General features: G+C 40.2%; 2 protein-coding genes across 3 annotated transcripts; one reads left to right on the plus strand and one right to left on the minus strand.

The window, feature by feature from the left end:
- The first annotated feature begins 2,874 nt into the window (after positions 1–2,874).
- DCDC2 (doublecortin domain containing 2) lies at positions 2,875–56,032 on the plus strand. Of its 2 annotated transcripts, none has more exons than XM_042869875.1 (10): positions 2,875–3,327; positions 6,273–6,324; positions 21,644–21,720; positions 21,831–21,962; positions 25,069–25,212; positions 26,243–26,297; positions 28,669–28,858; positions 42,898–42,998; positions 51,523–51,870; positions 53,148–56,032. In XM_042869875.1, exons 1-10 carry the CDS (start codon positions 3,035–3,037, stop codon positions 53,253–53,255), a joined length of 1,500 nt encoding a protein of 499 aa, XP_042725809.1. In that variant the 5' UTR covers positions 2,875–3,034; the 3' UTR covers positions 53,256–56,032. The 2 variants fall into 2 exon arrangements, with proteins under 2 accessions (XP_042725809.1, XP_042725810.1); XM_042869876.1 differs by lacking the exon at positions 2,875–3,327 and adding an exon at positions 5,508–5,572.
- An 8,503-nt stretch (positions 56,033–64,535) lies between these two features.
- On the minus strand, positions 64,536–71,453 carry NRSN1 (neurensin 1). Its single transcript, XM_042869582.1, has 3 exons — positions 71,289–71,453; positions 67,371–67,568; positions 64,536–66,094 (listed from the first exon to the last, which is right to left on the minus strand). The coding sequence occupies exons 2-3, from the start codon at positions 67,557–67,559 to the stop codon at positions 65,696–65,698; spliced, it is 588 nt and encodes a 195-aa protein (XP_042725516.1). The 5' UTR covers positions 67,560–67,568; positions 71,289–71,453; the 3' UTR covers positions 64,536–65,695.
- Between the last annotated feature and the right edge of the window lie 636 nt (positions 71,454–72,089).

Genomic DNA, 72,089 nt, shown 5'->3' on the forward strand with positions numbered 1-72,089 from the left:
TAGAGTAATTTTAGGTGAAAGAGTCGGGAGTATTCAGCTGATCATCTCAGGTGCCTGGATCGGGGTTAACTGTTGTAACACACTGAGGAATCTTTGCCCAGAAAGCTTCTTGACTTTGCTTTCTTTACTATAAAAAAGACTAGATGCAGGCTGTTTCTTACATTTCTCCCAATTCATGCTATCCATCTGGAATTTGTTTTTCCACAGAGAAACCATTTCCTTGTGTACTCTAAGGGCTTCCAAACCCTTTTCAATGTTTAACCCCTCTCCACCTCCTCTACCTCAAGAACACTCTTAGAAAAGACTCGTATCATCAAAAGAAGCAGCTTCAGTTGTGAACTTCTAATTCCTTCTTTTAGCAAAAATAATTGATACTGGCATTCTAAGTGGTTTTTGTTCTGGTTTTGTTCCATAATACACACAGGTAAAGTTACTCTGACATGGGTTTTAAAATTTACAGCTGCATCAGATTTGTATTTCTTCCATGTAGTGTGTGCATGAGAATTGAACCACCTGGTGTTTGTGTGTCTTAAGCTGTCAGTGCAGACAACCCAGTTACTCTTGAATTACAAACAGCAGCTGCTATTGGTTAGTCTGATTTTTAGATAAGCTGCACAAAGTCGTAATGATTATATGTAATTCTTAGCATGCTGTACAACAGAACAAGCTGACATTCATTCCCTGTGTTTAGAAACGTAATCCTTACTCTTACAGTACACTGTCAACCTTTTCTCTGGGACTAGGAGACTTTTATGCTTCCAAGACCTCACGTTTTGCAGTCATTGAACCCTTCAGTCAGGATCATGCACCAAGTTGCAAATCTCTCCTGGTCCAGGCACAGCAGAGATCACAAGATGTTTTGCTGCAGGAAAAGGGACTTTACTTGATGCTTTGTCCCCCTGCCACAGTTTTAAGCTCATCACAGAGGGATGCTTAATTGCTACCCACAAAAGTAATTGTAGCTTGCCTGGCCATAAAGAGCAATAGTATTTTGAAGTAACAGAGGTATACTAATGAGTGCAAGAGTAAATTACTCTGGCACAAAATAGCAGGCAGTTGACGTATCACTACATAACTGCAGAACGGTGTGAAGATGATCAGCTCTTCTGTTTTTGACACAGAAGTAAAGCCTGTTTTTAATCCAACTTTTAATTTCAGGGAGCAACAGGTGAATGTTAAGCGGTACCAAAATAAGGATTCTATATGCCTGGTTCTCCCCTTTATTAACTAGAAGAAAGCCAGAAGGGACTGGAGAAATGTAACTGTTAACCAATAACATTAGTAGCATATTTGACTTCAGTCACCCTGAAATTGCTCTTTTTGTAATGGTTAACTGCCCTGTCGTAACTTCACAGCAGGAGGGTAATTTCCCCATCATGGGAGGCAAGATAAAAAGAATGAAAAATTCCTGCCAGCACCTGTGTTGAAATCTACTTGAAAAAAAAAATGATCATCACCGTACTCCAAACAGTTCCTGGCAGGAAGTCTAAAGCAGTTTTGGTCTTGCAAAAACTACTGGGGAAAAGGAGATGATGTTAAAGGAATTCAGATTGAATCTAAGGCATTTCCTTTTTATCTTCTGCCAAGTTTTACGGTTCCTTGTATCCAAGATGTGGCAAAGGTCTGGGGGAGCTGAACTCTTTGCATTTCATTATGCAGTTTCCTGGACAAAGCAAAGCAGGCAGCGTTAGAAAGTACAGCAGAAAGTCACACATGCCTGAGGTGTTTTCAAGAAAAGGAAAATAATCTGTGGTTATCCAGAGAGAACTGCAGGTTTGGATGCTCGGTGCATCCAGCAGAACTGCTCAGTGGCATTAGCTCTTGCAATAGAGCTCTTATTCTTAAGAGAACACATTACATCTGAATTGTTCAGCTGAAGAATGATCAGAGTATTGAAAAGCTTTTCAATACTTCCAGAATGCAAATAGCTAAATTAATTTACTCAGTTACTAAATTAGTGCAATATAATTTTGTGCTACTTTCCTATTTTGACCATTCAGAATGGTAGGATGGGAGAAAAGCACCCAAACAGTAAAAGTTATGTTCACATATCATCTCATAAAGACATTCAGAAGGCATCATGTGAGTAGGTACATAAAAATAAACAAAGAAACTAATAAGCTGACTGTGTATAGATACAAAAAGCCTGGCTCATCCAAAAGCTTGATTTTTGATATCGATAATCTTAATCTTTTCCTTCCTTCCTTCCTTCCTTCTTCTCTCCCTCCCCTCCCCATCAAAATCATGACCAAACTTCATTTCTGAATTGCAGCCAACTTAAGCAGCATAGTGAGACAAGCATTCACTTTTCAGATGGTACTTTATACTAAGAAGGGAAGTGAGAATGGAACAAATGGTGGTAGATACGGATTTTCAGTATTTTGTTTGCTTTGTACACAGACCGTCCTAGGCAGACGACTGGTTCTCTCTGCCCTGGGTCCTCACGTCCCTCTCCGTGCCTCTGGGCACCGATTTTACGCTTTTCCTTTGCCCAGCCACCGCCTGATGAATAATTCAGAAGGATTTGTGCTCGCTGCACGCCTGTCCTGCTCTTTAGTGGTGTTGACTCTGTCTGCTGTCTGTCTGTCTGTCTGCTCTCACCGAAGAGTCTGGCCGAGCAGAGAGGAGAATGGCAGACGCAGGATGAAGTTCCCGAAGGGAGCCGGCGTTTCGTGCTGGCAAAGCCACGGGACAAAAACACCACAGAAGGCCATGGGGATGCTCCCAGCCCTTTGGGATACACCTCCGTACAGCGTGTCACCATCTGCACGAACCTCCCCGAGCACCAGCGTGGCAAGATCTGGTTTCCTAGGAGGAGCCGCTCCTGGGGTGGCTGAGCAGAGCCTTGCTGGGAGCCCGCAGGACGCTGCGATCCCTCCCCGCCTTTGCCTGTGGGAGGTGGGCCTTGGTGCCGGGTCCTGCTGCGTGCTCCCCCCGGCAGGCAGTTCTCAGCGGTGCTCAGGCAGCGACCTTCCTCCGGGCAGACAAGTGCAAGCAGTGCCCCGGGCGGCTTTGGCTACGCAGAACACCGAGCATGACTAATCCCGGCACCAAGGGCTCATTCCTCTCGCAGCCGATGGTGAAGAGCGTGCTTGTATATCGCAACGGGGATCCTTTCTTCCCGGGACGTCGCATTGTCATCAACGAGAAGAAAGTGTCCAACTTTGAGGTCTTTTTGAAAGAGGTCACCGGTGGGGTGAAGGCACCTTTTGGAGCTGTGCGTAACATCTATACGCCTCGGGCTGGGCACCGTGTCCGGCAGCTGGAGGAGCTGCAGAGTGGAGAGCAGTATGTGGCTGGTGGCAGGGAAGCCTTCAAGAAACTGAAGTGAGTGGCTGAAAAGTAACTTAGCATTTATACCCAACCTGGATATCAGCATTGCAGACCCCTCTCCCCTTCTCCTGCCACCCCTTATTAGCCATTGTTCAAAAACAGACTGGAAGAAGGTACTGCAAAAGAGCTTCTGAGGTGAACGGTAGAACAGCTGCAGTTTTCATCAGTCACACAGTGGCATCTCCCTGACACAGCAGTAGAAACGGAGAAGCAGTCCTTTAACCCTCAGGACATGCTGCATCAGTGTGATGGATGTGCTTTGCTGAGGGACAAGTGTCTGTGTTTGTGATGGGTGATGTTAGGAAGGAAGCTCCAGAAAGGAGGAGTGTTGACAGAACTGTGGTGGCAGCCTTGTTGGGAATTTAAATACCAACATTTCCTTTCTTGCTTATTTTTAGAAGGTCTCATTCTATTCACATCTCCATCCATTCTATTCATATGGGGTGAGCACATAGCCTTTTTCTGGACAGAATAACCAAATCTCTGCTGCCATTTAAAAGATGACTGCTTTTTTTTTTTTTTTCCTCTGCTGGGGCACCAAGAATTAGGCTGACATTTTAGCTGGTTTTGACTGGAAACCTAAGCTTTTATGTGCACATTCTGAGTAGAACCACCAGGTTCTTAATTCTAGCAGTGAATTCCACTGTTTCAACTGCCTAATTATATGCTTTGTTCGGTCTCTGTGGGCATTAATCCTACAGCTGACTTGAAAAATATCTCAAAATTAACAGCCCCTTTCTTTGAGTGGTTGGGTATTCCTATGATAAACCACCTGCTTCGTGGACCCTTGCTTGTCTTGATTCAGGTACTGCTGAGGAATCTGCATTTTTCAGGAGAGCTCGGTATGTTTCAAAATGAAGCTCTGTGTTTAATGAACAGGGTTTCTTTCAGCACACAGTTTTTGTCACCATCTGCTTCAAGAGGTTTATTGATATTTCTTGTGCTTCAGTGGCAAAGCAAGAGAGGAAGATGTATGGCAGGCCAAATGGAAGTCAATTTTCCATGTCAAATATATTGCTGCACACTCAAGAAAGAGCTATCATGTCTTTTGGTATTAAATTTTGTGGTCCCGTGAGTGGCTTAACGTTGTTGATTGTCAGCACGTCTTGTTTCACCTTCCCATATGTGTTGTGCTTTCCACAAGCAAAAAAAAACTAACTGTTTTCTTTAGCATGTGCTGCATAGAGGATTGGGTGCCTCAGGTTGAGTTTCTGTGTAAATAGGCTTTTATTTTTGTTATTTCATTTTTCATGATTAGTGGTGAGAGTTTTCAGACTTCTGTGGTTGCAACACGTAACAGGATACCTAAATATTTGAGGTTGACTAAGAGAATACTTCCAGAAAAGGTGACCTAAAGCACTCAGTAAAAGTAGGCTTTGCTGTATATATATCCCTTGAGAGTATGCTGTGCTTCCTGTGGGAAGGATGGCCTGGATGACCATTCCATTTCCTTGTTCACTACTGTTGTGTTGATATAGTGCTGTAAAAGTAGGCAGTGGTTTTACAAGCATATTTAAGGCAGGCTTGGTAAGGTTTGGTTCTTAACTATGTTGTAGACAGAAGGGTAATTAGAGGGACTGCTTAGCCAGGCAGGTCAGAGGAGAGGGGAGTCAATTGGAAAGGATGTTCTGGAAGAAACTGAGAGAATTAGAGAACAGAGCATGTTTGTGTTTGTCTCGTGGGCAAAGATAAAGCAATTGCAGCTGTGGGAGACAAAACTTCTGTCGTAAGGGATCTGACTCTGGTCTTACAGCAGCAAGAACTGTGTAAATTTTTAACTGTTTATTTTTTCCTTTGCGGTGATGCTTGCTGGCTTAATTCATTGTCACAATAGACTAAGCAGGGCTGAACTTTGAAATAAAGACTTGTGGGGCAGCTGTGTGCAGGTGTGAAAGTAACCAAGGAAAGCAGGAGCTGGAAGTGTCAGCACTCAGCTTCAAGTGGCACATCTGTTACTCCACAGATGCCTAATAACGAGATCCGAATCTTTCTTCCCTATCTTCAGTGATTAGCTTAACTGCTTTCACCTTTAGCATGTGAACTTCTGCCATTCCAAGCCTGGAATTGTAACATCTTGAAATACATTATTCTGGAGTGTCTCATTCTACAGCAGCAACAGCACTGGGAGCTAGAAACAACGTGAGGTCCTGCAGCTCCTGTGAACTGCATTCATGAGAAAAGGCCAGCTCATGAGGCTTTTGCAGTGCTGGACTGGAGCTGGTGCAGTCTGGGTGCCTGGGTAACTGTTCAACCAGTTTAAGGGTTACACCTGCTTGGAGACTTACTTAATTCCTTTTCTTTGGAAAGGCACCATATGGCTAGGCTACCACTAGTGTTTTAATTGATGCTTTTGTGATAACGCAGCAGGGAATACGGCAGCAGAGTGCAGTGATGTTCGAATGTTTGTGGATTTGTTTTGTCCTTGGATTTTGTTTATTAATAATTGTGAAGATACTCTTGCTGTGTCATGATAAGTCAGGATAAAATGTTTCCAGGTGTGTCTGAGACCAGTTGAAACTCAAGTTGTGTAGAGCCTTTTAAATTAGCACTGATTAAACTTGAGTGTGGAGAGACTTTAAACGTGTCAGAATTTATTGTGAGAAACTAGGAGGCAAGATGGTAACCTAGAAAACTCTGCTAAACTAATACTGTGCTGATATTTATTGATGTTATTATTTATCCATCTTTCCAACAAGTTGGTTATTGATGGTCTGTAGTTAGATGACTAACTTGACTTGAAGTTAGATGAATAGTTCTGCCTTACATTTTGCATTCACCCAGGGGGCTAGCTTGTAGATTTATATTAATGCTCCTTCATTAAAATCTTGACTTAGTTACTGTTTCTATTACTTTGAGGCATGGTAAATAAAAGTGTGAAATATCTGTCTTCTGTAAGTTAGATGCTTCTGTAAATAATCGGTGCTGATTTTCTTCCACAGCTATTTGGACATAGGGGAAACGAAGAAAAAGCCTGCTGAAGTCAACAATGAGGTAGGTTGTCTGAAACATTTCAGAAGTAAACCTGCAGTTTACAGTTTAGTTATTAGTGACGTGTCTGAGTTTTTAATATGTATTTATTATGTTCAGAAACAGTATGCTTATCCAGCATTCTGAACATAGTATTTCAATGATAATGACTCTGATTGCTCTGAACGTGGTGAACTGAACTGATGTCTTCCATCCTGCTTTCTGAACTGCCGTATCCACTCCTAAACTATCAGGAAAGAAAATTGCATAGTATCATTACTGGTCTTCAATCAGAATAAGATGTTGGTACTGTGAACTTCCAGAATTTTGGACAAGAAGATTTTCTTCCAAACATTATATTTTCTCTAGAAAAGAGACTTTTTGGTTTGAAAAATCACATTGAGTTGAAATGCTTTTTCCAGTCACTGCCAGTGACAATTGCAAACTTCTAATGAGTTCTAGCCCAGTGTCTTCCAAATTCACCTTTTTCTTTTGAACAGTTACACTATTAAAACAACTGCAGGCTTCCAAAAACTGAACATGTGAGTTTTTGAGGCATGTGGCTCTGTATTTCATATTTTACTTTTTAATTCTGTATATGGATAGCAGTGATCCACAACTCTTGTATTTCAGCTTTTGCCTGACAAGAAGCATCAGCTCACAAATGTTTCCATTTCTTCTGTCTTGCCAAGTTTCTAGCAATTTAATGATCTGTATAGCAGATGTCTTGAGACACCTTGTGCTAGAAGCCCTTCAGAAAAGGTGTATCGCCACAGTGATATTTGCTGTGATATTTTGACACATCTTATTCAGAGGCAGTGAAATACAATACATGCATTTTATAAATTATTGTATCTTTCTAAGCCATCTTCGCTTGCAATTTTCTTTTTTTTCTTTTTTGTTCATAGTCAACAGGAAGATCAAATTCAACAGGAGGTCAGAGGTTTGATTTACAAGCACCACATAAATTTGCTCTTAGCTGGATTTTTTTGTTCCTCAGTTTGTTTATGCATGCAATTAACCAGAACACTGTAGAGAAAGCTCTGTTGCTTTTGTGCCATTACTTGTGTCTCCTCGTTAAGGTATTTAACGAAGAAAATAGATCAATTAAAACGAATAAGGAAAAAATAATTAAAACACTGATGAGTCAGGAAGGTATATATACACCTCAGTTGCTGAGCTGTATATAAAAACAAGTAATATGTCCACACCTTTGCACTCTCTAAGTTTTCTGGTATCCTTTGTCCATAAATTCCATTTTCACTACAGCATTTCCTTATTTCAGTCCTGAGTCTCTTTTGATCAACCTTTGTGAATCTTGCTGAAACTATTTACTTGTCACAAGGCAGACAGAATCAAATAATTAATCTCAAGAGATTAATCTCCAGAGAGGAAAGGTCTTTACGACGACAGTATTGAACTCATCTGAACCTTTAACACATAAAAATATTTCTGGACATAAAATGAAAAAACAAAACAACCCAACCAACCATTGGATTTATGACCAGTCCTTGCTAATTTTCTTCTGAACGCCCAAATGTGTGAACAGTACCACAGTTTGTGTAAAACAGTGTCTAGCTGAAAATCATTCTTACATGTCCAGGATGAAAAGAAAAGAACTTGAGAAAACTGCTTCTGATTGTCTCTGAGATTGTGGTGGATTGCATTCACTGCTGTGTGCAGCTGGCATTGGCATTGAGACTGACTTCAAGTGTCCCTTGGTGAGAAAGCAGTTGTCTCCGCAGAAGCCTCTTAACCAAGTTCTGATATTAGAATTAGTTAGCAAGACAACTGCCATATTAAGGCTTGTTTTAAAGCTGATGAATTTGCTGCCAATCCTTAAAAGATTCTGAATACAACAGAAATTCTAAGCACTTGGAGAAATGTTTGCAGAAGTTGTTCCTTCTATTTACAGTTGCACGTTTGATGAGAGAGGCTTCTTTTAATTCTGTATGCAGTGCTCACTGTACGTTATCTGAGCACTTCCATCCATTTTGAGGAAAACCAGTATAAACCATCTCCATGTTAGGTTTAACTTTCTGTTATTGATTTACTTGAGGAGTCCTAAAAATGAAATGAAACCTGGTAAGGTTTTACAGATTTTTATCTGGACTTATGAATAACACCATTATTTTGGGGCCTTAATCATTTAATCCTAGAAATGAACTTTCGGGGGCCAGTAACTGAAGTTTTAATGCCTAAATAGATTTATGCTAAAATGATTTGAGGAAGCAAGTTCTGTTTGCGCATCTTTTTTTCAAACATTCATTTTGAAATCAAAAATGTGTCTGTGTTTTAGCACGAAGACCAGCAGAAGTAGTGCTACGTTTTCCTTTTGATTCTGCTGCATTTGCATTGGCAACCAAATAAATCATGTTTTTCCATGAAGCTTTGTAAGAACCTTTGATACAAGCCCACGAAAAGGTTTTGCTTTCAAAAGGCAGTATTTTAGATATTCTACATATATTCTACATATATGCAAATTATGAGAAAAATTTTTAGCTCCAGCCTGCAAGAACCGTAAAGTGAAACTTTCAAAAGGTGAGTTGTTTCAATGACTTCAGTAGGAAGGACTGCTTTGAAAGTATGCATGCATGGAGAAATCTGTGCTCAGGTGTGAGTTGTAGAGTTCTGGTGGGCTAAGAGAATGGGGCAGCAGGAAAGCTTGCTGATAGCCTCACACATAACTCCAGGCTAAAATCAGGGTATGTTTTTAGGCTGATCTTTGTCAGGACAATTCCTGTTCTCTTTGCCCTAGTGCTGAAATATTAAATGATTATCCTTCATCATCTCCACCTCTTATTTTGCTTCTCTCTGTTTTTTATAACATGGAATTTGTCCGGCCTCTTGCATTAGTGCTCTGGACCATAGGCCGCTAATGTGATCTCAGTAATAATGCTTTTTCTGTGAGATTTGAGACTGCAATGACTATTGATAAAGCCTGCTCTTGGGGATTGCCTACCACCCTTCTCACCTGTTCATGTCCCACAGGAACCTGGTTTTCCTCTGAGCACAACCTCAAGGGTGAGCAATCACAGAAAGAAAAGCCTTTGTTCTGTGTTATTCCTGAATGCAGTGCATCCAGAATTGAGGCAGGAGCTTTGCTGGTATTGTTGCCCCCAGGAGGAAATGGTCTTGAATCTATTAGCACTGGTTTTATTATACAACCTAAACTTATAAAGGACAGATGTCAAGATGATGGGGCCAGACTTTTTTTCAGTAGCACTGCAGAGATAGGACAAGGGGCAATGGGAACAAACTGGAACACAAGAAGTTCCATCTGAATATGAGAAACAGCCCTGCAGAGAAGGGCCCGGGGATCCTGATGGATGAAAAACTTAACATGAGCCAGCAGGGTGCTCTTGCAGCTCAGAAAGCAAATGGTATCCTGGGCTCCATCAGCAGAGGGGTGGCCAGCAGGGACAGGGAGGTGATTGTCCCTCTCTACTCTGTCCTTGTGAGGCCCCATCTGGAGCTTTGTGTCCAGGTTTGGAGCCCCCAGTACAAGAAAGACTGTGAGCTGTTAGAGAGGGTCCAGAGGAGAGCCATGAAGATGATCAGGAGGCTGGAGCACCTCCTCTACGAAGACAGGCTGAGGGAGCTGGGCTTGTTCAGCCTGGAGAAAAGAAGGCTGTGGAGTGATCTCATTGCAGCCTTTCAGTACCTAAAGGGAGCCTGCAAACAGGAAGGGAGTCAACTCTTTGAAAGGGTAGATAGCAGCAGGACAAAGGGAAATGGTTTTAAGTTGAGGGAGGGAAGATTTAGGTTGGATGTCAGAGGGAAATTCTTTACAGAGAGAGTGGTGAGGTGCTGGAACAGCTGCCCAGAGAGGTTGTGGATGCCCCATCCCTAGAGGTGTTCAAGGCCAGACTGAATGGGCCCCTGGGCAACCTGGTCTGGTATGAAATGTGGAGTTTGGTGGCCCTGCATGTGGCAGGGGATTGGGGATTCATGATCCTTGAGGTCCCTTCCAACCTGGGCCATTCTGTGAAACAACTTATTTGAGAGTGACAGAGCACTGGTACAAGCTGCCCACAGAGGCTGTTGAGTCTCCTCTGGATATATTCAGAATCTGCCCGAACACTTTTTTGTGCAGGCTACTCTAGGAAATCTGCTTTAGCAGTGAGCTTGGACCAGATGATCTCCAGAGGTCCCTTCCCACTCTACTATTCTGTGATTCTGTGGCTTTCTCTATACCAGATTTTAGAAATACATTGACCCTGGCCTGGTGCTGAAGACAGTCAGATTTCTGTACATACATTGTGTTGTTTACCAAGGATTTGGAAGATGAAAAAAGATGGCAGAGAAACACTGTTTGGGAAATTCATGGTCAATGGTTAAGGATGCAATCACTATGCCTATAGGCAAGGGGATGAATTCTGGTGGTATGCAGCACACTTTGACATTTCCTACCTGATAAGTAGGATTTTGTAGGTTTTCCTCCAGTAAACAATTACGGATATTTATTTCCAAATCTGGTTAGTGAAGAGGAAGGCAAAAGGAATAAAGGCATGCTTATGTTGTGTATTCATAGGCAGCTGTAAATCTTTATTTGTATTATGTAAGCTGCCAAATGTTTGACATCTGTTCTTGCAAATATTTTAATGTTGCTCTTTGAAGGCAGCATTTCAATTACTTTAGATTTGTATATAAGTAGAAAGTGTGTCAAAATGGAATTAAACAAGAAAGAAATCTTGTTCAAGATACAATATAAATACTGTGACCTATATTCAGGAAGAAAAATAGATGAAAAATACAAAGCATTGATTTCTTACTGAACTGTCTTCTCTCTTCTCTCAGGGAGTGACAGAATATAGTAAGTCTCTATCAGGAATAGGCTTCTCTACAACAGTCTGTAACTGTGAGCCTGAGCTTCCAAGGAAGGGCTTGAACATCTGGGAATGGATTTCCAGAGATCCCTTCCAACCTCTAGGATTCTGGTGAGAGCAGTACTAGTTCTGCTTAGTATGGTTTATTTCATTTTTAGCTGAAGCTTCTCAAATACCTCGGTTCTGTTTGCCTGTGAGGCTCACCTCACCTTGCCTGATGCATCTGATGCTGGCAAAGACAATGGACTAGGAATTGCCTGTGTTCCTTGGTGTGTCCTTTACAAATGACAAGGAGCTTTGAGGAAGGTTTGGTCAAAAATGTCTTAATGTAGGTGTGTTGTGCCAATTAATAAAATACGTGTCACTGGATAATTCATTAGGCACTATTTAATGTGGCAAGTGCAACGTGCAAATATATGTGATTGTCTGTAAGAAGGGTCAGTGTTGAAATAGTTTGGCAAAACGCCTTTTTTTCTGCCTAAACAGAACAAAGTCTGCATCAGAAATACCTCATTATAGAAGCAGATTTTACCATTTTGGTGAATTATGAGTGAGTGGGTTATGTGTCTCTCAGTATTGTCAATATCCAAAAGACTGTGAGTAATGTAAGATAGCTTGTGTTTCAGCTTTTTTTTGTGGTGTATCAACTGCACGTAACACTTTATTTTCAAGGGCTTTTCTTTTAAAAATAGGCATTGTATTAAAAATAGTTAAAATATGACAGAAATAACAGCACTGTTACAATCTTGCAAAATAATTGTTTTGGTCTGTGAGAGTCAGTCATTGATAAGAGTTGAGCCTTTAAAAACATTACTAAAAAAGACCTTAGCCACTCTACTGATACACATCAGGTTTCACTGTTGTCTTCAATGAAATTATAATTTATAAAATCAATGATAGATTTCTTTAATCCATGTCTGGTCTCTTAAAATCTAATTTCTTATAATCTGGTTTCTTAAAATCTAATTCTCTACCAGTCTAAGACTTCCAAATGACTGAAGTATGGAAGTTAAACACTCAGATAATGGGAAACTGCTACTTTTAGTTATCAGTCTATCTCAGCTATAGACTTGAACTTGTAGTTCTGTTTTTCATAGAATAATTTGGGTTGGACGGGACCTTTAAGATCCAACCACCTGCTATAGGCAGGCACACCTCCTTCTAGACCAGGCTGCTCAAAGCCCCATCCAGCCTGGCCTTGAATGCTTCCAGAGAGGCAGCATTCACAACCTTTCTGGGCAACCTGTTCCAGTATCTCACCACCCTCACAGTATAGAATTTCTTGCTAAAATCTAATTTAAATCTACCCTCTTCCAGTTTAAAGCCGTTTCCCCTCATTCTGTTACTACATGCCCTTATAAAAAGCTCCTCTCCAGCTTTCCTGTAGGCCGCTTCAGGTACTGGAAGGCTGCTGTAAGGTTCCCTTTGAAAGGTCCCTCTGAAGATTCCCTCATCCTGAAGATGACCAGAAGTGCAGGATCTTGCACTTCTGTGTGAAGCTTTGTGTATAGAACACTGATAGCAGAGGATAACGAATGAAGAAGGGCTACATTAGCATGTCCTCTCAGTTTCCTGATTTCTGAGATAAGCTTTGAATAAATAACATTTGGGAAATTATCAGGAACATCTTCACAAATTATCCACTGCCGAGTGCTGCTAGAGCAGATGGGATTTTCAAACCACATGTCTGTTACCTCACTTCATCCACTATTAGGGATGCTGAGTGCTTCCTTGACCATTTGCACTATACTTCATTTAACATTAGCTGCAGTGCAGCAGTTTTGGAAAAGCCCCAGCTGTTCCATAGTTCTCATGCAGCTGTGACACCAGAACAGTGTTCCACTCGGCTCATTTTCACAGCACTGCTCATACATAAGGGAAGAACAAACCATAAATAAGGCAATGAACATCAGTTGTGAAGACAGATTGTATGAGTAAATTTTTACCTGACTCAAGTTTTTCATTGAGATAGCAGTACTCTTTCCCTTCTGTTTTGCTGTTATCTCAACGAGCAAGTGACAAAATGTCTTTTGCCCTGTAGCACTGTGGTAGTTAACATGCATGGAAGGCTGAAGCAAGCTTCCTAGGAAAAGTCTTTTTAAAGCTTGTAATTCACATTTGATGGCTTTTGCAACAAGCTAAATCCCCCAGAAATGTCACGTTCCATCTTGGTTTAGACTTTCTGAAGGGAGAGTGGGGTGCAGAGTAAATCTGAATTTCTGACATCTCCCTCTTTAAACCAGGGACAACAGTAAGGATGAAAGGAGACTTTTCCCAGGGACATGTGAAACCTGTGAGCTGCTCAGATGGCAGCCAGGCTCTTGACTGTTCTGAAGCCTCTGGCAGTGCCCTCCTGCTGTAATAATACAGCTCAAAACTTTTTATTTAGTTACTGATAGAGAAAATATCACTAACATTTCATTCTGACTCAAGCTTAAGCTTTGATACAAAATATTCCTCAGGTCTGTATCTGTCCTTCGCTTCTTTTGGCAACTGAGCTTCATGTTTTGAAAGAGAGATTTGTTTTGTAGTGAAGGTGATCTGCAAGTATAAATACATTTTAAATGATGTGCTTGAGGAATCTAGTAAACCTCTTGAGGAAGTCTGACCAACATAGTTACCATTTGCTTATTGTAAGCATAATTGGTTGCTAAAAAGTACTGAATATTATTTTCCAATTATTATATGTGCAGTGTGGGCATTCATATTTCTTTAGACGCTCTCTGATCTAGATGGTCTCTTCCTGTGCTCTCAGGAAGATTAATTTTATTTGTCATTGTGTATGGTTTGTGGGTAAGCTGCTGATGAATGAGAGGAGCTTTTGGATTTGCAGATTCTGGGGGTAGCTATTTCTTTTAAGTTCTCTCTTTGAGGCAGCTGTGTGTTCAAGGAATGGAACAGTATTATAAATATCTAACGTTACCAAATTATAAATAGATTAATATCAGGAATCGAGTGGATGGGGCCAGACTCTTCAGTGATGTGCAGCCACAGAGCAAGGGACAACGGGCAAAAGCTGCAACACAGGAAGTTCCATACAGACAAGGGGAAGAACTTCTTCACTGTGTGAGGTGACAGAGCACTAGAACAGGCTTACCAGAGAGATTGTGAAGTCTCCTTCTCTGGAGATATTCAAGACCCATTCGGATGGTTTCCTATGCAATGTACTGTGGGGAACCTGCTTTATCAGGAGCGTTGGACTTGATGATATCCAGAGGTCCTTTCCACTCCTATGACTCTGATTCTGTGAACAGTCAGTCTTTTCACTAATGAGTCTTTGAAGGCTCAATTAAGATCCCTCAAAACTTTAATCCGTGTATAACCTCAGTATATGCGTCTGCATGCAACCCCAGAATCCAGAACATCCATCTTTAGTGTAATTGAGAATGTGACTGGCAGAATGTGTCTTCTGCTGGTGGTCTCCAGTGGCTGCACATCAGCTATGGAATCTTGTGAGCCACACATATTCCTCAGCAGATCAAAGGCTGGGTCAGTCAGATGCATTGTTCGTCAAGGAAACCTGGATCAGGAGGAAAGACTCCCTAGATTGTCAAGTGCCAATTAAAATGAGATGGACAATACAATGCATGAGACTTGGTAGGTCAGAACTTACCATTGAAATAGGCCTCAAAATGCATCTGATATATTGCTACTGAAGCATTATAAGGAGCGGTCATTTCCCTGATTTCCCCCTGTTCCTCAACATTTTAAAATCAAATTTTTTGTAATAATTGCTTTAGCAGTTGTTCCTTCTGTATCCTTTAAGTTCATCCTTTTTACAGTAGGTTCTCCTCTTATCTGTGGACAATGATATGATTGGAGGAATCTGTACAAATTGAATTTTGAAAGCTTGGTTGAGGTTGGAAGGGATCTCTGGGTCCATCTGGTTCAACCCTTGCCCAAGCAGGGACAGATAGAGAAAGGTACCCAGCTCCATGTCCAGGTGGCTGCTGAAGGCCTCCAAGGAGAGGACTCCACAACATCTCTGGGCAACCTGCACCAGTGCTCCATCACCACACAATACAGAAGGGCTTTCTGGTGTTCAGAGGGAACCTCTTCTATTCTGATTTGTGCCCCCTGCCTCTTGTCTTGGCACTGGGCACCAATGGAAAGAGCCATCCTCTTTGTATGCTCCCATCAGGAATTTATAGACATCAGTGAGATCTCCCCTGAGCCTTTTCTTGGTCAGCCAAATAGTTCCATCTCTCTCAGCCTTTCCTCATAACTGAGCTGCTCTCACACCTTCATTACTTTGATGGACTCCCCTGAACTCTCTCCAGTATGCCCAGGTCTCTCTCTCTCATACTGGGGGTCCCAGAACTGGACATGGTACTCCAATGTTACCATGGTGTTACCATGTTAACAGGGTGTTACCAATGCTGTGGAGAATATTCCTTAATAACCATCTTAGAAATTGCTTCAGAATGTGAAAGTTACAGCCATCTGATACCAAAACAATCTGTACTCATGGGAGTGTGTTTTTTGTGTTTGTTTGTTTGCTTGTTTTGTTGTTGTGAAACAAACAAACGCAAACTGTGGTACCCAAAATTACTGTACACAGAATATTCGTGTCTGAGAAGAAATTGTGGATAAAGGTCTGCTTCATAACTCTATGCCACTATAAAATAGAAAAGAGGGAACCATTTTGTAAGTCCACATCTGAACAGCTTGATTGCTTCTACTGCTGTTAGAAGTCTGAGTGAGAAACTTCCAGTTTCTCTGAGGCTCGATGTAATATGGGAAAGGTAACATAAAAAAAAAGGTATGCAAAGGTTAAAAAAAAAAGAAAAAAGTGATATACATCCTGAGCAATATCTTTAATAGGTAAGCTTTCTATTACACTGTTTGGTATTTAGTGTCTTGGTAACGTAATTAGGAAAACAAGGTGTACAAAACAGATACTCTTCCCGAGTGTTTATAATCTAATACCAGGAGGATTTGAAGAAGAATTGTCTAGATATCCCGTTAAAACATAGCTGTGTCTTTTTTCTCTAATTGCCCTGTAAAAATTACTGTTTGCACAGTTCTGTATGTCTGAATTGTATCATTCTGATTATTTAAATTATGGACTGCTTACAGATTGGTTTTAGTATATTTTGGAGCAAGGCAGAGACTCGTAGGGTCATTGGATCATGTCACTGGAGATTTCATAGTCTGTATTGCATCTGATATGAAACTCAAAGGTTAGTCACTTCCTCAACTAAGATGACTGCCTTGTTCTGCAGGGTAACTGTCCTTTCTTTTTTCTTTTTGTGATGAAAATGGGAGGAAGGGAAGAGATAACAGTGCTGCAGCTTTTAATGCTGCTGCATATTAAATTTCCTTACTGTAAAGCATTAACAACTTTTAACTCTGTTTAAAAATGAAGAAAAATCTGCTCTTCTTATAGTTGATTTTTATTCTTCAGCTGTCACTGTTTACAGGTTCAGGCTCTTCTGGTCAGCCATGAAGATCAGAGTTTCCTTTCTGGTTTAAATGTGTAATGAATTTAGGGAAAATACTCAAGCTCTGAGACTTTGTGATCTACTTTGTATACACCTGGAAATCCAGCCAGTTAATAGGAGTTTGAATATTTGTAGTCATTTGTACTGGTGCCAACAGAAAGGTCATTAGTCTCTTGCTCAAGGCTGTTTTTACTATCCAGTGTACCATCTAGCAGTGTAACAAGGCCAGGGAAAAGGAAATGATCTAGATTTATTACGATGTAGGATAACTGAAACATTTTCGCACTGACAAAAACTCCTCTGTGAATCTGGCTCATCTTTACTCTAAATGTATTAAAATGCCTGTTCCAAAAAGTCACATTCCTATGAAGTAGGTATGATATTTCCTGTGTTGTAACAGCCTTAGAAAAAGTAACTTTTATCTTTCTAATTTGCTTTTGATCACTCAACCTTGAACATTCCTTTGTTTCACATCGTAGGATGGTGACTGTATGTATAAATGGGGTTTTAGTTCTTTTGACCCCTGTTCTACCCTAAGGGAATGCAAATATTTGTTCTCATTTGTTTCCTGTGCACATTGATTAACAAACAGGCAATTGTAACAAACTGGTAAAGCCACGGCTCACTGCATGAGCTGATAAAGTTGGTATGTGTCATTGTGTTGAAATATTAAAACTTCCAAAGGTTATTCATAAAGTGACGTGAGTAATAAGTGAAATGTTAGTAGTGCCCAAGATAATGTTAAAAACCATTGAGAAAATCAAACTGTTAAACAGGTATAAACCAAACTGGCACAGAGCACCTGGTTCAGAGAGGTAAGGTTGCTTGGCTGATGTCTTTCTGCCACGCAGCCTGGCTTCATATATTCTGTAAACCCATAAATCCTGCAGTTGCTCAAGTTGACCCAGTGGACAGGGCTCTCTTCTGGTAAGAAAAGGAAATAAATCATTTAGTGACACCATCTCTTTCCCAAGCCTTCATGGCCACCTGTGAAATTGCTACTGGACAGTTATCTGTATTTAGCTTGTCTCAACATTTTAACGTACACTGGAGGGAAAAGTCAAGATAAGGATGGCCACACACCTTCCTCAAGTCCCAAGTACCCAACAGAAGTGTTAAGAAGTTTTCTAAGTCTGTCCTACTTTCCAGCTTCTGTTTGAATAGAATATATGAAAAGCATAACACAGCATTTGTAGAAGAAAAATCATTACACATGGGGATAACCAAATAGTTCTACATGAGCCAGAAGAAATAGATAATATTTTGCTGCATCTCCATTTTAGTGATTATTTTTTTCTTTATAATGCTCATTTATGAAGAAATGAAAAACAGTCTTTTTAAGGTTTGTATTTCAAACCAAAGTGTGTGTGCTGCTCTGAGACCTTACCAAAATAGCTGTTTTCAAATACCATACTTTTCCTGGAGTGCTGTACATCTAATCTTGCCTTCTCAATATAGCATTTCTTTGAGTTAAAAGCATGGGACAGCAAGTATTCTTGAATTTTTACTGAGTGCCAAGACCATCTACATTATTTGAAAAAGGATAACTTCTTTTAGTTGTTCTTCAGTCTTTCACAGTGTCAGCTGAACGTAAGTATAACAGAAAATTTTCTATGAAAACTGTATTAAGTTGATGTGTAAATGTATGCACACACATAAACAATATACACATTTACATATATCTCTGTAAGCACGCTTATTCAAAATGATTTCCATAGAAAAACTGTTTTTAATATAAATATTTATGACAGTAAGCCTGAGTGGATAGTTTGGCTGCTGATTGTTTTGTTTTTGCTTTTGTTTTGCCAGCAGTCAACAGGGGAAGATGTAAGTACTTAAAGTAGATTATGTGATGTCTTAAGTGTGTTGTACATAGTTGTTAAATTCTGTGAATATTTAGCATGTTATAAATGTTGTATAAAATGTTATAAAGCAACTATACTTTATTCTGTTGGGCTTTTTTCTACCATTGCACCAATTAAATGCTTAGCTGCATAGTGGCTTTGTATATTCAAAGGAGGCACTCAGCTGCAGCTAACATTCACCAACACAAATTCAACCACAATGAATTATGCCTGAAGATGTATGCTTAGATCTAAGAGACACTCTGTAGAAAGTATTCTGAAAATCAAGTTTTCACAGAGATCTTAGCTCCTAGAGCCCAGCTGGTGTTGAGTTCAGCTGTTTTGCTTTTCTCAGGCTCTGCCAGGTGCTTCACTGAATTAATGAGCAGGTAGTAACTGTTCTCTGAATTGAGAAAGATCCAGAGTACTCTTATCGTAAGGGGCACTGCAAGAAAGAGGAAATTCTTGATAGGAGGGTAAAAATTCTGGTTGTTTTAAGAGCCAGAGGTCCCATGGTGCATTTCCAAGCACACGTGGCTCCTCTTGCACTGCAAATCCCCATTTGATTAGTTTTATCTTGCTTGCTTAAAGTTCCCTCTAAGTTTCAATTAGTATGATGATATTTTCTCCTTCCTGTTCTAAATGTTTTGTGTTACTGCTGTGTGTTGGACATGAGTATCTGATGGCAAATTATGAAACAGAAACATTTGGTAGTAGGATGTGGAAAAGGCTCTTCAATGGACCCTGTAAACGTACAAAACTTGAAGATAAAATCATAATGGGGCCAGAACATTGTCTAATGTAAATATGCTCACAATTGCTGATGCAAATGGGGAAGAGAAGGATTTAGGGGTCTTGTGATGTTCATCTGTTAATGTAATCACAAAGCTTCACGTCTTCGTTAATGTGTAACTGTAATGCCAGAGGGGTCAGGCTATTCCAGACAGTGCAATGTTGTGGTACCTCCTACATGAGAAATACCAGCAGTCTTATGTATTCTTCAATTAAATCCCCAATCTAGTCTTCCTCTGGAGCGAGTTTGCATAACTCTACATGCTTCAAAGGAACTGCACTGATTTATAGTAGCTAAGCACTTGGTATTTTATTGATGTCTGCCACTGCAAATTTAAATGTTGTGGCTTGCTTTAGAAATTAAAGCTCTTTTCATACCTGTAAGTAGTTTCACATTAGTCACAGAAGTTGTTCTAGACAATATGAGATGGTCACTTGAAGACTGTGGTGGCCAAAACAAAACAAAACAAAAAACGAGCATGACAGTCAGCTTATCTAGAAGAATGGTGGACAGGGTGTTTTTTGCTGGTTGCTGAAGCTGATCAAGTATAAGATGTGCCTTAAAGAACCTCGCAGTCCCAGAGAAATTAGTTATCCCTCTTCTTCCTGATGTGCAGTGGTAGCCTGAATATATGAGTAAGAGCATGTGAGGACCCCAAAGACAGTTGCAGTGTGCTTATCCTCACTGTTCACACTGAGTGTGACAAAGGACTGTTTGAAAAGCTTGTGTGGCTCAGCACCTGCTTAATTTATTCTTATTAAACTACTCTGATCTAAACTCCCAAAAACTGCAGTGTCATCTATGCATTTCACCAAGCATAGCATCATAGAATCACAGAACGGCCTGGGTTGAAAAGGATCACAATGCTCATCCAGTTCCAACCGCCTGCTACGTGCAGGGTCACCAACCAGCAGACCAGGCTGCCCAGAGCCACATCCAGCCTGGCCTTGAATGCCTGCAGGGATGGGGCATCCACAGCCTCCTTGTGCAACCTGTTCCAGTGCCTCACCACCCTCTGGGTGAAAAACTTCCTCCTAATGTCCAACCTAAACCTCCCTGTCTCAGTTTAAAACCATTCCCCTTGTCCTATCACTATCCACCCTCATTAATTAGCCATTCCTCCTCCTGTTTATACGCTCCCTTCAAGTACTGGAAGGCCACTATGAGGTCTCCCAGAGCCTTCTCCAAGCTAAACAACCCCAATTCCCTCAACCTTTCTCCATAGGAGAAAGAAGAGAAGCAGAAGAACCTGTCCAGTGTTTTAAGCATACCCATATTATCACAGTCCTCTTTTCATTTCTACCTGCTGATCTTTATGGTCTTACATTAGCAAATGTAATATTGTATTAACATATTATTTCCACCTTTTCATACAGGAGACAAATTTGATTTAGGCACGTTTAGCAAAACCATACAAGCTTGTTTGTCGTTCTGGTTTAGGCCATGTTTAGAAAAAATACTAAGTGTCTGTCTAGGCTGACCCTATCTTACAGCTCCTTGCAGCTTCCTTGGTTTGGAAAACAAAAAGCCTCAAAATGATGCCACAAATATTAATAACTCTTTGAGGGAGCAATTTAAAAGCCAGACTTGCAAGCTGATACCATGATATCAGCTATTGGCAGAAATACAATCCTTTGAATCATACATGAGCCCTTAGCATCTGTCACGTTGCTTGTCTTCTCAGGGGCCTAGTGATCAGGCTGCATGCAGTAACACCAGGATCTTCTGAGGAGTCTACCTCAATATTAATGGTTTCGTCAGCTTGTAGGAACAAGTAAATAATTGGACACACCTGGGACACAGAAGTGCTCCTGTGTGTTTAAGGAATGCTTTCTAACTGGTGCTAGTAAAGTGTGGATCATAGAAACCTGAGTGTTGCATTGCAGAGAGGATCGAAGTGTGGTTTTATGGCCTCTTCTGAGTTTGGAGCGTATCTTTCTGTGTGTCTTTGTGTCTTTCCATCTACCTGTCATTCTGTTTTCTTTTTAAATTTGTGTTTATTAACTCCAAAAGGAATCCTACCTAGTCAATATTGCATAACTTTCAATTCAATATAATGACATTAATGTTGAACAACCCGCTTGATGTCAGTGCGATATCTGTTCAATACAGAGCACAATAATAGAAATGTCCATGCTTTATTCTGCTGTTCAGTTGCCCGTTCCCCAGGTGATCAATCAGTGGCTCAGGCCATGGTTCAGCAGTTCCCATACAGCTATGTTGTGCTACGCTGTAGCTGTTGTTCAACAAGCCTATGAACCTGCAAGAGTAATTCTGGATGCTTTGTAAAAGGTGAAGCTGGGGTGGAATAAAAGGCATATTTAAAAGCAGGAATTTCTTTCTCTGGGTTCTCCACTCTTCTTGTTGGTGGTCAGGGAAAGCTCTACCCCATTGTGAAGACTGAGTGATTTCTATTTCTCTCTGTCCTTGCAGGTCAAGCCAGTTACTCACAGTAGAATCACTGCGTCAGCACGGTTTCGAAAACCGTTCCAGGAACCCTACACAATTTTGTAAGTTGAATTTTCAGTTACTGAGATACTATTTTTTAATTCCTTTCTTAACTTCAGATGATTTTTGCTTTAAATGGTCCTTCAAATTATATTACTTTGCTTTATTTCAGCCTGGTTGCTAATGGAGACCTTATTAGCCCTGTAGTGCGACTCCTTATACCCAGGAAAACTCTGAATCACTGGGACCACATTCTTGAAATGGTCACAGCAAAGGTTTCCCTCAGAAGTGGAGCTGTTCACAGGTATCAGGAGGCTGAATATTTGTGAGATACAGCTGCTGTTTACATATGTTTTTAAAACTCTGGAAGTAGATATGGATCATGCCTGTTTTTATAGGAATTTCCTCTATAAGAAAACTACCTTTAGAGGTCGCTTCTATGATTCTAGAAGCCTGGAAATGCATTTACTCTAGATCAGTTTCTTGTATAATTTTAACTGCTTTTTCAAAAGACAGAAATAAAAAACAAACAAACAACACCAAAACTCTAAACATTATTCAATTCTTACTTCTCAACTAAATGTTTAATTAGCAGGTATGCAATAATACAATAATAATCCGATGTATTTAATATAAAGAATGAAACAACGTGTTTAAATGACATAAATGACCTCTGTAAAGCCAGTCAAAATATCTGGAATGTCCTTTTTTACCTTTAATTTTGGAGAAAGAAATTCCTGCTTTTAAATATGCCTTTTATTCCACCCCAGCTTCACCTTTTAACTCACTGGGGCAAACAATTTCAAGGAAAACGCTTTAGGTGCTTTGGTCTTTGAAGACCTGTTCTCTGACAAAGGTATGCTTTATAATCAGTCAGTTCAGCCTCCAGGAAAGAGTCAGGGCATTCCAGTATTTTCCACTGCTCTACTTGTTACGGTATCCCCGGCATATGCTGTAGATTGATTGCAATCAACTCAAGGCCTTGAAATGTAAAATAAGCTCTCTAGAATGAGATCTGATTGTCACTGCAGGTTTTAGAGCAGAATGATATGTGGTCTCCATGATAAACTTTACTGTGTAAACAGGCTGCCAAAGATGTGCACTGGCAAATGACCGACATTCCAGTGTTACCCCATGCAGAGCACATTACAGAAATCAATCCTTCGGATAGGAAAGGGGTGGAAAATCATTCTTCCTTTCTTATGCAATTTCTGAGGCTAAGCTTGCAAAATATTTCTCAAATCAGTGAAAATGCAATAATCTGACTCAGTTCCTGTGATTACTTTTCCAGAGATGGTGCAGACCATAAAAGATGAAGATAATGCTGTCTGTTGAGTATTAGCTCTCATCTGTTTTTCCCCTCCGTCCTTCTTGTCTTTTGTTTGTTATTTGGCTTCTTACCACTGTTACTTCCATCAAAGTTAACCTAACCTCATTTTTCAGCTTTCTGGATCTGATTCTCAGCTATCGTAATCCTGAAGTGAACATAATGACAGCTGTTCACAGAATCATTTTTTTTCTACTTCCTAGGATGATTAAGGTTTTAAAAACCTGTTGTCTTTTATTCTTGTTACTTCCTATCCCTCCTTGGTGAATCTGACTGATATATATGAAAGCATATATAGTTATGGAATCATAAAATCATAGAATCACAAGGTTGGAAACGACCTACAAGATCATCTAGTCCAACAGTCTTCTCATTGCCATTGCTACCACAAGCTACTAAACCATATCTCGCAGCTTAGGCTAAGACTTATGTGTGTAGTTAAAATTGCTGTTGAGAAGTATTGTGTTTGTTATTCTTTTCAGTATTCTGTTGCAATCTTTTAAAAATAAGATAATAGATAAGATAAAGCACACAGTGCTTTGAATTATTTAATGTTTTCCCTTTTTTGTTCTTATTTGAATCCAGTTTTCATTGCTTTTTCCTTAAAATGCTAAAATGCTACTGGTAGAGTGATTGTTGTTCTTTAATAAGTTACATATTAATTGCTGGGGCTTACTGAAATTATGTTACTGTTAGCAGAGCTGCTGTAAGACTTGCATTATGTGTATGGCAGTTTTTCTTCCTCGTGTCATTAAATGACATCCAAAGCTGCCGAGACTTTTATAGTTTCCCATGTAGCTTTTGAAAACAATTATTGATCATCATCATAAGAACACAGATATAAGAAAGAAATATGAGAGAGAAGACAATGAGAAAACAGTCTTTCTCCTTGCCAGATTCTGCTTGGGGATGGGGTACAGCAACCTGATCAGCAAGTATCTGGTAGGCAGGCAGGTGTTCAAAAACAATGATTCCTCAAGTTACTGTCCACTTTGTCAGCCTATGTTTGCTTTGTTTTGGCTGCCACTTTTTGGCTGGGACTGAGGGAAAATGGAAGTTCATCATAAGCCTACAGTTCATGCCTTTGATTATCACCCAGTGTGAGTGAGCAGAAATGACTGCAAGGACATTTCCTGCATAATATTATCCAGGGAAGTATGAGAGAACCCAGGATGTTTTTGAATGGTTTGGACCAGTTGAGGGGGTAACAAGCTGCATAAGTAGTGTCACAAAAATTGTGTATGTGTGTGATACTGGTTATTCCAGTAGTTTCATATATATCTGCCTTCTTAAAAAGTGCATTTTTAATTCCCCTTTCTTCTTCAGTGATTGGTTTGGTTTCATCCAGTTGTTACTGTCATCATTTTCTGGATGAAAAATAAAACTAGAAACTGCCAGGTGCTTGTAACTTTTGGGGAGTTACATTAAACAAAAATATTTGTGCATTGCATATTAATATTAAATTAATTAATATTAAAACGTAAGCAAAGTGAAAGATCAGGTACAAAAACCCGCAGTCGTGGTTGCAAGTATCACTATGCTCTGAAAGTAATACCTTCTATTTATTTCCATGGAAATTACATCAGATACACAGAGCAGAATTTGATAGAGCAGATTCTTAGCTACAAAACCCTATTTTTCAGCATAGCCACCACTTTTAGCTATGCATTTTCATCAGCCATGAACAAGAGCCTGCATGCTGCACTCATAAAAATTTGCACCAGCTGAGATGAATCACTGTTTCACAGCTGCTGTGATGGTATCATTGCTAGGAAAATGTTTCCCACCCAGTCCGTCTTTATTTGGCCCAAAGAGATGGAAATCAGAAGGCACCAAATCTAGACCATACAGTAGATGCACAAGGACAACCCATAGAACAGATCCCACCCGAGATATCAAGAGGAAGGTGTTGACGACCAAAGAAATAGTAATACATTCTTCACACTTAGAAATGGTGAGAACATTTTATCTGTCGTTGTGCTTCATATTTCATCAGTTTCAAGTGAGACTGGTCTACCTGTCATCTATGTCATTTTGCAAAATGGTAAGGTTTACTATGTTAAGACTTTACATATTCTTTCAGACTTTACACTTTAGATGGAAAACACATTCAGAATGGGTCAGACTTGGAGAAAGGGCAATTTTATGTTGCAGCAGGTAGAGAAAAGTTTAAGAAGTTACCATATGGCGAGCTGCTGTTTAGCAAATCTACAATAAGGCCACAGGGGTAAGTTCCATATTTCTCATTCTTGTACGTGTGCCAGAAATTTATAATTTATAAAACATTGATAAAAGATGGATGGATTTGCTTGAATGGATGCAAAATTTTATTGAAAACGTCTAAGAAAGTAGAGATAGAAATCTGTAATAAAAGAGAAAATGGGAATGCAAGGGATTATTTTGGCTCATAAATAAACCATCGATCATATTCCACAAAATTCTTATCAGACAAAAGTTTATTTTGCCTTGGCTTAATTTTTTTTCCTAATTCACAAATGAGATTATGACTTATTAGCTAAATGATCATGCGTAGCTACATTTGTCAGGGTCTGCTTGCATGGTAATGCTTTATGGAAAATGTACTCCTTTAAGAGTGCTTAATGTTTGGGTCGTTTTTGTAAAGCAGCATTATCACATAATAGAGCCCTAAACAGGGTCTCTGTAAGATGGAACTTGGGCTTTTGGTATCTTTGAAATGTGAAGTTAATTGGGAGTCATTGCAATGAAAGAAATGGAAATAAATAGAAAAGTGTCCCACATGTGAGTTTAGGGCATTTGTCCCACATTATGCATGTAAACTGTGCTGTATTTATTTATTTCAGTGAGCAACATGGGTAACAAAATATTTTGAGAAACAGAATTTAAAACAAATGAATTTAAAGGCACTGGAAAATATTGCTTAAGATGTCTTGATCAATTGATGATACAGAATTTTATTGAAATTGCTGGAATGTTTCATTATATTTGTTCTAATTATCCTACACTAACTCACTGACCACTGCCCTAGGGATTAGAAGTGGGTTTAACTATGCATTATGGTGAAATGTAATGCATTTTTTTGGACTAAGTTAAGGATTATGTGTTTAAATGTACTCTAGTGAGCAGAAATAAGTGATTCTTAGCAAAACTCTGCAACTAGTAGATAAAATGATACCTGTTGCTATAGTTTTCTTGGTGTTGCTTGATTTAGTGATAGACTGATAGTACCTACAGAAGAAACAGTGCACAGAACTCTAAGGCATGTTTTATTCCTGCAGTTCTAAAGCATCCGTACTGCCTCCAATTGCAGCATCTCGAAAATCTAAAGGCAGTGTAAGTATCAAATGCCACCGTGGTGTTTGTTTCTAATTTTGCTTAATTCCGGCAGGTGAAATCTCCTTGTCCTCTGAGTTTAATTAAATCCATAGAGAAAAAGCCACAGCCACCCTGTGGTATGGCTTGATGAATCTGTAGCTGTTTGTAGTGTCAATTAGATAAAAAAATCCAAGAAAATATTGTCTCAGAAATAGATGTCTTATTTTTTAACAAGTCTTCCCTAGCAAAGAACAGCTGCTGCGTTGTGGTATTTCCTGTAATACTTTTCAACTGTCTTTATTTGTCTGTATTTGCTCGTAATAAACCTGTTTGTTTATTCAAATTATGCTCCTAAAGGAAAAACACAGGGCCATTCACACAGCATATTGCAGAAAAAGGTGCTTCTGCATGCTGAGTCTGAATAAAGCCTGAGCCCAGTTTCCTAAGTGTTTTGTCCCTAGCTAACCATTACAATACAGAGGTTGAGCATCCACTACTTTATATCATTTGGAGCTATTTACATGTGTAAAAATGAGTTCACTGTACACTTAGTGCCAAATTAGAATATAAATGTTTGTTTGCACCAATTATGTACAAATGAAGTTTACTGTACAAGACAGCAGAGCGTCAGGTTTGCAGTTGGACATTCTAATTGTGTTAGCTGATTGTATCCGTTCACTATTCACAAATCAAAAAACAAACAAACAAACAAAAAAAGCACCTCTGGAACTTCTTAACAAAGTAAGGAATAAAGTATACAAGTCTGACTTCCATTCTCTTGAAACTCAGCATAAAGAATACAGTTCAAAGTAATGTTTGATATTAAATAAATGAGCTTTGCAAGCAATTTCCACAAGCAATTATTTATTAACTCTTCTTTCTTCCAATACTTAAAAGCACATAGAGAAAACTATTTATAATCACTTTTATTCCATATAGAGATTGTAGTGAAAGAGAGTGAACCGGTATAGATTGTGAAACTGCTTAAGTTTGGCTTCTACATATTTTTACTATTATTTCTTGGGAGTGACAGTCTCCAGTTTGAATTAGAAGAAGCTGAAATACTTCTGCACCCTCCGTTTTTTTTTGTATTGAAAGGATAAATGATAGGTTCAGTGGTACTGATAAATAAGTGCTTGATTAGATGGTCAAGTCTAGGTGGCATTGAAGTAAAATATTTAAAATAGAACTTCTCTCTCGATTGTACAAAAATCAGAAGAATCACACAAAATGGAAGAGATTCAAAATTTTGCTCAGGACGTATTTTTCTGAGCAATTTTAATTTTACATAGACGTTGCTTTTAACTTCAGCACTGAAGTACCCAAGACTCCTGCAGAATGAAAGTCCTTTCTGGTAGGCAAGTTCTATAATGTCATAAATTGTTCATGCAGCTACAGTAAGTGAAACACTAAAGTAAAGCGTACTTGCCTTCCATGATTTATCAATGTCTGTGACAAAGTGAATGGTTCTAGACGCTGACACGGTTTTCTGTCCTCTGCTTGAGTGCTCTGTTGTTATACTGAGCATTTTGACAGAACTGGTTTAGTATGAAAATACACATGCCATTTAAATGACAGAATTAGGAGGGTGACATCCCCAGTTGAGAGGCAACTGTGGTTCAGTTGTTAATCTCTTAACCCACCTTAGTGGGATGTTAACAGCATCATAAAGGGCTGCTATATGCAGCTAAGGTTTTTATGATATTTCTTGTGAACATATTCTGAGTGGGGAAAAATGCTGTGAATAAAATCTCTAGCTGCTAGAATTAAGGGTATGTCCAGTACCGTACATAACTGTAAGCTGAAAACATCAGGTTCAGGTTTCTATTGCTTGTTCTGAATTCACAACCCAAGAAGCAGAGGAGTCGGGTGATTTCCTTGGTGGTGATTGAGAGGTGACATGCTGGCAGACCATTCTGTTCATTGGTAGTCAGTGCTCCTGCCACATAAAGACTGCCATCCTCTCCCAGACACTTAGCAGATCAATATCTATGTTGTATTTACACAGACAGTGAATTATTCACACGCTACATCTTCACATACGCATAGATGAGATACACACATGTGTGAATGAAATACAGCTATTTAATTATGTGCATGTATAGGTTTGCCTAACCATTCTTTCCATCAGATGAAACATTATTTCCTTGTGGTAATTGTGTTGTTTTCTTCTGTGACTGGTTGAGGAGCATTTAATTAGTCAGATCATGTAGAAAGTTGATAATACAATTACAGTTTTCCAGATTGTTTTAGATATTCTTTAACTGTACTGATTGTAAGTTAATACATTTCTTTAACACCTGATTCAATTCCATAGATATTAAAAATTTGGAATAATGTTGAAACTTCATCATATTCATCAGTGATGATGATGAACACTTCTTTTCAGGGAAATGATTGGCAGTCTAAATCTTCTGTTGGATCCAGTGACCCTGGGGAGAACAGTTCCTCACCTCAGCCTCCAAAAGAGAAGGTCAAAAAATGCCATAATCCAGAGGATTCTGTGTCCAGAGGACACAGTTCTATCAAATCTACTAAAGAAAATCAAACAGCTTCCACAAGATACCTGCAAGATAATGGTGAGTACTGAGATAAACTCAATCATAGCATAGTGACTTTTTATCTCCTGCTAAACCAGTGAAACACAGACCTAGTATGGTACTTGAACTGTCACTTTACTCTGGCTCATTTAATTTACTGAAGTATTTTTGCTTAGAATAATTAATACAGGCCAATTAATATCCTTAAGTAGAAATAAATTATACTTTCCATAACATCTGACACCGCTTCTAACTGCTGTTTGTGTTTGTAATTAAGTGTGTAATAATCACCTGTGGTTTAAAATTTCAGTATACATCATCCAACATCACCGTGGTTACGTCTGCATTTGAGTTGTAAGTTTACTTTTTCAGTCAGAAGAATTTTGTAAATTGGAGTTTGAAAAGCACAGTGCAATATGTTTTGTATTGTAAGAGTTTTTTTTCAGAGTAAGCTTGTTGAATTTTCATTTTGTTTCAGCCTTAAGTCAAATTTCATTTTGTCCTGTTGTTGGTAAGCGTATAATTTTAGCCAACAGTTTTTCAGTAGCTTTTTTCTTACTGAAGAACGGTGGCTGTATTAAAAGGGATGTGTCTAGAACTGCTCATCCTTTACAACACATAAAACAGCTCAATAGTTTCTTTCCACTGAAATTATCATATGTATCCTCAATTTTTCAGATTCACTGATACATGCTAGAAACATTTAAGGGAACGATTTCAGATCTGGTCTCTCAGAGAGGGCTGTCAGTGCTTCGCTTAATAGTTTTGGGGGCTCAGGGGAAAGCCACTGTATTTAATGTTTATCCACTCCAGATATCTTTGATTAGTCATACATTTTTCATTTAAAAATAAATAGATGCACTGACTTATGCTGGGAAATGCTGGTACGGGATTCTTCATACAGACCTCAAAATCCCTATGCTCTGATCAAGCCTCCTGTTCGGAGTACTGATCTGCTATGTGTAAAGACACAGCACATAATCACAGAAGGCTGAGTTCAGCAGGGTCCTTTGGAGGCTATCTAGTCCAACCTCCTGCCCAGAGCAAGTTGTGTGGTACCATGCCCAAGTGGCAAAGCCATCTAGACTGTAGTTAGGCAGATCTCACTCAAACCTCATACACTAAGAGCAGGCAAAGAAGGTAAATTTTCCTGATTAGTCTCATTAAGTTGATTTTCTGTAAATTTTTTTCCATCCTGAGGATTTTTTTAAAGGAAGTTTTTGCAGATGTTTTCTGGAAGAAAGGAGATCCCTCTTGTCAAGGCAAGAGAGATGACTGTTTTTTGTGGACCTTATACTAGGTTAGAAGGTTTCAGATAACTTCTTTTGTTTTCCCAAGGGTGGAAAGAATACTGGAAGCACTCATAGGTTTCTCTGTCCTTATAGCAGGCAGTGACTGAGGAACAAGTCATACTTTGGTAGATAGCAAATTTAGTGAGTTATTTCTCTCTCCATATTTAGTGCTACCACTTCTCTAGCTCCCGACAGAAAGGTTTGGAAATCCTCTGAGTTTATTAAAGAAGTGATTGCTTGCTGTTTCCACTTCAGATTTTCCATACTTTGTGAGTCTTCTGTGACTAAAAGCTATTAAAGGCAGCCAGTTCTCTAGTTTGAGCTAAAGAATGTGTTGAGAGAAGTTTTCATTTCTCTTCTCTTCATCCTTGTTGTATGAAGACTGCTAGTGGATGTGGGAATGTGAGGTTTGATGTGTGTGCTGTTCTTCAAGTCTGGACCTAGCTGGTCATGCAGGCAGTTACTGAGAAGATGATGCTTCTGGGTTGAATTCAGACAATATGGGATGAGAAATTCCAAACCTTGCAATGAGTTTCAGATGGAGTGCAATCCCTGCTGTCACGATTTCTGTTGATGAGGAGATGTATGCTAAGCCAGTAAGAACTATTTTCTTTTCCAAGCACAAAAATCAAAGCATTTCATCCTCCTGTAAATCTTTAGGTGAATCACCATGAGCACTGCAGACTTGTGAACTTTTACAGGCTTTATCTTTCTCTAACTAAATTTCCCAGTATTTGTTCACCCAATCAAGTGGAAAACATTCCAGGAAGCAGTTGCCTGAAGATTCTTATTAAGAGCCTCCTGTCTCAAAGTGATTTTCAGCTCTGTTTGTGTTTTAAGAAGAAGATCATCATTATTTAATTCTTCTAGTTCAGTTTAAATGTATTTATTTGCTACATCTTTCAAAGAACACTTCATGGTGTTTTACTCCCCTCTTCCCTTCTGTCTCTGTTTTTTTTCCCTGGTGTTCTGCGTTAAGATGTTTTGTTTCATTTTTTTCCTGTTCAGAAGAGTGAAATTAAAATTTCACATTTTCTGCATTTTGCTTTACAAGCCTTTAGGAATGGTAGCTGGTATCCTGCACTTACCATTTCACTTGAGAAGCCATATGTAACTATTCTGAATCTCTTAAATCTTACTGGATCGCTTACTTCTTAGCGGAACTCTTTTCCTGAATAAACGGTTTATGGCTGTGTAAAACTAAACATTTGAAGGAGGAACATGGTGTTTTGGAGAGGAATTCCAGTTGTCTCTTTTCTTTCCCTTCAGTCATTCTGACTGAAAATTTGTAAGGGAGCACTCTAGGCCACTTAAAATCTTCAACCTTTTCCCACTCTCCCATCTGTCAAAGAAGTACAGAAGTGCTTGCTGCAGTAGGTTTTTGTAATAGTTGCTAACCACGTTCTGAAGTAGGTAGGTCTCATCATAAGAAAAGGTAATTCAGGCCCTTTACCCAAATTGTTTTCTAAATTGTTTGAGATTTACTGGACTGGTAGAGGAATCCAACATTTTGCAAAGATCTAGTGCTGCTGGCAAAGCATTCACTGTTTCTTTTGAACCACTGAAGTGAGTGATGCATTTCACCACTTAAAGAGAAGCAGACACGACCCTCTGGAAGAGAATGATGTTTGAGATATATTGTTGGAGATGAGGCTGAGCTGAGCAGTCAAGCTACCAGTGTCAAATTGTTTGCGTTTTCATAATCACTCTGTTAATCCAGCCAAACCTGAAGGCATTACACTCAGTGCAATTTCTTTTTGTTGTGTTTTGAAGCATTGTAGATTGGGTAACTTACCTGGTGGCAAAATCTAAAAAGAAAGGGACCCATAATGTAATTGATATCATTCTTCTTGAGATAACAGCACACAAAATTTTTTTTTATGTGCTGATGTTGTGAAAAAGGCACAAAAATAAAGAAAATTATTTTTTAGGGATATAGTTTAGGTACAAGAAAAAAAAATCAATTTCATCATTAACGTTAGGCAATAAAATGCACCTATAAGATTGTTAGAGCTACCTAACACTAATGACTTTGAAATTAAGTGCTTTAATGTGCGTAGAGCACATTCCCATGGAATTCAAGAACATCATTCAGACAGATAGGAAATTTCTATGTTTATAGCTACAATTATCAACATCCTTCTGCTTAAGAATTTCTGGAGATAACAATTCTTTTCTAAAAAATAATATTACAAGTTGATCTACTCTTGAGTGATTTACTAACAATAGATTGTGAGTTCTCAAATAAGAACTTTCTTAGGCTGCATGCATGCAGAAAGATTTTTTTCTTCCTCTGTTGAACCCTAGGAATCCAAAAGAGGAGTTAATACATCATTCCATGCTTAGAATCATAGAATCATAGAATCGCCAAGGTTGGAAAAGACCTAAAAGATCACCCAGTCCAACCGTTCACCTATTCCCAATAGCTCCCACTAAACCACGTCCCTCAACACAACATCCAGTCTTTCCTTGAACACCCCCAGGCTTGGTGATTCCACCACCTCCCTGGGCAGTCCATTCCAGTGCCTGACCACCCTTTCTGAAAAGTAATACTTCCTCATGTCCAGCCTGAATCTCCCCTGCCGTAGCTTGAAACCATTCCCTCTGGTCCTATCACTGATGACACGAGAGAAGAGGCCGACCCCCAGCTCACTACAACCTCCCTTCAGGAAGTTATAGAGAGCAATGCTTGGTTGCTTTTGTGTTGCAATTTCTGTATCCTCCCGCTCAGCCAAACTCTCCATGTCAAAAATTTCCCTTGACAGATAGTGTCCTGGTGTTCTCTCAGCTTAATGTTGAACCATAAAAATACAGGGCTGCAGAGATCAGCACTACTCCATATTTCTATTCTCTATTATTTGGAATGGTTGAACTGCTATTTTTTTGTGATGATGTCAAACTTACTGTTGAAGACGTTATTTTGTGACTTGATAGCCTGGTTTATATCAAATTTCCCAATTTATGTTTTGCCAGTTGAATATTTTTTCATTCACAGAACCACATGTTGTGCTGAGTGTAGCGCAGAAACTTTATTAACAATGTCCACCAAATCATCTTTCTGTAGATGGGACATGGGAAGTTCTTAGTTGTTCGATTTAATACACATTTTGGAACAAAGGTAGGTGGTGAACTTGTCCCCTTCAAAAACTTTCCCTGGAAAATCTCATCAGAGCATCGTGAGCCCACTGACTACAACTCTGGCAGTGGTGGAAAATGAGTAGATGTATCAAAGTAGGCAAAATATGAAACACACTGCCCTTGTTCAAAATTGGTACTGCTTTACATGGCACATCGTATGAGAGTCACCTGGCTCCATGTTGACACGCAGTCCTTTCTTTTCCAGAAAGAATTATGAAGTAATGCAGTGTCATTACAAATTTCCTTCCTAACCAAGGAAACAAAACAGTTTGCCTCTTTTAAGCAGACCAGGATATTACTTTCTGGCCTTTCTGGTTGCTTCTTTTGACATATTGAGGTGATTGCTGGCAAGCCAGTGGAGCAGGACAGAAAAAAAATGTCAAAAATATGCAAACACAGAAAATATTTTCATATCCATTTGATCTAGTGTGTCTGTCACACAGCCTGTTGTGCTCTTAGGAGGTTCTTTGGGTTTAACCTACCTGAACATCTGCCAGAGCCATCTAAATGTACTTGCCACCTCCTTGTAAAAGAAAGAAACAAACAGAAAATCCCAGAACAAATGTGAGGATCATTATTTGAAGTGTTCTTTGGAATGTATGTATTCTTATACATATCAGATCAGACTCACAAGGTTGCACATTTAGTGGTATCACAGAATCGCAGAATGGCTGAGGTTGGAAGGAACCTCTGAGTCCATCTGGCTCAACCCCTTATCCAGCAAGGACATCCAGAGCAGGGTGTCCAGGACCATGTCCTTCCAGGTGGCTGCTGGTGATCTCCAAGGATGAGACTCCACAATCTTGATTTTCAAATCAAAAAGGAAGAAGAATTAATTAATCATGTAGTCCAACCATCACCACCATGCCCCCTAAAACCATGTCACTCAGTGTGACATCCACTGTTTCATTGAAACTCTCCAGACATGGTTACCACCACCTCCCTGGGCAGGCTGTTCCAATACCTCACCACTCCTTCTGAGAAGACTTTTTTTTTCCTAATACACAACTGAACCTCTCCTGGTACAAAGTCATTACCTCTTGTCCTAGCTATTTACCTGAGAAAACAGGCTGACTTCCCACATCACTAAAAGGTGTTCTGTGGCACCCACTGCAGCTTTTGTGATTGAACTGTTGCCACTCTTTCTCTTTTTATTAGGGTGACCTCTGCAGCATTCTCCATCTGCCTTGCTTTGTTCCTTTCCTCTTCCCCTCCTACTCATTGTCACCTTTCATTGTTCTTCTGTCTAGACTTTCCACTCATTTTCCAGTTATCTTCTGACACTTTTTCTTCCCTCTTGGGTCTATGTGGCTCTTCCTTCATTTTGTCTGACTTGTTCTGTTTTCTTTCCATGCTATTTCTTGGGCTTTCACCAACTAGTCCTTCCAGTCTCACACTGCTTCACCAGGATGCTGGAGATGAGTTCAATTCTCATTTCTGTCCCAGCTTTTCTGTTTGACTTTGGACAGTTGCTTGGGCCTAGATACATTTTATTGTCAGTGAAGAGCAATGAGGAGAGATGTGTAACAGGAGCTAGTTCAGCCTTCCTGAGTGGACACTACTTCTGAAATTCCATTTGTGGGGGCTGAGCATGTGTCACCGAGCAGCTGTAGAAATGCTTGTATTGCCAAGGCTTTGGTGGAATTGCTGAACGGGGGATGAAAAGAAAGACAAAAGCTCTTCTAGTTTACTTCTCTATCTGGTTATCACATGTCTTCCTTCTGTGATCAGGCTGGGAGCAAAGAGGGACGTGCTGTTCACTTTTGGCTATTTCATCCTCCTTTTTTACTCAACAATGTGTAACTTTGCAATAGGTAGTGACATGTGCTGTGATTTTGAAGAGTGGTCTGGCCAAGAGGCTGCTTCAGCTATATGCCAGATTTCTCTATAGAGTAACTTCCTAGCTTAAAAAGGGCTTTTTTAGATTTTACAGAAGTCATAGCTTTGTACCTTTCATTTGCAGTGTTTTATAGCTACAAGTCATTATGTGTGTGTGAAATATAACTTTCTTCTTCAGTGTTATTCTTTTGAACTTATCCATTAAATGTGCATTCCAAGGCCCTTAAAAAAAACTGTTGTTTGTACACTTAGTGGTTGATTTATGGATTATGAGTTTTTAAAGTGAAAGTAATTTTCTGCACTATTGCTAGGTGTTTTGTATGAAAATAATGGATGTGAGGCAAGAACTCACAAGGGCAAAGAATGTTATAGTTTTGCATTGTAAGCATTTGTTAGAAGCTAATGGGAATGCTGTGCTACAGCTATGAAACAAGTAGAATCAAAGTTGTAGAATATCTTGGGTGGGAAGGGACCTTAAAGATCATTTAGTTCCAAGGACCTGCAAAGATCATTGATGGGGATGACTCAAATTTAGAGTAATATCATTGCCTTTTATACAAAAACAATCATAGGGCATAAATCATCTCTCTAGGAAGCCTGTTCCAGTGTCTGAATAACCGTTAGGTATCTGGTCTGGACATCCTCTAGTGTGGCTTTGTGCCATTTCCACTTTTCCCTTTAGTAGATGCCAGGGGATAGAAGAACACCTTCCCCTAAATCTTTAACTCAATTTTAAGAGGAAATCTGCATAGAACATCAGGTATGGCATCTGCTCCTGGTATCATTCTCTAAACTTCTTTCAGTAAAGTTGTGAACTTTCCAAAGAGTATACATTTGGACTGCTGAATATCAGCTGTGCATTTTGTGCTAGAACTGTTACTGTCCATGTTGCCCAGCTGACAGCTTTGCTGATATAAGAGCTATCTTTAGTTAAACAAGGATGAAAAGATCTGATCATTGTTGCTTTGCTGTCAATGCAGATGATAACTGTGCTGAGGAAAGAGAGGTCGTTCTGTTTCTTATTTGCAGAGATTTTGCAGGATCTGGAGGCTAATTATTTGCACAACAGGAGATAAAATTGCAGTCTCTAATAAGAAGTGAGAACCCTTGTTGATGTTACCATGTATTACTGAATCACAGTTGCCAGAATATACTAACAACAGTGTGGAATGGAGGCGATGGCAAACCTTGTTGCCCCTTTCTCTGAGCACGTGGTGTTTTTTAGAGTTTGCTTTTAGTAAGGTGAATGCATTGCAAAACATGAAGTGGGTGAATAGTACTAGACAATAGGTAAGCCATGCTGCTTAACTCACTGAGGGGTGGAATATAGGTTTACTGATGCTCTACTTGGAGTGACTGGAACAGGGTAGACTTTTCAGGGCTTTGCATTTGCTTTGTACAGTATAAGCCACACTCAGGAGAATGTTGACTTTAAGATTGGAGTCAGAATTCAAAAGGCTGATGCTAAGCAGTAGTTGCTTTATCAGTTTCAAAATGTAAAGGACCATAATGATGTGTCCTTTAAATAAATGAATAAATTAAGTGCTTAGAAACAAAGAGAATAGACGAAGTTAACAATCGAAGTAGGGAAAAGGAAGAAAAAGCCTTATATTATGACACACAGTTCCTTTATTTTCTGTATTTGTATAAAGAGCAATGAGTTGTTAAAGCTGACTGTAGCAGAAATGCTAAGTCACGGCCTGAAGCAGTGATGGAGCACCTGGTGGGAAGGCAGGCCCACCCAGGGGAGCTCAGGTGCAAGCAATGCACATGACTGAGTGGAAGGGGTGGAGCCAGGATCTACTCCTTCCCAGACCCCATTTAAAGGTTGGCCGTGGAGGTAGGGGTGTCTCTTGCTGGAGATTCCTGCCTGCCTGAGGCCTTCTGAAGGTAAGTAGTTCTTTTCCTTTGTTTCTGAGGCTGTAGCCAAAGACTTTACTATCTTGCAATTATTGTGATGCTTTCCATCCCATTCTAGCATTACACTGACTAAGGCAGCTTTTCCTTTGCTTTAACATTACCATACTTCCTATCAGTAAATGGGACTGCTTCATAAGAAGTAAAACTCTAGGAGTGCCTTTTGTAGATTCTGTTATGATATTCAGATGCCGGCAACTGGTGATGGCATAAAATCTCCTTAGAAATGGGGTATTTCCTGGATGGGTAAAAATAGCTTCTTTGAAGCTTGCAGCTGCAGTAGTATCAGGTGAAGAAAAATAAGTTTTTCATTGTCTCACTAGTATCATGTGTGTATTGCTTCCAGTTTCTTTCTAGTTCTTTTTTTACTGATGGCAGAAGTCACAGGCACACACATACAAGCCTGTCACCACAGTGACAGTATTTTGTTAGAGACAGTGATACTTCAAAAGAATTTTTCTCCCTTCTTTTTTATTATTATTTTGAAGGCATACATCCTCTCTATTCCTAATACCAATCAATTCAATTTAAGGAGCCACAGATATATATTTAAGATTTGTTTTTAATTTAACAACATTTTTATGAGGCAGTCTCTGTGGTAAGTCACATTAATTATTTTTTTTTTAATAATCACATACACTTTCTTGCTTATACATAGAGCTTGCAGTTAGTAAGCACTTCTGATTTCCATAAAATATTCAGAGCAGGCTATTGTTACAGTGATTTTTTTTTTTTTTTTTTTTAATTTTATCCCTACTTCAATCAGTTCCAAATTTGTAATGCAATGAGTGTACAATGTTGTAATTTGTGCTGCAATAAATGTTTTATAGTTAATTCTGGTTAGGTAAGGAGCTTATGCGAGAGCCATTAATTTCTATGTTTAATTATTTAAAATATATAGATTTCTTATGAGTTCAACGTTATAACTCAGTTACTATTTACTTTCCTGTTTGTTAGAGGGTACCAAAAATTCAGCTGAAATACTGAGTGGCATGAGGCACAAAGGTTTGCTCAAGTTATACGTGCATCAATTCATTGCTTCTTTCTGTTCATACTGAACTGAGTACAGTGCATGTCTGTGTATGTAGACAATTGATAGCATATACCACAAAGTGGTGTTAGCCAAAATGTTTTGGAGATCTCAGTTTTGCCGTAGCTGATTGATCTGTTGTGTGCTTCCCGAGGGATTGGCCAGACATGTGAATATCTAATAAACTTTCCTGATCAGTCAGTGGTGGGCTCTCCTTCACATAACTGAATTCTCAAGTGTTGCAAAGCCAGCATAGCTGATATGGGTAGGAGGACAGGAAAGGAATCTGAATGCGAAGATCCTTGGCTGTTAGAGCTTGTACCTTATACTGTTTTTGCTTTATTTTCCTGCTTAAAGAAAAATATAGTAGGCATCAGCGTTTTAACACCCGTATCATCTGACTTTACTTAGGGCAGCTTGAGTTGGTTCACTGTTTTGTTTTGTTTTTTTTTGTTATATATTTTTTTAACATTAGCCACCTATCGAGATAGAGCCATTATCAGGCTCCTGGTGTTCCCTTTCCCAGTAAAAGTCACAAGGCTTTGGGGAATTCAGAGCTTGAAGCAGTCTAGATTCTCTCAAGATTCCATAGGCCTGTCTTTGCAATTATGAAGCTGAAGAAGAGGTAAAGTGCAACTGTTGAAGAAGCTCCATAGCAAAGCACTTGCAATTAAAGTTTTTGTTCACTTCCTCCAGCTTGAAGCCAAAAACAATACTCCAGGAACTTCCTTTAGCCTCTGCAAATCTCCTCTCTCCATTAGACTGCTCCTCTTTTTTCATCTTGCGATCCATTCTGTGCCCTTCTCTGGATCCTTTCTCCTTCTATCCTGAATTGCTGAACATGACCCTGCTTTAAAATAATCAGGTAATACGAGATGACTGTTGTATGTGTAAGATATTTCACTCTACATGAAACATAAAAACAGGTAATTAATGACTCAAGGTGACCTGTTCTTACACAGTGGCAAAACCTTAAAAATTCCAATATCTTCTGGTTGTCTGGACACAATTACAGAATGCTTGATGCTGGTAGAAGCCTCCACAAGTCATCTGGTCCAACTCCCTTGCTCAATTAGGGACATGTAGAGCAGTTTTCCCAGCAGTACAATGACATTTTGGGTCGTATAGTGCCATTTAATCCTTTGCTCCTGTCATCTTCTACTCAACTTGGAGCAGAGTGATAGAGTATACCACAACTTGACAGTAAGCTTTGGACCTACCTTCTATTCCTACCACTCTTTAGAGCTCTTTTGCCTCAATGTGTCCAGGACACTGACAGTGGCCATCTCACACATTTCTAGTTAGTTGGGGACACAGTAAGTCAGAACTTGCTCTTGCATGAGGAGTGTGTCTAATCTATAACATTTTAGGAACTATTTTGGGTAGACACGAATGCTTCATCTAATGGAAGTGCTGGGAGTTCTCTTTTTAGTGATGTACAGTACTCTGTTAATAGAGATTTCAATGCCAGTTCATAACACTATAGAATGAAGACTTACAAAAGTGTTATTTTAGAAACCACTATAAATTGCATGAAATGTCTTGTTTTTCTTTCACTTAGAGTAGTGTGGAGAAACTGACTAATGATTTGGAGGCAGGGATATGAAGCATTGCATCAGTAAGACTTTTTTTTTTTTTTGCTTGACTTTTTTCTAAACCACAAAGCACTTCAGAAATATTGCCTATAAAATAATACAAAAATTAACCAACATATTTGCTTGTGAGGACCTGAATAACTCACGGCACGGGTAATAGTGATTAATGAGGTCTGCAAACTGCTGCTGACAAGATCTTGCACAGAAACACATGAGCAGGGAATATGTTGGCCTTTCATTAGCTGCCTGCCTCCACATTTTTTTTTATTTGCATGCAGAAAGTGTAAATATTTGTCTGATACAGAGTAGCAATGTTAACAATGTTCACTTTTTGAAGATAATTTCTCGATGCTGCCTTTAATCGCATTAAATGTTTGTATGTTATTCTACAAATTTCTATTTATTTTCTCTTCTAATACAAAAATACAAGAAAAATGTGTTCTAATGTATGCCTAAATTCCTTGTCATTTTCTTTAGGATTTTGGACTTGTTCCACTCTTACAACTTTCCTATTTTTCAGCTGATGTCATTTTTCTTCACTGGTTCTGACGCAATTCAGACCTAAGTACTTTTTTTCCTTCCCTTGTTATTGATGGTACATATGTTTTGGACATTTTTCTTCTATACTCTAATGTTTGCACAGAGATAAATAATTCACTTCTTTCAGTAATGATTTTCTTAGATCCTCAGTCTTTTCCTTTTCTGAAACTAAGTACTGATATCTTCTGTTGACTGCATTTGAAATACAGTGGTCTTTTAACTACTTGTTTTTCCTAGAGACCACAGCTGTTTTGAAAATGATCTGATTTCACTTCACCTGAAAACAGTCCTTGAAGATCCTGTGACTTCTCTGGTGCTGCTCCTTTCCATTGCAGCCTTCAGTTCAGTTTTAGCATCTTCCACTAGCAGCCCTGTTAAAAAGCAGGAATTATTTTAGAGTGCTTTCCATGCAAGACATTGGTGTGTTGAAGAGGTGACAGAAGATTGTGTAGGACTCTTCAGCTGATATCTTTTAATTATGGCCATCTTTTCCTTGCAGGACACACCTGCCAGCCCTGTTTTTACCTTTGATTTCTCTTCTGGGTGCTTTCAAGGAGCTTAACTCTCCTTTTATACTGTATACCTAGTGTTAAGGTTTGCCCCTTGGCTGCCAGGCACGCATCTGGCTCACACAGAGCCTGTTGTCACTTGTGCCCCTTGATCCCTCTCTGCTAGGCTGCTCTTCAGCTGCTCGTCTCCATCTGTGCCTTTGTCCACCACGGCTTCATGCAGGTACAGAACCTGCAATTTGTTCTTGTTCAATTTCAGCCTGTTACTGATAGCTCAGTACTCCATCTGCCTATATCCTCTGCAAAGCCTGTTGTCTTTCAAGACAGTTAACAGCACCTCCTGGTTTAAATTGTCAGCAAGTTTACTAAGGATGCATTCCTCTCCTGCATCCAGATAGTTGAAAAAGTTGTTGACCAGAACTGGCCACAAGCTTAAGCCCTGGAGTACTCCATTAGTAGCTGGCTGCCAACAACTCTTCAAACTCTACCAATCAGTCAGTTCTTCACTCAGTGTACCATGCACCTCTTCATCTCTCAATCAGAAAATGTGTCCAGAAGGATTCTGTCAAGGACAGCATCAAAAGCCTTCCTGAAATCCAGACAAATCCACCACCTCCCCTGCATGCACTAAGCAGGCTATCTTAACATGAAAGATTTCAGATTACTGAGGCAGGACTTTTCTTTCCTGAACTCGTATTGGATGGGCCTGATGATTTTTGTTATTCTTTAAGCATTTTTTGATGGCACCCAGGATAATCTTTCTTTAATACAAGGTAAGAACAGCAGAACTTTGCCTCCTAGAGAGCTCACGAAAATGAAAATGTGAAATGTATGGATCATCTGTGATGGTATCACATGCATTTTGTTTCTTTTCTGGACATTTTTATCAGTGCATCACTGATTCATGTGTGTTTTGTTACTTCTCTGGACATCTGCAAAGGGTAATGAAACACATGTAGATGGTCAAAGGTTTACCATGCTGCCATCAAATACGAGATGTTCGTTGTTGTCTCTGATCAAGCATAGAATAGTAGGTGAACTATATTTAATTATCCCTCCAAAAAAAGAAAAGAAAAAAGAAATAAAGAAAATACTTTTCTCTGCTAATTATGACAGTAGGAAGAAGGATCTTTTTGAGATGATTAGGATAAGAAACCAACCTGTAATACTAAGAACACTGGTATGCTGCACACTGGTGCTTTCAGAGTACAAGTATTGGCTGGGCAAAGAAGTTCCAGCAGAACTGACTCCAAGGTACCCAGGCTTTTATGTCCATCACAAAATCTCTTCCCCTAGGCTGCAGCCAGCACTATCAGCATGAAATAAAGTTGTGGATATTTCTGACAATGTCTTTGCTTTCTGATGCTCTGGTCTGATTTCAGTGATAATTCTATCTCTGAATTTTGTTCCAAGGATTGATTTTTTTTTTTTTTTCCCCTCCCCCCCTTTCATAACAATGAAAGAAAAAAAACTGGAAAACTAATTTCTTGAGAAGGCAGTGCTTATTTTTATGCAAATCATTACCTACACTTCTGTAAGTCTCCTTTATCACTTGTTTTTCTTATAGGTTGTTTCCTCCTTCCTAGTGTTCAGCAACAGAGAACGGTTTGCATGTTGGTTTGATACTATCAAGCTCACATCCTTTTATGAGGAATTATACAGCAATTCAGTGAAGTGCAAACTTTCTTATTTATTCTTATGGTTACTTATGGTGGATATGAACATGACAGCATAGACATCTCTTGTTCCTAGATAGATGGAGAAAGTGATTTAAATTAACCCTTGTGTTCTTAATTTCTGAGCTCTTCCTTGTTTTGCTTCTGTCCTGGTTCAAAGTGTTCTTGATTTGGTGCCTGGGATTCTTCTGGATGTGTAAGGGTTACTATGCTAAGTCCAAGAGGGTAATGTCATTGACTGTAGAAGTAGAAGCAATAGAATGTTATTGGAATTGCTCCCAACCTTTCCTAAAGCTGAAGGAATTGGGATCCGGGGCTTTGTTCATGCTATTTCCTTTTCCTTCTCCCAGTGGTGTAGTATGCTATTTGTTATTAAAAAGGAAAACAAATTGAGAATAATGGGAGGTTGAGAACTTTGCTAGAAGGAATGGTGAGTCTGCTCAGAAACCTGCTCTCAGCAGCGGTATTGAGTGCACTTCAGTAGTTCTGCCACACAGAGTCGCAATTGGACCTCACTTATTTCTACTCTTTTCCCATTGTAGGTGAAGGGATTTACAGAGCTCGAGAAAAGCGATCTGAAATGTGGGGGGCAGCTGAAGTTCAAGAAGATGAAGACACTCGTGTAGAAGTTCCATTGGACCAGGTATTGCTCGAACTCTAAATAAACAACTTTTTATTTCTTTCCTCATTGTGTGTGTTCTTTACTCAATTTCTTTCAGGAGCACAAGAGATTATTTTGCAAATGCTTATAACTGCTCACCAGTGCAGCTTTATTTATGGGAACTTTAGCAAATCTTTCTTTTTCTTTCAGTTACCTTTTTATTGTACATCAGCTTCAGAACTGGTCTGAGAAGTCTTAAAAGGCCTCAGAGAATCTCAACTGCTTACTGAGCAGATTCACCCAGACTGTAGTCCATGTGTATTGGTGGAATAAGTAAGAATCAAGGTCAAAATTCCTGTAGTCCTGAACCAAAAACATGCCTGGATTTGTCAGATTTCTTGTCCCAGCTACCAGTACGGTCTTCTGTTGAAACAACTAGGCACTTAATTAGCCAGATTTTTCATCAAGACTGTTCTTGTTCCTGACATAAGAAATGCTGAAGTTCTCTCTTTGCACAAAGAATACCTACCTTGACCTCAGAGGGTTGTGTGCTAAGCACCATCAGGACATCACCGCTGTTAATTGTGGTTGTCCTTATGAGGTGCTGTGATGTTTATTTTGTGTTGGATTGTACCCGTCGTACTGAAAGTGGGGGAGAACATACTGCCTGTCATCTCAGTCTATATTTCTTATGTTTCTTAGTACACTGTGCCCAAGTCCTGACTGTGCAATTATCAAATTAGGAAATAATTAGCCTGTTCATCAGCCTCTGAAGGTGCATAAAGCTTTCCTTGGGGGTAACATGAAGCATTTGATAGATATTGGCTTGTCAGGTCTTAGACTTTAGATGGACTGCAATTCTTCCAAAATTCAAGAGCCATGGGATGGCAACTCCTCCACAGGGGTGCTATGGCAGCCACAAGAGCTCTGCCCTCTCTGCAGCCACTCTTGACAGTTTACCACAGCTACAGAATGGTGACCCCTACTAGAGACAGGAAAACAGCTAATAGTGCCCTGCCACTGCAGTGTTTAGTGAGAGCAGCTGTTCATACAGCTGCCAGTGAGCATCCCTTGTGCCTGTAATCTTGCAATGCTGGGGATTTGCTTGGTATCTCTGAAGTCATGTGCTGAGGCCCGTGTGGAGTCCATAGATGGAAGTATTTTTGAGTTGCTGCTAACAGATTTTTGCTACCTGAGCTGCTCTCACAAGGAAGTGTGCGTATGTGGGGAAAAAAGCAAAATTCAGGCATGTATGCTATTAATAATCTGATTTTTTTTTTTAAAACATTTTTTCAGAAAAGCGAAACTGTTTGAGAATTCAGGCCATGGTTTATTTCCCATTTTAAAACTTGATGCTTCCAAGCTAATCTGGCAAGAAGCCAGGTCCTTCTTAATAGCACTGAGTATTCTTTATTCCCAGGCAACTGAGATTACTCAACCTTTGAAAACATTTAGCATTTTTTGCAAGTTCATGTTCTTATTAATTAACATTTTAAATCTTTTTCAGTTCTGTGATGTAAAAGATCTATAGCTTTTTTTTTAACTGCAGTATCTGTTATGTGCTAGAAGTATGGAAAAGGACAGTCAGGCAGGGCACTACTATCTTGCATAATGCATAAATATTTACATGCCAGCTTTCACTGCAATGCTGACAGTTCTGATATGCTATCATTTCCATCAGCCACATAAATTAGGTGGTGAAAAGAGAGCTTAGTTGTTGGGTTTTTTCTATGCACCTTCTCTGTCTTGCCATTTAAAGTACACAGTTGAACAAATGCCAGTTTAGCCATTAACTGAAGTTAGTGTAAGACTGGCTAGACACCTGCTTATGTCCTGTAAAATGCTGTTTGTCAGCTGAGAATGCTTTAAAAGAACAGGAATTGCTATATTCCAGACAAGTTGACAGTTGTAATTGAACATCAAAGAGGGGGGGGGGAAAAAGTGTTTTGCCTAAACCCAAACTATATCCTTCTGTTCTGTGTTCTGTACCAAGGCTTTGGCTTCTGAATAAAAAATGGATAGTTTTGTCTTTGACATGCAAACCTACTCCAAGTTGGTTATTTACATCCTGGAGGCAGCATCCATGGGGTCTGGTGACAGACTCTGAAACCAACTGTGCAGATAATAAGGGAACGGTGTGGTTCTGCTGTAGATCTTGGTAAGGAGGGAGGAAACAATATAAATTTCGTATTTGAAATGCTGATTAAATATTTTATGTTGAGATTGCTGTTTATAATATAGATACATTCAAAGTAGCTCTCTCTGAGAGAGAAACTTTTCCAACTAATACAATTTTGGGACAAACTACTACTTTACGTAAGTTATGAAATACAGAAGAAGCATTTGGTAGCAGTGGTATTGAAATAACACTGGAAGTTTCCATTGATTTATCAATTTCCATGTGTTCTCTCGCAATAAGCCCTTGTGAGGTGCAGTAAATATGAGGGTTATGAGTTATGGAGCAGTCCAGTGCATGATGCCTTCAAAGAATTCAGGCATGTTGCTGCGCCAATTTTCTTTGCCTTGGGGGACGTGATATTGATTATTAAGATCTAAATGATGTTGAATGGATCTGAATTGTTGGTTTTTTTCACCTCCAGATTCATCATCCAACCTCCTTCTCTCTTTCTGTATCTGTAAAAATCACTGAATGTTAAATCCATCTAATGAGCACTGACTTCAGGGGCTGTTGTAGACATTAATGCTTTGGGTTCTCTCACTACCCGTTGCTTTCCATTATTCCAAATGTCCACTGATGCCACTCTTATTCTCAATTTCCTGGGCTGTGAAGTGATGTGAAATTGAGGATATCCCTTTTGGTGTTTTCTTTCTCCAGAGAGAGTTCATCAGTAGCAGGAAATCTGCACCTTTCATTTATGATTTTCATTGCGGGGTTTACGTTTTGCTTTAGAGACCCAAGGTTCACCTCTGTGAACAGAACAAAACTCTAATATTCCTGCTGCTGAAAGCAAAGTATTGAGCTTTGCTTTGGTTAGACATTAGAACAGGCTGACTGCTTGAAGATATATTCCTTGATTAAAAACACTGGAGCTTTTCACTGGGCAATATTTTGCACTACATTCATAAAGACTTCAAAATGGCATTTGGAAAGAATAAGAACAAAACTTCTAATATGCTCAAGTTTTGCTACAGCTACTATAATTTAAATTTTCTGGGTCCTAAGTGCCAACAGATAAAACACACAGGAAAATGCCTTAATTCTAGCTGCCCTGGTTTACACTTAATTTTTTTTTTTTTTTAATTGTCTGAGTGAGATATGACAGCTTCCTCTGTGTGGTTGCTTGCAACTCAGAATGGGAACAGAGATCTTCCCTCGCTTTTTCCACCAGATAATTGTGATTTCTGAAGCTATGGCAACAAGACCTGATCTTTATAGACCTGCACAGCCAACTGTTAGAGGGCACGGGTTCTATTGCATTGTAAGCACTATTCCATTGTAAAATTGGTGCTGATAGCACTTGGAAAAAAAGTTTTCTCTCCACGTGCACCTGTCTTGAAAAAGCCTAGGAATTCTAGAACAGGCAATCTTTCAAATTGCTTAACTTTCTAAGACATTTTTCATTCACTGTAGAAGAGTCTGTTTGTGGGGGGAAAAAAAAAAACGTACATATATCTGCAAGCTTAGGGCTTCTTTTGAGAAGCTTATAAATTTTCTCATTGTTTATCGGAGGAAGTTGTGAAGCTTGGGCAGATCTTAATGTACTCCTGGAAAATGTTCTTATGGAAAAACTATACGTAACTGTCAGTGAAATGTGTGCAGACTATTTTAAACTTAGGTATGTCTTACAAAAACAAGTATCTGATCAGGTGTTTTCTTCTATGCCGTGGCCTTCTTGTGATCAGGGATTTATGCACACTCCCAGTTGCCACACAGTGAAACCAAGGAATGGATTTTGAAAAGCTTTTTACTCTGCTTGAAGTTGCATTGACTTCTAAGTAACTTCATTTACACTTTTGGGAGCTATGATCTTATGAAAAATTATACTCTGTGGACTCAGGTCTTCATTTCTTTCATTAAAGTAAAATATCTGAGCCTTAAAGATGTTGGAGTTTAAGGCTCTTTATTGTATTTTTTGCATCACATTCATTATGTGTGAAATGCAGGACTGATGAACCCTCAACTATTCATTTGCTTGCTTTTAAGTACTTGAGTTTTGTAAATGATGTGGAAGAGGACTGTTGTCACTTAGCAACCTTATCTGGTTCAGGAACAAAATGTTTTGATTTCAGAATCTGTGCTGTGCAGCTCCAAAGCATTCCTGACTCCCTAGGAAGAAGGGCAGCTCTGTTCTGGAGCTGATCAGTGCAATTGGCTTTGCACATTCCTGATACTACATTCATGAGGTGTATTCATGCTGGTATTTGTGGCCCTTAAGCTTTTTGTTGCCTACCTCATTGTTTGTCTGTTGTGACTGTTAGCCAAGTAAATATTTCCAAATGGGTTCAATAAAGGAAAACTATGTTTTACATTAATGGTATAAAACAATTTGTCTTAAATGATTTGTGTTACTGCACTTCTTAGTATTCTAGTATCGATTGTGTACAAGCCCACTGAGAGAATGCATTAGCATCCTTAGAGGTTGAGAAGTCAAATGCTTCCATGTCTAAAAATTTCCTGACTTACTCCATTTGAATGATGATGGCAATTGGTACTGTGGCTCCTAATGAATTATGGCATGATGAGTGTAACTAGAATACATCTCCCTTTTTTAAACACTCTGGTATTGCTGAGATTAAAAATATTATCAAGCAATTGTGCTACTTAAATACAAAGTGAAACTTGGCTTCAGTTGTGATGTGCAGCTTCAGTTCAGTATGCTTTTGACTGATTGTACCTTTGAATAAATATATGCAATTCTTTTCTTAGTTACCCATTTTAGTGATTGTCCATGGCACGTGAGGAATTGTACTTAGAAATATGAAAATATGATCTGAAAGGAAGTTACTTTAGCTTCTGTAATTTCAGCTAGGTGACTGCAATGGACCCTACATTTGAAAGTTGCAGCCAGCTGTACAAGGAGTGGTACTCCCTATTTTCTTGCTGTCACAAATAAGGCAGAATAGAGCCTGATTATTGGTAATTCTTGCTGCTGGAAGAATGATGTTAGTCTATCATAGACTGAAAAATTGTCCGTTCCTGTAAGTCGTTTAGTCCTCTATGAAAATTACCTCAAGGAATAAGCAGATAATCACCTCACACTTCTCCAGTTCTAGATTTACTGCAATCAGGTTCGAGTTGTCCTGTGTCCATAAGACAAGGTGAGGCCTCACTGGTGCTGAGTACAGGGGAAGGCTGACTTCCCTAGTCCTGCTCACCACACCATTCTTGATACAAGCCAGGATGCCGTTGGCCTTCTTGGCAACCTGGACATACTGCTGGCTCATGTTCAGCTGAATGTCCATCAGTACACCAAAGTCCCTTTCCATCAGGAGGCTTTCCAGACACTCTTCCCCAAGCCTGTAGGGTTGCCTGGGGTTGTTGTGACCAAAATGCAGGACTTGACACTTGGCTCTATTGAAACTCATACAGTTAACCTTGGCCCATCAATCCATTCTATCCTGGTCCCTCTGTAGTGCTTTTCTCCCCTTTGGTAAATCAACACTTCCTCCCAACTAGGTGTCATCTGCAAACTTACTTAGGGTGCACTCAATCCCCTCATCAAGATCGTTAATAAAGATGTTAAATAGAAGCAGCCTCAGAACAGAGCCCTTGGGGACGCTGCCCATGACTGGCTGCCAACTGGATTTAACTCCATTGACCACAGCTCTTTGGGCCCAGCCATCCAGCCAGTGTTTCACTCAGAAGAGCTTGTAATGTGTAACTTCCTGTGAGCGAGCACGTTGGCTCAAAGCCTGACTCACATGCAAAGGAGAGCAGCCTCCCACATCTGTCTGAGCCATCCAGCCAAAGCATTACACACAGAAGAAGCTCTTACCGTGAATATTCTTGCTGTTTAGAAGGTGAATTATGAGAGTGTGAGAACACAATTTGAAGTAACTTTTATATAAAAGTATGGACATTTGGTGTAGCAGTAGCTAGATGGTTTATTGTAGTCTGTCAAATTCTGTGTGAAGGTTCTCATTGACTACAGGAGTCCCTGAATTAAGCCCTGTCCCAGAAAGATATTAATATTTTCTTAAGCTCCCTTCTTCAGGTTCACTAAAATCACTGGAACTGGTAGTTATGCATCTGTAGTATTTATAAGCTTTGAACCATAAAAATCTTTCTCCCTTTTTCTCTTTTCTTCCCTGTATATATATATATAAGACTATTAAAAAAATCTGTCTCCATAAATATGAAAATTAAATAACTTTTGCCAAGTATTTCTCTTTCTCAGAGAAGACGGTGTACTTCACATTATTAAATCAGCAAGATTTCAGTACTAAGTGTCACAATTTTTATGTAAAGACCACTGTGTGATTTGGAGGGTGGGTTGGACTTCAGTTCCTTCTCAACTGTTCTGACTTCAATCTGCAGCTCATTCTTAAATGCAGTGTCTATGGCCATCCTCATTTTGAAACCTACCTACGTTTTCCCAAGCAGTGGGGATGGTTCTGTATTTTAGACTACTGAGCAAAAGATCACTTCTTCTATGTCCATAATCTAGTGTGACTTGAAATGAGACTAAATGAAGAAAGCATTTTGCTTTCCAATTCTTGCCTGTAAATGTGACATTTTATTTTGGTCCATTTTGCAATTTGAATGTGATATGATGTTAGCTCCCTATGAGCTTCCAGGGGGATTCTGGCTATTGTTCAATACACTGTTTTTCACTTAGTTTAGTCCCTAGACAGGGTGAAGTCTAAGAGATATAGCCACTATTTGTAATGTCATAGCAAGCAGTTTTCCTTAAGAAAAATGCTTACTTTTAAATATGGGTATGTGGTGCATTTAATTTATGCAGTCCACTCTTGCTCCGAGTCAGAACTCAAAGCTGCTAATTATCATTGTGCACTGGAAATAAATCAGTAGCTCATAGGTGGCGAATCAGTAGGTAGGCTAAATCTACATTTTCTTTGCTGTCCTTACGTGCTGATAGTTATACGAGTTGGCTCAAGTCTGCTTTGCATGGCAGCTTCTTTGAAAGTGTCTGTAAAGATCTGGCTTGTTTAATTTTCATTTCAGAAGCAACAGGGCTGATTTTATATTGAGAGATAGCTAGGAAGGCTTAAATAAAATCGTACAGAACCCACTGTGCTTCACAGAGAGCTTTAGGAGCCATTATTTATATCATGGTCAGGTAACCATGTAATATTTCTAGTAGCTTGTCATTCTGTGGATTATCACGATGAAATAACTTGTCCTTTTTGAAGCTCACGGAATATTTGAAGTCAATGGGATATTTTGCTTTGTGAAATAGTCTTACATTGCTACATAAACGTCAAAGCAAAAGCAGGGTGTCTTGTCAAAAGGCTTCAATCAATTGCTGGTACTCTTAAAGTGGCTCTTACTAATATGCTAAAGAAAATGAGAGAATTGTTTTTGAAATGAAACAGTGAGAAAAAGAGACAGAACTTACAAGCTGTAGGATAAACCTGTCTGCCTAAAGGAGCTGCTAATGATAGTAGAATTCCCAATGCATTTGATTAAAAGAGAATCTATCTTTTGCTCTCAGATTGCTTGCTTTAGATTTAGTCTGATGAGGCTGTGTGGGAGGCAGATATGATTTCATTCCCATGGGACTTTTACTCTTTATTTTCATTCAAACTTGAGCATGAGTACTTAAGTCATCTTGACAGAAGGGGCATTGGTTCGCTGAATAGTCAGGTGAACATTGAAAGTTGAAACTGGAAGACAAATGGCAAAAAATAGACAACATGTGCATCAGTCTCCCAGGTTGCCACAAAATCATGCTGCTAGCAGCTTTATCCCTAGTGATTTTCTGCTTATTCTTCAATATGGGGCAACGTTTTATTATCTGGTAATTATTTGATTATGTAGGAAAAGTTAATTACCAAATGTCAAACAAATCCTAACTATACAAACCCACACAGAGGTCTTTGTGAAGAGACATTATGGAAGAGACCAGTGGGTCTGTCTATCTCATCTCTCTTGCTGCTTTTCTGTGGATGCATAGAAGACAAGTTGTGACCAGGCTGATTGGCATGGTGTGGTCTGGTTCATAGGTAAGACTTCAGAACACTTTGTGTGCTAGTGATGCTATTTTATTTTAATATTTTATTTTATAGAAAAATATATATGTATATGTACCAGATGCCAGAATATTAGATCAGAATAGCTGGTACAAAATACTGTTGGTGGGATAATTAAATCTAGCTCATTCCAGTTTTAATACAGTCAAATAGATTAACCCTGTGTGATTCTTCTAAATCTCATTAGCTTTTAGCATTGTTTGTAGAATGAGAGTGCAGTATGAGGTGCCAACAGGAGCATCGTTTTTCTCTCCGTGAAGATAAAGCTCATGTCATCATACTTACTCCCTAGTAATGATGTAATCATGATTTTGATCTCTGTCACGTTTCAGAATTGCCTTGGAGAATTCTGTTTAAAAATGCCTCGTAATGTTGCTGCTTTTCCTTTCAGAGGCCAGCAGAAACTGTGGATGAAGAAGAAAATGCAGAAGAGGAAGATGACAGAGGAGAGGAGGAAGCATATAAACAGAAGGAAGAACACCCAGAAGTAAATGGAGAGGAAAATGGTGAAACTGTTACGAAAAGAAACACAGGAGAAAATAAGAATAAATTAAATGGGAATTATGAACACAAAACAGAAGAAACAGAGGATGTTGACCAGGCAGAGGAAGAGGAGCTTGCCCATTTAAATGGCAAGATAAATAAAGACAGTGGTGGGCTGATGGAGCAGATGAATGGCCACGATGATCTCCAGCATGAAGAGGATGTAAAAGAGGATTATTCTGGCAGTCAGGACCAGGTAAGCATCTGTTCTTTCAGTTTGTTTTTCTGTATTTGTCAGCTTTAGGCTTCGTCTCAGCTAGTCTGTAAGTATCTCACTCCAGATAAGTCTTGGAGAGACCTTAATAGAACTGAATATGTGGGAAAAGCTTTCTCATCTACGTAAGTTGGTAACATCATTAGTTACAATATATGCCCTCCAACTGAGAAAGCAGATGCTTCTCACTATTTGATGAACCTGCATATCCTACTTTCCTGAGTATGCTGAGCTCTCAAAAAGAGAAATCTTGCAATTTCCTGAAAGGCACAATCATTTTACACTTCCTCACTGTGTTATCCTTAGGACAGAGCAGGAAGATGTATTCATGAAACCACAGCACCTTGATTTGTTGTTGTTGTTTGCCTGAATTGATTTTCGCAGAAGCTGCATTTCATAAAGAGAACTTGCTATTACTATGTGGAAGTTTCATTTGTTTTTCTAAGAAACAGGATCAAACAATGGAAATGAATAAGGCCTTGAAAGCAAGGTGCTTTAGTCAGGTTAAAATCAAATATCCTGTTAATTCTGGGAAGCTGGCCACATGCTGTTAGCTTAATTGGAGGTGTGCAGCCCGGAACCAAGCAGACTGCCCTGAAAGTCAGATGAACAGGACACAGAAAATGGAGTCCTTTGCTTAATAGAAAAAAATCCAGATCCAGGGAGACCTGTATTCTCGAGTATTAGGAGCTGAACAAATTGCTGCATGTTTTCTGCCTATAAGCTGCTGGAAAAAAAGACCCCTCCTCTATTTCTGGGGTCACTGGGAATGGTTTCTCAGTTCCTTGCAACTAGGCTTTCATCTGTTCCTATATTGCACACAAAAACATTTCTCAAGGGAGTTAAGAGAACTGAGTAACATAACATTTTTTTTTCTTCCCAAATTTGTTTTATATTTGACACAGCAATGGATTTTTTGTTTTGTTTGTTTTGTTTTTAGAGAAGCTGAAGTAATTTATGGCAATGGAGAAAGTGAGTGCGCATTCACTTTAAAAGGATATGTGGGTAACTGGGTGTTTGACAACCCGGGGGGGAAAAACCTCTAACTTGAGTGCTTTCTCCTTTGGAAGGTGTATAAACTTCTGCTAAACAAAAATGTTAATTTGATCACTGACAGAAAGCATCTTTTTTTTTGTGTGTGTCTGTGTGTGTGTTAAGAATTCCTCATGGAATTTGTAGTACAAGATGATCACACTGTTGCAATAAAGTGAAATCTTAGGTACTGTTAACTTCATCAGGTAACTATCCTTTTTTTCTAGGTTGATTCCCATCATGAAAAAACATCCAGAAATCCAAGGGTGACAATCACTAGCCCACAGGAAAGTGAAGAAAAGGACCAGAGCAATGGCTATGCTGCAGTTGCATAGATATAAGGAAATGTAATCAGTGGGAAGTGAAATAATACTTTCAAGCATGTTATTTTATCATTTATAGCTTAAAATGGAAAGATAGATTGTGTACACACATATTGAGTCTTGAGATGATAATGGCATATAGAATAATAGGACATAAGCCTTAATATCTACTAAGTAACGTTGAATTGTTTTCACAAGATGTGAAATTTCTGATGGAATTTGAGAGAAAAAAACGTAATACTACTACATGGTAATGTTAGAAACATTGGAAATAAACTATTTTGTGGTATAAAATGTAACCATCAGTAGCAGAGTCAACTATACAAATGACAATTGTCAAGAAAAAGGGTAAATAAGTTCAATATCAGAACTTCTTTGCAGGTTCGTTTAGAAAAGAGAAATCATTTGTGACTTGCATACTATAAGTAGTTTTTCCCATTGAAATTCCACGTGATATGTTCTATTTCCAAGTGTAACCTTAAGATAGAAGCAGAATGCTTTGCTCACTTAAAGGATAGCAAAGAAGATGTACTGTGAGTCCTAATATTACTGGGTAGTAGCTTTCAGTATATTAATTGGAATAACTTTTATTTTTGCATTCTTAAATAGTCCTTTTTTAGCATTGTGAAGATGGGTTGGCAGCCTGCAGTGCTGCAGCTTATTCACACTTGCAACAGTAAGTTTTGCTGGTTGTTCTGCACCAGTTCACCATGCAATGGATTGCTATTACAGTGAAAAAAGAACAAAGCACAGATATGCAGCAGGTCAGACACGGAGCAGATCAATTTGATTACGCTTCAGTTCAAGTGAAATCTAATTTATTAATGAAAAAAAAATGAAGAGGCCCAGATTCAGACTGAAATTAGCATGAAATCATTGTTATCAATGAAGCTATTTTAATATGAAACACATTAACATAAGATTACTAGTTTACTGAAAAATTCAGCAGCTGTTATTGCGTCCATGAATCCCTTACGTAGCCTTAATGCTTGAAAGCATATTATCATCTTTTTGACTTAGCAAGTTCCTGATAGGCTGTGGCTTAATTTGCATTAGAAAATAAGCCACTGATCCCCAGTATTAGCTCTGTTAATGACATCAACACCATTACTCTTACCAGTTCTCTGTTAGTAATAGCAATTGTTTGTAGATTGTGAAACACAGCCCTGAGCATGATTTCATTAATCATATAAAATACATAGTGAGTTTCCCTATCATTAATGCTAGTAAATTATGACGAAGAGAAACTAAATGTCATTTTTGTTGATTTTTGTGCTGTTAAGACCAAAATTACATTCAGGAACAAATTGAACTTGAAGCACTGTTTGAAGGAAGTGTAGGAAAATTATTGTGACTGAAACTCATAGAAATATCTGCACTTTTCTACCAACCAGACTGGGAAGCTCCATCTCAACCCCACCTTCTGAAACTTCTTGCAGAGCCCACCAAGGAAAATGGCTAGTGCTCCATCCTCACTCCTTTAGAGGTGAATAGATCAGCAGCAAGCATGGTGTTCAGTGTGCTTAAGAACCAAGACAAATGACAGTTGTCTTGTATTGACATCACTATGAAGAGTTGTTGGCTTGAAGTTAATGGTACACCCAAGCACAGGATTCTACGTGTTGTCATCTTATTGCAGGTGAAATCCTGAACAACCTCTGAGGTTTTTTGCATCCTCAGAAATTTGAAACTAACTCGACAGCCAAACGTGTCTGGTAAAGATGATCAACATTTTCCTCAAAATGTTATACTTAAAACCATATATATATTTAGAAGAAGCACGCTTTTGTACAGAGATTCTCTGCTTTCTATTCATAACTTGTGTCTGCTGATTGTTTCGGTCATTTCTCTCTTTTCTGCCAAAGTTCAGTGCTTAAAGACCTACAAATATCAGTAAGAGTTATTTAAAACTTAAAGTAAATTCTAGGGAACTGTAATGTGATAATTGTCTTTCCTGGGAACGTGAAAATCCCAGAGTTACCCAGCCTTCAAAATGTTTTCCTCTCTGCTGTTCATCCTGTAAGAAAGATTGAGGATTTTGCTTCAGAAGAACAAACTGGACTTTGGGGAGAGATACAGCCATTTCATCATTCCGTGCTGCAGTACTCAGAACACCTACTTTGTATCTGATTCTCTGCACAGAGGAAATTAGTTTATGCATAGCAATTCTGATGTTAATAGAAATTAATCAAGAAACATGTGTGTGGTCTTTGCTAAAATATGTTTGTGAATGTGAATTTGCTATGACAATTTAAATGTTCCATATAAGAAATATTTCTTTTTCTTAAGCTTATATGGTGTTACTTCAAGCTTTTATGCAACTTTTTTTTTTTTGCTTTTTTTTTTTATGACATTTTCTTTCTCCTGGCATTATTTTTAAAAGCAATTTCCTATTAAAAAAGAGCTAGCATACAAACACTTCTGCTTTTGTCTCAAATCAAGGCCAGTTTGGCATTAGTTTTGGCTTTGGATGACTGATGTTATTTACAAACCTCGCTATTTTTTCAGCTGTTAGGATTCTTCCATCACTAGAACTGCAAAAAAGTCAGAGTTTCCAGTTATGGCATTGTAACCGTGAAAGAAATTCTGCTGATAATTCGTCTCTTATTACAGCAAATAAAAGAATTAATTCCTAATTTCAGCAAAGCTCTAAAGCATATACTTAAATCCCGTAGAGATGCAGTTTGTCATCAAATTTTACTTAATGCTTCAGTGATCTGATGTATCAGAGTCAAAATAACATTAATTTCTGGAAAGCAAAGTGAAAATAAAGAAAATGCATTCCTTTCTCTGTCAGTCTCATCTAAATAAACCTGCATGCAGAAGAAAAACCAACACATAAATGTTACTTGAAAATACTGAGAAAAGGAGAGTTGCTTGGGTATCTTGATTAATTATTCCAAAGGTACATTTAAATAATTATTCAGTAATACATGTAAATATAAAATGAAATCTCTTGAGGAAGAATCTGTTTATTATGTTGTAACAATCGGAATGACTTCATGAGATGCAGCTGAAGGATGTTTTGGGTGGCTGATAGTCTTCAATTGGAATCGAAAGAAGTGCTTTAGATGTGGCAATAGACAGGTAAGCAGCCTGGTATCTTTCCAGTATTCTTCATGGACACATTTGTGTGCATTAACTTATATAAACACTGTAACTGAATGCATTTTTGTGTACTCACACATGCTGCACGTGCAACTAATGTTTATAATGGTAGTTTAGCAGTGTTCTATTTTCAGCAATGGGAGCTATTGAGCATTAGTGAAATTAGTTATAACCATGGGAAAAAACACATGACAAAATCTAGCAATAGCCAAGCTTATGAAAGGATGATATTATAAGTGGCACACATACTTTTGCTCTTTGCTGAGCAAAGTCCATTATGTCCTTATGGCACTGAAGTGAAATGGAAATAACCTAAAATTGCCTGGGAGGAAGTTTGGTCATAAGAAAGTGGAAAGGATATGGAAAATTCAAGAAAAAATGAATATATTTACTACAGCACGTGGCAGGAAAGCATTCAAAGGCCTTTAGTCCTACGCTGTTGCATAGAGGACTTCTGCCTTATACAACAGATATTTTGAAACAGTAGGCAGACATTCAACAATCTATGCTATGTAACTATGAGTATCTTTAAGTGTTCATATTTTCCTTGCAGATGATGCTCAGCTGTAACACTCGAAATTTAATAAATTAACTTTAAATACGATTTGAATTTTTCTTTGTGCTAAGCGGAACCGAAATTGAATTCAAAATGCAGGTTTTATTAGTTGAGATTAGCTGACTAATCCCTAAAAAGCTTCAAAATCTCTTGCTTGGCGTGAACTAGAAGGAATCTAATTCTCCATAAAACGATTCACATTTCTACACAATGAGAACATACAAGCTCATGACTATGGTTAGCAGATTTTCAAAGGCACAGGTTCATTTACTATTTATGCTGTGAATCCTTGGATTAGAATCCAGGCGTTTCTATGCAAAAACCAATACAAAGTCTTCCTCCTGTAAGAACTGTTTGTGCATGTTCACTCTCATTTTCTGGATTCCTGTTGTACTCCCACTGATATGCAAGTGAAGCAGGTGAAGTCAAGCTCCTAATCCAAGTGTTATCTGGAAAATCATTTTTAAAGGCATTCACTTTTTTCCAGACTCCAAAGCCAACACACAAAATCCAAGCTCAGCACACTCTACCTCGATGGCTGCAGGCTCCCTTTCTCCAGTCTGTGACTGGAGGAAAAACTGCCCTCTTGACTATGATGCAAAGTATCTGAGATCCTAGCTGGGTCACCTTTAATGGACTGACTGGCTGTCGAGGCGCCTTAAGAATTAGCCTAAAATTAGGTGATGTGAAAAGACAAGGTCTGCTTGGGATCCACTTTAAACTTCCCCCTTTCTGCCTTAAGTTCAAGCACCTGTGTATGTTTGGTGGCCCTGCTAGGCAGGGGGGTTGGAACTACATGATCCTTGGGGTCCCTTCCAACCCGGGTGATTCTGTGATTCACCTGACTTCACAGGAAGGCAAAATGTTAGCTGGCACCTGCAGAAAGCAGCCCAGTGATACATCGTGTAGCTCCCTTTGCCATAAATTCAGATGCCATTTTTTTAACAAGCGTGAAATAAAGCATAGCTTGTAAAGGTGGCATGTAGTGAAAATCTGGATGGTAAAATGGCAGAGTGCTTTGGTTAACAGGAAGCAGACAGGTATACAGAGTTGAGTGCTTTTCTCTACAGCAGCACTTGTAATTTTGGATTTTCTCCTGCAGTCTCTTTGCGAAGGAACATAAAGCACATGAGGCCCACTAAGGGTTGTGGAAAAAAGCAGAATCTGGCTGCTGGATACTTGGGTTGCTGTGGCTCAGATAAATGGGGAGGTGCCAAATAGAGAGGAAGGGCCTTGTACCCCACACCTGGATGTTTCTAGAGTCAGTGGGATGACCTTCAGGAGATGGGGTTGTGATGCTGTGCTCCCCAGAGCTTCATCCTTTGGCCTGGCCATTGCACCCAAGTCCTTGTTAAGGCAGGCAATGAAATGCCCAGGACAGATAACACCAAAGCAAATGACCACACACTGTCTCAAACTTTAGTGCTCAGGGAACTGATGGCAGATTCCTGGTTCGAAAGCTAAAGGCCAATTGAGCATGCACCAAAACTGTGACTAATGAGTCGATCATCTTACTTCATAAGCAGTGAGCAGATCCAGAGCTCCCTGAGTTCTCCTGAATGGCAGCAGGCCACAGCACAGGATCTCCCCTTCAGCTAGGATTCTATTAAGATTACAGAGATCCCTTACACCTTGACAGTAGGATGTCTAGCTGATACAGATACTTGGTAAGTGATTATTCATTTGCTTAAGTTTTGTCAGCTGCACTAAGATTATATCTTATGTGCCTTCTGACAAAGCCTCGGACTGGGAGTAGATTCAGCAGCACCTGGGATCCTCACCTCTATGATTCAAGGACTTTAGAAAAAAAAGGGGATCCACTCTGAATCTCGTGATTCAGTGAGAGGGTCCCTGGCTGAATTTGTTTAACCCTACCCCATGTGCAGTAAATAATCAAGTGTACCTTGCCAACTTGACTCTTGTTAATTCACTGTCTTGATTTGTCAAGCCTTATTAAATCACTGTGTTTCATCACCAAATACATTTCTGTTTCTCTCTTAGAAGTGAAATAGTTTCTGCAGGTGATAGGGGCCCACTCTTTTGCCTTTGCTTTCACATGGGCGAGTTGATTCTTCTGCTCTTGAGGAAAAAATATATATTCAGGCTTTAGCATTCAATGATACACAGATTTTTCTACCTCTCTCAGTTGGGAAGGGCTGCTTGATTTGAGTAGGGTGCCTTTATGCTTCCTGTCTCAGTGAATAAATGGTGTTGGGGATGAGCAGTCACTCTGATGACTCTCTGGACACGTGTGCAAAGCTATCCCTGTTTGCTCTTCTGCTGTGGACTGTGCTTTCCTAAAACACACCGTTCCTCTATTTCTCTGCTGAATTTGTTCCTTTCATTTGGTTATGAGAAATGATCTTTCCAAAAATAGTGCTTACGCTCCACGTTGCTTTTCGGTTAGAGATTGTCAGTGCAAAGTGAATATCCTAGGAAAAACCTCTGTGCCTTCCCTTTCTGTTCTCTTATTGTTCCCTCAGAGCTAGCACCAAACAGGAATTAACTTGGTAAACTAAGGACTGGGATTTGTGCCTGCTGGATAAAAGTATTCTCTATCCACAAAGAAAGAAACAGTCTTCCTTCATTTCTCTTTTCATGCAACACCATGTTTTTCAAGGTGACTCGAGGGTTCATTTCTTAAAGAACCACACGGTTATAAATGACATCACAGAAAAAGGAAGGTAGGGTAACTAAACCTCTTGGGTGCTTCTGTCACTGAAAGCCTGTTACTTCCACCAGCAAATGAGAAGAAGTGAGCATATCACTTCTGTATCAAAAAAGATCCACGTAACTTTCATGCTGTAAGGAACCATGTACTTTAGAAGCACATATATATTGGTGCTGTACCCATTCATTCTCTAGCACGTGTCCCTTTTAGCCTCTCTAACCCCTTTACTTGCTCACCACGCATACAAGCATCAAGCCTATGCTATACTACATTCCCACTTACAAGCAGGATGCAGGTTATTTTCTTAAACATCTGTGGCTTCTGCATTTTGCTAAGGCCTGAAGGCCTTGCAGTACCTGAGCACAGGTATGACACTTGTGGGTGACAACACCCTTGCAGAGCACATCTGGATATACCAAGGCATGATCTCTAAACAAAGATCCATTGATGCACAGCAGGGTGTCCTGGGTGCGAGGACTCTGTGCAGTGCTTGCACTGTGTGTGTAGGCCTGCGTGCTGGGTTGCCTGAAGGAAAACCCTATGGGTATACATGGCAGCACACAGGTGTCTCTAAGAGCAAAGCCCTCAACATGATGCCATGATGCACCTGTGGAGAGTGAGCTGGCTGCCAGCTCTGGAGCTACCTTCCAACAGAAGCCTGCGCTGTTGGTTCGGGTAAATGGATCTCTGTGGGATCAGGAGGGCTATACCACACTGTTACAGCTATACTGTGCTTTATGTCTGGAGAAAAGATGGTTGGGTTCAGAGGCAGCACTGGTGCCTCTTAGTAGGCAGTCCCTGCTGATGGAGGGTCAGCAGCTGGGCTATGGCAGGGCACCTGGAGAACAGATTTCATCAGGGCAAAGATCTAACTGCAGCTGACATAGGCATGTTTAAAGGTAAGACATAATTGGACCAAATAACCCATTGCTTTCAACAGTTACGTGATTGTCTGCAAGTCAGCATGAACTAGTCACAGTCCATTCTGTGATTTTTGAGGGGATGAGCTGCAATCACCTCCCTTTAATTTGCAGCAAACGACCAAGCCCATGTCACAAGCAGCTAAGAGACTGTTATGTCTTACTGAGGCGAAACTGAAGAGCTTGGCTCTCAGGGCAGGTGTGCAGATCCTAAAGCAGTTTTGGAATATTTCTGCAGGCTCACCGGCTGTCAGAGCTCAGCTGCAGGACAAAGCTGAAAGAAGCTGCTGCTGGGTCACAGCAACCTCCTCTGCTCTGCTTTGCATTGACAGTGTGGCTTGCTTTGCAGGGTCAGGTGCAGGTGAGCCCACTTGGTTACACTCTTACCAAGAAAGGAGGGCAGAACGCCCACCAGCCTGTCTGGTTGTTACAAGGGCACTCTGACCATCTATGCTTCTTGCAGACGGTGGAGACGTGCTCAGCAGAAGGATTTTGTCTCAGCGCATTTTTGCTCCAGTTTGAGAAGAAATCACTTTGCAAGGGATGAGGTGAGAACTGAATAAGTTTGAGCAAGATGTCAGAAAACACGCGGAGCTTAGGAGGGAAATGTCAGGGCACAAGGTTGCTAGGTGAGGCAGGGAGAGAAAGGGCAGCAAGCACTGCAGCCGGTAGAAGAGCAGGGACGGGGAAATAATGACCTCCAGAAAGGGCTCAGCCAGCTCATCCATATGGCCTCAGGCTGGAGGCTGCTTTTCACTAAGCAACAGCTTGAAGGCACAAGTGATTACCGGACCAGTGTATCTGGTGTATCATTAAATTGACTGGCTTATTAGTTGCATTTAAAAATGATCTTCCATCTTTGTTTGCTAAAACCCATACATGGTAAATGATGGAAAAAGTGGATCTTCAAAAACCAGCTGCGAATGATTAGGCAAAACAATAAAGGCAGTTCCTTACATGCTGTCTCTTCTGTTTGCATGGCCATGAGAAATGCCTGACTTACTGTTAATATGCAGACGTTTTTTTCATAATAGTCCCTCTGTAAATTATCTGACAGCAAAACTGAGCTTTGCCCTGCTTAATGTACATCAAGTGAACTAATACAGGAAGCATGCACTGCGTGGTCTGCCTGGCGTCCTGATAAGAGCAGAGGAAATTAAGGGTGTGAGTGGATTGTTTGCCAGGACATCAGAAGGTTGCCCAAGGAGCACACAATCCGAATACAGGAAATAGGATCCTACAGGGGTCTCCCCATTTGTGACGATGCTCCTCAGGGACATGCTGTGCTGTGGGGATGAGTTGGCAAAATCCAGGTGTTGCTTCTGTGTAGAGCATCATGTTATGTTGTACTGCTAGCCCAGGAGATCTTAGAGAGCAGCCTGCTGTGCAGTGGCAGGGTGATGGCTTGGAATGAGTGAGTGGATGCGCTAATGTCTTTATTTTAGCCCTCTGATAGAGAGCTACTGGCAAAGTACCTCCGGCTTTGGTTCTTGCAGTCTTTACTGTCAGCACAGGCTTTCACAGCCTTCGTGGCTGATCAGCAGGCTCCCCAGGATAAAGGTTCTGTGCTGCTCTCTGCCTGCCAAGCCTCTCTCCTCTGGCTGCTGGTCAAGGTGCTGCAGTCTCCCCACACTGCTGCTTTCATTAAGAGCTGTTTACTTGCACTTGTGCGTGATTAGAAAGCTCATACTTGGAAATGGCAGGCTGATGCTGTAGTGGAGACTGGGAACTAAATGTGCTTATCAGGCAGCTCAGGAGTTGAGGATGCTTCAGCTTCTCTGCCTTAGGCTGTGACTCACTGGGCAAACTGAAAATAGAAGGGTCAAGACAGCCTGCAGGGAGGAAGAGTGAACATATGAGAAGCTTTACCTCCACAGTATGACAGAGAATGCAGACCTAACCATCAGGAGAGCATGCATTAATCAAAATTAATTCACTGATTATCAGTCAAACAGAAAAATGTTATTTATTTTGCTACAATTGCAGAGAAAATGCTGTCGGGATACAAGGGGATTCACTGAAATTTCAAGATATATAAGGCTAGAAGAAGGGGAAGAAATAGGGTGAATGTGAATAAACTAATAAGACTGTTGAGCAGGGAGGTAAACAAGCAGGAAATAAAGTCTCTGATGTCCAAGCCATATTTTATTTGCACTAAGTAATACATTAGAGTGTCCTTTGGAAAGGTGATGGCAACCAAGGTCTGTAGGCAAAGTCCCAGACAGCCCCAGAGTGCAAGCTCTGTGATTTGGGGGATGGGAAAAGATAAATGGTGGAGAAAAGATATATGCAAGGACAGACTGTCCTCAGCCTCACTGGAAGGTTCCAGGGAGCTGGGCTGTCCTTCACTGCTCCCAGCTGAAGGCTGCATCACTGACATTTTCCATGGAAGCAGCAAAAAGCACATCTCTGCTCCTCTGATGCTTCAGTTTCTGTGCCAAAGGTGGAGGGTGTCAAGACATTACAAGGAACCAAATCCCAAAAATGTTTCTAATGAGTCTTAAACTGTCTGGTATGTGACTTCTTAATAATAACAGGATAACTCAATGCTCAGTATTTCCAAAAAAGCCCTGTGTGGCACAGAGCTGCTGTTCCAGAATGTTTCAGCCTTCCAAGTTCTCAGTGCCCGAAAATCTCTTAACTGAAACAAGGGTTTAACAAGATGAAATGTATGTGGCAACATTAGCTGTGACAGCGTTACCAGCTTTGCCTCAGCTGCTAAATCTCCAACGTTTCCTATCTCAACAAGCATTAGAATGATCCTTGAGGGCTTTTCTTTCTCCTAAAGCTGGGTAATGCCACGCATGACTCATCCTTTCTCACAATGTCAAAGCACGTTCAGTTCTGCAGACATGATGCACAGTGTGACCAAATGCTTGTTGCAGCTCCGTTTGCTGTCAGGTCACTTGTCCTCTGGACAAAGTTTAGCAGCACTTGCACACATGTGGGGTGCACATGAAGACCTGTACTCCCATAGAGCTGCTTTAGGTAAATAAGTCAAACTTGTTATGTTTTTTTTGTGTTTTTTTTTTTCTTCCAGATGGATTTTCAGTCAGACTTTTGCTATTGCATTAACAAAACACAGGTGCAGAGACAGGACTCGGTAACATCTGCAGGAGCCATCATTCTCAGCTCCTTCAAGTGAACTTCACCGCAAAACTTAAAATGTCACATCTCCTCCACAAACAAATCTTAAACTAAAAACTGCACTAAAAAGGTCAGGACAGCTTGATTCTCTGCTGCCCACGTACTGATAAGCTGACAGCAATGAAAGCAAGTAGTAGTAACCGAAATTTCTCAGCCAGGAAAGTGATAAGCACTCTACCTGGAATAACTAAAGAGCAACAGGGACTTCAGCTCTTCTCCACATTCCCATCCTTGCAAGCAATCAACGCTCCTTATCCTTCACTATCAAGTTCTCACTGGCTTTCTTTTTAAACAATACACAGCTCTTCTTTTTATCACTCTCTCCACCTTTTCCTCTTCCACGCTATTTTTATCTGCTTCTCCTGAGATTACAATCCTGTTTTTTAAGCATTGGGTGCAATATGCTTTTGCATGTCTCATACATAGCTGCCAGCAAATTGTAAGAAGCATCCCAAAATATGCTTCACTGCATTCTACGTATTGATGTGCTTGTGACAAGCTCTTAACTGGGCATTTTAGTGCTGGCATTCGGATGTTGTACTTGCATTGCTTAGACAGGCAGTTCTCATTTCTTTCAGAAGAAGATTTTACTTCTGATGCTGTTGTCAGCCACAGTAATTGTTGCAAACTCAGCTGAAGCTTCCAAATATATTCTGATTTATTTATATCACGGAAGTCTGAACTGAGTCACAGACCACAAAATGTTTTATCAAGGAAAGGAGCAGAGCTATTCCAACACACTTGTTACTGTGCAGACACTTTTGGATTCAGCACGCCCGAAGTCTGAAAACACAGACTGCATTATCAGAATGGTGAGTTGCAACTTCTCTTTTCGGACTGAACCAGAGCAACTTGTTTGACTAGAAAGAGACTCTTCACAAAATGTGGGATTGGCTCAGGCCTAGAATTTTATTCAATCCATTCAAAAAAATAGACAGAACTATAAGGTGGCACATATCGTCAGAGAGTACAAAGGTCACATCTTCCTTTATACAGCTGAATTCAAATCCATAGATCAAGACAGTGAAATAATTGCCCTGGGTGAGAAAATAATAATGAAGGGCCTCTGGAGAAAGAACAAGTCTTCAGGTAAGCATTTACACAAACGTATCTGTCTGGTAAGCATAACTTTTTCTATAATCTATAAAAATATAAACAGCATTTTAAAATGTCTTCAGATAAGTATGTTAAGGTCATTTGACCTGGCATTAATGTCCTGACAGAAAACGGGGCCTGGGCATGTCAGACCACACCTAGTAATCCATGCCTGGCCACAACCAAGAATCTGTATGAGCTTCAAACAATACAATGTAAGGAAAGAAACAACACCAATCCAAAGGAACGCAAGAACGGTGCCCCTCCTTCCATAAGAATTCCTCATCTTTACCTTGTATTTTGTATGTATATAATAGGGCGATGATTGAGAGAAAAGTGGCAGACTAGTTGGACTAGTTGGAACTCTGGATCAAGTATAATTTGCCTCTCCCAGAAAGTAACATTACTGGGAAGTGTGCCAGTCTCCAACTAAGGGCACCCCAATGCCATTGCATGTTACACCTGTGCGTTATTACTTCAACACAGACAGCAGCACGTGACAGGATGACAAGTGCAAATTACAAGGGCAGAGTCTTGGCTTTCTGGATAGCAGAGCTAGGCAGTAAACGTACTTTAAAGACAAAGAGAAAACAAAGTAGAACACCAACTCATCTAAATGTTAAGGAGCGGGATGGAGGGTATTCCTGGCATAGCTGTCATAACTGCACCTTCTGTTTTTCTTTAGGGAAGCAAAATACCTAATCATTGTTGCAAGGTCTTACTGTTTCAACACAGATTAAAATGTTTGAATACACTGAATACATTGGTTACGGGTCCAATCACACAATTTCACTTTTTCCAATCCTAAATTTATATTGGAACAGCTTCCCAATCAGCTGTGCGTTTGTATAGCAGAACATTTGATATTGTAACTGACTAGCACATATGTCATACATAACAACAGCTGATATTTTCCAGTGAAGTGATCTGCAAAGGGAGAAACAAAACCAAAGGGTCAGGTTTGAGAGGAAGGTTGGACGTTTTGAACTTTGGACAAAGTGACAGGTATCTTTGATTCTCCTGGTGCTGGCGCTTTTGTGACTGGGTTTGCATGGGCTTTTATATCTGCTATCCTCTCTTTAAATCTTTGCTGGAGGTACTTTTCTTCTTTGGAGTAGCTTTTAGCAAAAGCAGCCATCAGCAGACATGCTGCCATGGCGGTTCCTCCAATGCAAAACAAAATTGCTCCTGACAGCTTGCATATATCAAGGGACCCATTGAACTGAATGGCACGGGTATCCACTACAACAAAATCATCTTTCCCAAGAGCTTCGATTTTCGGTGGCACAAGAAAACCCACGACAAGAACCATTAAACCAATCAGCATGAAAGCCGTCCCAGAGACGAGTCCGACCTGGAAAACAGAAAATGTAACAGTGAATATGATCTTTCAGGTTTTGATTAGTAACTGGCTCTAGAGAGCTTTTAGCTTCTAAGTGTCCTGCAGGTACAGCTCCTTGTTCTTAAGCCAACATTTTTTTTCTTTTGAGTGGCTCTAGTAGAACTAGAACATACAGAGGAATGTTCTTTTTACAATTCTTGCTTACACAGTCAGTATCACTATTTCTGGGAACAACAGAATTACACATCTGTACTTATGAAAAGCACCTAGTGTCCAAAGGCCCCAACACAGGGAAACTTACAGTCTTACCCCATGTATAACCAAGATGTTATAATTGCAATATAAAAAGAGTAAGGCAAAAGCAAACAAGGATCGCAAAAGAGAATAAGTAGAAGAGCTTACCCTTGGGTTGAGCTCACTAGAAGATACCAAAAGAGGAGGATCTCCAGAAGAGATCCTTCCCCTCTGGTAGCCAGCTCTTAAATAGGTCCAGGAGGGGTGCAGCCTGGCTCCACCCCTTCCGGCAGCACAGGTGAATTGCCTTCAGCTGTGCTCCTCTGGCTGACTCATGGCTCGCCTCAGGTGATTAATCAGAGGTTCAGGCCGTGACTCAGCAGTTCCCATACACCCCAGCAATGCAAGATTAATGATTTCTTTAGCTTTAGGTGGTGGTTAGCACCAACAGTTCAGTCCTTGCTAGTATATGTCATATTCATCACTTGTTAGGTATGGCTGTACAATTCTTCTAGCACAATTCAACTGTAAGTGCAAAGTTTGATTCACATAGGATGGCCCTACCATCAGAGCAGAAGGGCTGCATCACATAATCTCCACAGTTCCCTTCCAACCTTTTGCACTCCCAGATTCTCCAACTTCCCTGCTCTTCATGGAGAGCTTATAGTCAGTTGGGCTTTTTTAGTTATTTTTTTGATGCTCAGGTCACACAAACCCAGGGTTATGCTGTTAACCTACAATTACCATTTGTAATTATCTGATGAAGTATTACATTTTGAATTTGGGAAGCCCTGCCCATAACAAGACTCAGATGTTTCAGTGACAGAGCTCCTTGTGACAGAGAAACCAGAGGATCCAAGAACTCCAGAACTCCCTTGGAAGCTGATGTATCTTGGTTTAAACAAACAAGAATTCCTAAGACAGACTGTCATTCAGTCATCACAGTGAAAGCTGAGCAACAAGGGTTGTCTGGATGAATATCTAAAATCATTAGTTACACGTGAACATCTCAACATCAGAGTTTCTCTCCCCAGTAACCAGCAAAGGGCAGTACCTTCCAGAATGCAGAGCTCCACCTGCTAGGCGATCTCTGGATCTGAAAATCATCCTCGTACTCCCAAATTGAAGCTGTGCAGTCCTCATAAAACTGATGCAGGTAGGACCGAACTCCATAGCGTTGGTAACCTCCCTCGGTGCTGCCCTGCGCATGCTTGGACCCGCAGATGTCAGCATAGGAGCTCATCCTTCCTGCCTGCAATGAGAGGTTTCATGCAAAGTGGATCTAGTTACTGACATGGTAAGGTGAGGAAAGCTGGCTGCCTATGTTTCAGGTGACACGAAGAAAAGCAGCCTAGGTAATGAGCAGTGACTCAGCTCAAGTAGACCTGGGCAAATTAGAGCCTAAAGTTTTCTGCAGAAACATCCCACCCATAGGTAGAATGCCTGTCATTCAGACTTAGTGATGGTTTCTCTGGAGACTGAACAAAGCAGAAACTAGGGAGACAACATCTCTCAAGGGCAGACTCCAGCTCAATGAGTTAAGTGGAGTTTGCAACCTCACAAATTTTCCAGTTGCTGAGTGAGCTTTTTAAAAAGCTTGAGCTTCTGAAAGGTAGGACTAAGCACTGATGTAGCATTCACAGCCGTAAGAAACACTGGCAAAGTAAGAGCTAGCACTTAAATATAAATAGTTAAAAATAATAAAAAAAGATGGAATGCCACAATACCACTGATCTGCTCACCAGAGGGTGAAATGCAAATACTAAATTTGTGGCAAATTGATGTTCCCTTAGAGAATTCAATGCCCAGGCTCCTGCTGACTCTAATAAAAAATCTGAATTTTATTAGCTGTTTTCATAGCAGACAATGTTCCCTACCCTTTCCACTTCACTGAAGTTATTGTAACACAGAAAATTTGTGTTTATCTATGCAAGTAGGAGACCTGAACTTGCACAAGCGTGATGCTACTGAATTCATTAAAGTAATACCAATGCCTACAGAACTTAAGCAGCAGGTCAGTATTATTTAAGCTGACTTGTTCCTCTTTACAGAGTTCAAAAAGTCCTGGCCCAAAGGGAACTGTTAATGAATACCCGAATCTGTGTGTCACAACTCAATTTACCAGGTTCACGCTACTACAACTGGTTCATCCAATTGCCACTGCAATTTTACTTGGAAGGAAGGATTCATGTGCTTGTTGCAACCAGGACCTTCCAATTTTGCTGACTCCAGTCCCTGTGCCCTTCTGGAATGTGTGATCTTGTCATGTATGAGATGCTTGACTATATGAGGGAAAAAAAAAAAAGATACTTTTGCATTCAGTTTAAGCAGGAGCCAGCACAAGCCAGTAGGGAACGGCAGCCAGCTGAAACTCTTGATTCTGAAACCAGTGCTGGTATGACAATGATCTCCTAAACTTTAGGAATTTGGCTGTGTTCTTGGTCAACTGACAGAGGGCTTTGCTGTTTCCTCTTTATTGCTAGCAGTAATCTCAGCTATTGTTTACTCTCTACATTTTATATGCATTTAGTTTGAGATTTCATGATCTCAAAGTCTTATAAAGGCAAGCTTCTCTATTATGACTCATGGCGAGGTTTCAAAGCTCTCACAGAAGCGAGACCTCAGGAACGGGAGGCCCAGTGCCTCTGAGCCTGAGGGCTGGCTTGCTCCCTGCTAACAGTGCAGTGTTACTGCCCTCCAGCACACACAGGGCAATCAATGTCCTTGCCAGTGCATGGAAACCTTGGGACTGCAGGAAGGTTTTGCCTTGCACCGCACCAGCCGTCTGCTCTGCATCCTGGCCACCACGTGCACAGAGCTGCCCAGACAGCTCCCAGACAAGCTGCTCAACCGCTGCTGAGGGCATGACACCATGAGAACACAATCTGAACCCTTGCAGGGAAACTCTGGCAATTATTCTGTTTTTCAAGACTGCTTGTTCTCTTGCCAAAGAGGCCTCTCTATGTCCCTTGGGAGTCTCTCCTGCTGTTTGTTTCCTGATCAAAAAGAAAGGGAAAAAGAAAGTCCTCTTTTTTCAGTGCTACCATGTCTTCACTAGCTAGCTAGCTGCCATCTTCTACAGTACGAGCACTAAGAGAGCTCTGCCTATCCAGTACAGAAATATTTTTTCTCAAAGAAGCAAATCTAAACCAGAAACAGAACATCATCACCTTAAGGGAGAACTGGGGAAGATCATCTATGTGTAGAGTACTCTAGTCTGGCAGGAGACATCACACAATGAACAGGAAAGAAGGCACTGTTCCTAGGTCCAGCTGATCTTGTAATATCAGGGCAGCGAAGGACCAGACCCAGTACGGCCAGATAAGGGGTATGCCAAAGCTCCCTTGCTTTGCTCCAGCTGCCACCAGGAGACAATTTGAGAGCTTTTTTCCCTCTCAAAGACTGGAAGGAAGATAGAGCAGAACCAGCAACCATAGTTTGTTACTATTAATTCAAGAACATATCACATAGAAATCTGTACAAATATATTTCTCCTGGATTCACAGCACTGTCTGTATGTTTATTTGTCAAGAAACATAAAGGATGGTTTGGTGTTTTTAACAGCTTGATGAAGAATTACCTACAGGAAACACATAGCCCATAACCACTTATGTTATGCAGGTTCTTCTTCTTTATCAATCTAAAATGCTAATTGGTGGTTTTGGTCAGGCGTATGTGCAAAATGATAAATAAGAGCTTGGAAGGCTGAATACAAAGAAAAATAAAAGAATGATCTTTTGGTTGAAAGACCTGTGATAGCATCAAGTAGAATGACCTTTTAAAATGAAAAGAAAGAAAATACTAAAAAGGACCAAGTCTAGCCAGCATCATTAATTCTTCCTGAGCACTGCATAATATTAGTTCTAGCTTTCTTTATGCTCAGACTCTTCCACTTATTATAAGAGATCTCCTACCTTTTGGAAAACCTAGTCCCTTAGAGAGATGGGAAAAGGCTTCCCAGCCCTGTTTGACTCACTGAAGCACTCTGGCAACTGAGATGCCTGAGATGGGCTCTTCTCTCAGCTGCAGCGCAAACATAATGTTGTGGTTCTTGCTATGTACTGACGAGGCAGAGGAACTGGAACAGGGTATGGTGGGAAAATCAGTTTGACTTAAATACAGAGGAAACATATCTGCACCAATTTACGTTGGATGAATAAATACTGCAGTAGCTACGTCTTCTTGAGTGTTGGTGTCTATTTGCATGTCTCACCTCCGTGGCTGAGAAACTAAATGCTGAGATGTTGGGAAACTTGCTAGGGAAACAGAATCACTGCTAGGCAGACCTGCATTAAGCATGGGCTTAGAGCATGCATCCAGGCCTCAGGAAGCAGTTTATCTTCACAACTTTTCCAGCATCTAAAGCCCCAAACGTCTGGGAACACGTGGGGCAGATGGTGGCAGCTCCAAAGCACGCCACTGCGTAGTAGCAATTCATCCCTTAGCAACTTTTGTTTCCATGGCAAACGCTGTCCTGTTTACTTTGTGCTTTACTATTCTCCACCGATCCTGAGAGATGTGACCGATCGGTGAGTGGGTAGACAAAGAGAGAAGCACGCTCCGTGTAAAACTGCCTCCCTAACTTTGCAATACTTCTTATTGAAAACGCTTTAAAAAAAAAAAGAAGAAAAAAAAACACAAAAGGGAAAGGACGCTTTTGGATGAGCCACCGCTATTTGACATCACTGTGAATCGCAAACGTCATTTGCAATGACTCCAACGGGTTCTCGGTCTCTGCTTTCTCCGGATGTACGCGCACACCGCGACCCTCCATCCCCCGCTGTAGCGACGGGACCAGACCGGTACGAAGGTCGCACACCGACACCAGCACCTCCCGCCGCAGCCCCCTGGCCTGGATCAGCCGCGCTGCCCGTCCCCAAAACCCTCTGCCCAACCCCAGGAGCCGACCGGCCGGCAGCGCCCAGCTGGTAGAGTCGCCTCTCGGCTGCGATCCCGGCCGGCCGCGCGTTACCTGTCCCTCCCGCCGCTCCCCTCGGCCGGCTGAGCAACCGCAGCGGCGCTAGCTGCGGCTCTCTCGGCCCGGTCCCATCTCCGTTCTGCGTCGCGCCGGCCCCGAACACCACGTATTATGCACGGCCCGGAGCGCCGCTCGCACCGTGCCTGCGCACTGAGAGCCGCCGCCGGGCCGGCCGGCCCCGCCGCCTCCGCCCCTGAGGGGATCGGCGAGGAAAGGCGGTGTAAGCAGGGAGGTGGGAGCCGAGAGCCGAACGGAGTGCAGAGGGAGTGTCTGGATAACGGCAGCGCTCAGTGCTCCGCAGGGTTTGGCTTGTTGGATGAGGAAAAGTCGACTGGGAGCTGGAAGAGGGACAAAAGCAGTCAGCTGAAGTCGCGTCTTTTTGAGATGCAGCGGGAAGCCCTGCGTTTGCCCTGGTAGAATTATAGAATCGTTAAGGCTGGAAAGAACGCCAGTCATCTAGTGCAGCCATCGACCTGTCAGCACAACGGCTGCCAAACCTTGGTGCCGTATCTACCCTTGAACACCTGCAGGGACGTGACCCCACCACCTCCCTGGGCAATCTGTTCCAATACCTCACTGCTCTTCTGAGAAGAAATTTTACTCCATACATCCAACCTGAACCTCCTCGGCCACAGCTGGAGGCCGTTACCCCTCATCATATCGCTATTACACAGGAGAAGAGATCGACCCTATCTTGGCACAGCCTCCTTTGAGGCAGTTGTAGAGAGTGGTAAGGCCTTCCCTGAGCCTCTCTTCTCTAGAATAAACAGTCCCAGTTCCTTCAGCTGCTCCTCA

This window comes from Lagopus leucura, unplaced genomic scaffold, assembly GCF_019238085.1.
Source record: "Lagopus leucura isolate 7727_CA_CO unplaced genomic scaffold, USGS_WTPT01 Super-Scaffold_100002, whole genome shotgun sequence".
NCBI classification, from domain to species: domain Eukaryota; kingdom Metazoa; phylum Chordata; class Aves; order Galliformes; family Phasianidae; genus Lagopus; species Lagopus leucura.

Bases quoted from the DNA above. Each gene is read 5' to 3' on its own strand.
- DCDC2 (XM_042869875.1), top strand. From the start codon at position 3,035: ATGACTAATCCCGGCACCAAGGGCTCATTCCTCTCGCAGCCGATGGTG. The intron at 21,721-21,830 runs GTAAGTTGAATT...GCTTTATTTCAG, and splicing joins CAGGAACCCTACACAATTTT to CCTGGTTGCTAATGGAGACC. The intron at 51,871-53,147 runs GTAAGCATCTGT...CTTTTTTTCTAG, and splicing joins ATTCTGGCAGTCAGGACCAG to GTTGATTCCCATCATGAAAA.
- NRSN1 (XM_042869582.1), bottom strand. From the start codon at position 67,559: ATGAGCTCCTATGCTGACATCTGCGGGTCCAAGCATGCGCAGGGCAGC. The intron at 66,095-67,370 runs GTACTGCCCTTT...TCTGTTTTCCAG, and splicing joins GGAGCTCTGCATTCTGGAAG to GTCGGACTCGTCTCTGGGAC.